Here is a 72089-nt window from a genome sequence, read left to right as displayed (position 1 = left end):
TCAGACCAGAGGTATTTTAACCTGAGTTATAAATTGGGTTGTCCATGGAGTATAATTTTGGGGGAATTTTAGTTTGTCCTTTTATATACTAAATTTCAACTTTTGGAGAGAATTTTTAAATTTTAAGTTCAATTTATCATTTTAAAAATGGTTCTTCCTTTAGGTGCTTTTTTCTAAGAAATTGTTGCCTACCAAAAAGGATTAATTCTAGATATTTTATAATTTTAGCATTTATATTTAGATTTATGCTAAATTTTGAGTTAATTTTGTGTATGGTGAGAGGTGAGAGATGATATTCATTTCTTCTCAAAGATCTAGTAGTTGGATTGTTTCCCTTCTGAATTATTAAATCTATTACTGGATCCATTTTTCTGTTCCACTCATTAAAGCCTGTCCTCTAGATTAAATAGCTTTAAATAGCTTGTGTAACTCATCTTTTTTCAAAGTTGTTTTGGCTCTTCTAGATCATTTACACTGTTATATAAATTTTAGTATTCTTTAATCATTTTATACAAAAAATTAAAAAGCCTGACTTGTATTGCCTTTAAATTATGTATAGTAATATGTAGATTATTTTTTAAAAAATTGTAACCATATTAAACTTTAAAGCCCTTGAATATAGTGTATCTTGCAATTTATTTAGATTCTTAATTACTTATATCAAATTTTGTGGTTTTCTCTATAGATTTATTGCACATATTTAATTATTTCTAAATATCTCATATATTTTCACACTATTGTGGGTGGTATTGTGGCTTTTACATTTTTATTTTTATTTTGTATGTTACCAGTGAATAGAAATACAATTTTATTTTTGTGTAAATGACCTTTTATCTTGCTCTTTGTTAGCTGTAACTTACATGGTATAGTAGGTTTTTTTTCTAGATTTCTTGGACTTTTCTATTTCCATAAGTACATTGTTTCATAAGTACACACATATTTAATTCTTCCATTTTAATTGGTATATTATTCATTTTTTTTTTTTTTGGTCTTGCTTTATTGGACTGGCTTGAATATCCAATAAAATCTTGATGGTAAAAGCAAGAACCTTGTCCTGGATTATAGAAAAAGGAATTAAGGCACAAGATTTAGTATTATATTTCCAATGGATTTTCATTGCCACCCATTGTTACATTCTGCTTAAGTTTACTGTGAGGTTTTCTTACATATGGTTATTGGAGTTCTAAAATGTTTATTCTACATCTGCTACAGTTTAAATACATGTGAGAGGTGAGAGATGATATTCATTTCTTAAAGGCTCATGTTCTGTTAAAGATTTGATCCCCATAGTGACACTATTAGGAGATAGTAAACTCCTCAAGAGCTGGGGACCAGTAGAAGGTCTTTTGGTCAGTGGAGATGTGCCTTCAAAGGAGATAGCTGTACTCAGCTCCACCTCTTTCTTTTGTTCCCTGGCCTTGAGGAGAGTGGTTTTACTTCATCAGGCACCCACATCATGATGTGCTGCCTCACACCAGGCAGGCCCAAATCAATGAGGGAAACAGAACCTGGAATGGAATTTTGAGGACTATGATCCAAAAACAGACTTTTTAAATTATTTATTTATGAAATGCTAATGATGGAAAGTTAACACAGCATCTTTTGAGATAATCTTTTTTTTGTCCTTTATTCTGATATGATGAATTACAATATTAGTTTTTCAACCTAGTATTTCTGGGGCAAGTGTTCTGTATCCTGATGTATTATCAATTTTCTATATTGCCTGGTTTGAATTGCTACTATTGTAGCAATTTCTACATTTTTTGTTTCCATTTTCATGATATTTTAGTCATAGTTTTTCTTGCTTTATAATCTTTGTATGTGGACTTATGATACATCCAGTCTCATAAAATAATTTGTAGAATATTCTCTCCTTAATTTTTCTGAAAGCATTTATGTAGGATGGATAATGTTTTAAAAAATGTTTGACAGAATTCACCAGTGAAGTTTTCTGGGTCTGGAGTTTTGTTCATGGGAAGTTTTTTATTAGAAAGTCAGTTTTTAAAATACATATGGGATGGCCCATGTAGTTTATTTCTTCTTGTGTTACTTATGTATGATGTCATCATGGAGTTTTTCATTTTATTTAAGTTATTCAATTTATTAGCAGAGTGCTTCATAATATTTAATTATTACCCTTTCAATATACATATTCAATTACACTCAATATTTTTAGGATATATAGTGATGTCTTTTCTTTCATTTTTGGTATTCCCTTTTTTACCTTAATGAGTATAGATAAAGGTTCATAATTTTTATTGATATTTTTGAAGATTTATGTTTCAATTTCATTGGTCTTCCATAGTTCTTTTTATCTATCACATTGGTTTGGCCATTCTAAGAATCTCCTAGCTACCTTGAATTAATTTGCTTTCTTTTTCTAATTATTTTTTTTCCTTTTTAATATACTTAAACCTGTAGATATCTTTTTGGCTTGCTTTAGCTGAACCTCACAAATTTAGGTATGCTTGTGTTTTTATAATCATTCAATATCAAAAAAGCTTAAGGCGTGGTGGCCTGATCCAGGCGTGGGCTGGGAGAGCTGGAGGGCAGGGCTCAGTGAGGTAAGGGGCTCTCCAGGTCTGCATCAGCAGCCTTGTAGGTCCGCGCTCTTGTAGGTCAGCGGGTGAGCTGTGCCTGGGCGGCCCTGGCCCCTGGCGACTTCAGCAGCTCTGTCGGCCCTGAAGGTGCGGCTGTCCGCCCGTCTTCTGCAGCTCCTGGGGTGCTACGGGTTTACCCGCACTCTGCTCACCTTCATGTTTCATGACATGGCCTGGCGACTGCACGTGAACTTCCCCTACTTCTACAAGGTGGTCTTGGTCATACTCGATGTCTGCTTGCAGGTGCGAATTGAGTGAGCTCCAGCCGTGGTGATGGCCAGGTCAGAGCGTGGCCCACCCACCAGCGCCGGGACTGGACATCTTGTGAAGGACAGCAGAACCTCCTGGGGCCTCCGGGACACTTTGGGATTCAGAGGCAGACTGGCCTGGACCCTCCAACTGTAGACACCCACTGCTGGGGGACTGCTGCTGGGCCCGGGCCTGGACCCTGACTGCAAAGAAACTCAAGCAGTGGGTCCTTTGCATTGGGCTACAGAAAATTAGGAGTCCAGCTGACCTGTTGCCACACACTGGCCAAAACTGGGGAAGCAGAAAGAAGGAATTTTGCTGCAGCAAATTCATTTGCAGAGTCTGAGCAAAAAGGCATTGGACTTTGTAGGTTGTGGCCAGCCCTTTCTCTGGCTTTGTCAAGAGTCTGATCCCTGCAGGGAATTGTCTCTGTTCCTGCAGCTGCCTGGAGAACAACTGAGTGAAATGCCCAGGAGGAAGGGAAGGGCCTTTTTGGTAGAGGCCCACCATGGGCAGACACTCCACTCTCTGCCTGCTGGGTTAATCAAATAAATGCATTATGAGATGGCAGTGTCATTAGACTGTGGTGATTTCTTCATCCTGTGTCCCTGAGTGACTGAGAAGAGCAGATATCTACTGCTGACCCTCATTGGGTATGTTCCTGTTTTAAGCCACCACAATTTGAGGATTACCTGTTATACCCAACCTGTCTTGACTGACACATAGGCTTAATCAATTACCATAGTAGTAAGTAGAACTTTTTTGGATATTATCATTATGACAACATGAGCTGAGGACTTAATATTTATTGGTTCAAATCTACAGTAAGGTTCAGGGTATTGATGACTCTGTGTGTATGTATATATGTGTTCCATCAACAACAAAGGGCATATTATAACAATGGCTCCATCAGATTTTTATAGAGCTGAAAAATTCCCATGGCCAAGTGATGTAGCAGAGCACAATGCAGGACTCAGGTCTGTGGTGATGCTAGTGTAAATAAACCTACCATGCTGCCAGCTGTATAAAAGGATAATACATTGGGTGCAGTATATAATACTTTAACAAAAGACTATGTTTTTGGTTTATGTATTTACTGTACTATATATTTTATAGTGTATTCTATTTATTAAAAAAAAAATGTTTACTGTAAAACAATATACCATGTCACAACAGCCGTAGCATCACAAATTTCATGTTTACTGCATCAAGAGGCCATGCCAAGTAACTGACTTATGTTATTCTAGTTTATGTATGTATACTCTATAATGTTCTCACAATATATATATAAATCTTGAGGTATATATCTTTTATCTGCATATGTATATTTCTATATTTTGCAGATAATATACATAGTCTAATGATTGGGTTTTTTTCCACTTGCTTGTGATGTTTTTCCTATATAATAGGAAATCACATGAGTATTTTAAACTTACATATTTGTGTGTATATGTTCATACATATATCATGCATACATAGGTACATGTATATACATAGTTTCTCACACAGAATACATGCCAGGCCAACTTTGGCATATGGCAGAAAGCTAGGGAAGGAGTGGTCAGTGTTAGCTTACTGTCCTGAGAGGAAGAAAGTGGGCCACATAGATCTGACCACTCTAAACATGATGTTCTGCTGACAGGACCATCTTCCCAGCAGCTGGAGCTATCTCTGAAATAATCCAGAAAAACTGCAGGGCTGGAAAGTGCAGCTATTCACAATGTGTATATCAGAAATAATCAGCAGTTAGAAGAGCCAGAACTGGTGAATTTGGCAAGAGAGAGCTGAAAGCAGCTGCCTCCTGCCAGATATGGCCTGGAGAAATAGCAATGTCAGGTACTTCCAAGACAGACCTAGTAAATACCAAGAAATATTCATATCTTAATAACCTTATTTTTCTTGTCATCTTAAATCACCAAATATTTTAATTAACCTAAAGAGATAAAAGATAATTTTGCAAGAATAAATTCTCTAAAAACAAGAAACTATTCTGTCTACCACCCACTTAGGACAATAGCCAACCCTTATCATCACCCAAGGCCTTGCACATGCTGCACGCAAGTGCTCTACCACTGAGTTACATCACCAGCCCATCATGGCACTGTTTTAAAAACACATATATTTTCATGACTCTGAAACTAGAGGATTTAAAAATCCACACAAAAACAGAAATACATATTTGTGCTATGTATATCACATAACTTGAAAAAGAGATATCTGATACTTTTTAAGAAATCAGGGAATGGATTAAAAATCCCCAATTTGCCTCTATTGCTCTGACAGATAGCAAGTTATATCTAATAGTGTGTGTGTATAGAAAGCTAACATAACTAAATATAATTACTGTACATGTATTTTAAATGGTAGATGGCATAGTCATGTTTTTATTTTTATACTCTTGTGTTGAGGTTCTGAACGGTGGCTACAGTGACTCATGTGATAGAAGGGAATATGCATTGGAAAAGTAAAGTAAATCTTGACATTTTATAGAAAAAAAGGTATTGTATCCAACTACAACTAAAAAATAAATATTAAGAAGAGTCCTAGAAAAAATGATATGGCCATTAATTATCTTATTAAAGCAATAATAGAGAATGAGAGAGAGATAGTATGAGGGAGAGGGAGAGAAAGAGAATGAGTTTGGGAGTCATTTTTCTGTTTTGCAGCCAAGGGAAAAGTTAATTGACTCATATTTTTCATTAGTCTTAGGCCTCTTAGCAAGCCTGCTGAGTCTTTGTGTTTCAATGTTACCCATGGCCAGGGAGATTGCTGCCTATGGCTTTTTAGCCCTCTTTTTCCCAGTTGGCAATTAGGCCAGGTTTGAATGTAGGAAATGGAAAACTGAGAATAGAACCATCATTTGACCCAGCTATCCCTCTCCTCTGTCTATACCCAAAGGACTTAGAAACACATACTACAGGGACACAGCCACATCAATGTTTATAGCAACACAATTCACAATAGCTAAATTGTGGAACCAACCTACATCCTCCTCATTAGATGAATGGAATTTTTAAAAATGTGGCATATATACACAATGGAATATTACTATTCAATAAAAGAGAATAAAATCATGACATTTGCAGATAAATGGATGGCACTGGAGAAGATAATGCTAAAGTGTAGTTAGCTAATCCCCCAAAAAACAAATGCTGAATGTTTTCTCTGATATAAGTTGACTGACTCATAGTGGAGTAAGGAGGGGGAGCATGGGAGGAATAGACAAACTCTAGATAGGGCAGAAGGGTATATGGGGGAGGGAGGAGGCAGGGGGTTAGCAATGATGGTGGAATGTGATGGATATAATTATCCAAGTACATTTATGAAGACATAAATTGGTGTGAACATACTTTATATACAACCAGAGATATGAAAAATTGTGCTCTATATGTGTAATAAGAATTTTAATGCATTCTGCTGTCAAGTATTTAAAAATTAAAATCAATTAATAAAAAAAGAAAATTATGAAACATTATTAGTGGAGATGAGGAAGAGTGGTACCATTAGGAGAGCAAGGGAGGGCTGTTGAAGTTGTCAGGTGAGGCCCATGAGAGTGAGTATGAGGAGAGAAGAAAGAGGGAGAAGGAGAGGTAGGAGTAGGAGATGTGATGTTGAGGTCAGGAGAAAGGTAGACTCCCTATGTAGTGAAGGTGCATCTGAGTAAGGTGATGAAGTGTTGTTGGGTGGGGCAGCAGAGCAATAAAGGTGGAGGTTCAGAAGGTGAAAAGTGATTTTGTGGGTTAAAAAGGGGAAAACTGGTAGGATTGGGAGGGGAAAAGGGTTAAGGGAGAGTGAGCAAGGAGAACCTATGTAGGGCAGCAGGATTGACACAGAGAGTAAGAACAGAGGGAATGTTTAGAATAAAAAAGAGAGAAAGCTTGAATGCAAGGTATTTCCTTCTTTTTATTCAAGCACTCACAAAACTTGTAAAGATCCCACAAAATGTTGGGATTGAAGGTGCAATTAGGAATTAGGTGGCCATTTGTATCCATTATCCAGGTCATAGAAAGGCCATGACTTTGTGGAAATTTAATCAGTTGATGGACCTTTAGATCTGGAGCCAAATGGAGGGGGGTGAGGAGGCAGCTGATAGGTGAGTTAGAGGGGGTTTTGGATTGAGATTTACCCATGGAAAGTTGGAGTGTTGGAGCAGCTAGAAGCAGGCATCCCTGGCTCTAGACCAAACCAGAGAAAAATGAGAGACAACAGTGAAGGGGGATTGTCACCACATGATTCACTGGCCCAGGGCTAAACCCCCTATGGGACTGAGAGAAGAGGGTTCATTACCCACTACTTCACTAGCCCCAGGCTTGTGAAGCATGTCAAGAGTCAAGGCTTTTGTAGCTCTCCCAGATAGCCATGTAGGCCCAAATGGCATAGAGCCAAGACTGGAGTAGAAAATTGCCAAGGTGGAAGGGATGAGAAAGTAGGTCACTTGTAGTGAGTCTTAGTGCTGAGCCAAGACTTAAGTTTAGTAAGTCTCTGGACTGGAGACTTGTGAGGAGGAGGGAAGGGGAAGGGGAAGGGGAAGGTCACTTACTCAAATAATACACATGTGGGGATGTAGGAAGAGCCCTCTGTGAATGGAAGGAGGTGTCCTGTAAAGGTCCTGTACCTTCAGGCCAGGATATTGAAGCAGCTCAAATCCCAGGAGAGGAGAGCATGGTCAAGGGGAGAGCCTGTATCAGAGCCTATATCCAAGTCACTGGCACCAATGAAAGAAAAGTGGTACAGGACTGACCACAGGAACACCAACTACAGAGGCATAAGCAGATTTATTGTCAGGCACCTAAGAAGACTGTCTTGCACAGAGAACAACAAGAGAGGGAGAGCAGCAGCAAGCATGACAAAGCACCAGGAGAGGGAGAGCAGCAGCAACTCCCTCTTGAGCATTACCTTTTACAGGCCAGAATCATGGCTGCTTGTTAGGGGCATGTTTAGTCTTTGTGATTGGCATAGAAAGAATCACCTGATTTTATGAAAGGCAAGTTACTGTTTCTTTTCTTTTAATAGCATTTTTTTCCTTTCTTTCTTTCTTTTTTTTTTTTTTTTTTTTTTTGGTACTGGGGATTGAACTCAGAAGCACTCAACCACTAGGCCACATCCCTAGTCTTTTGTGTATTTTATTTTAGAGACACGATCTGAGTTGCTTAGACCCTCACTTTTGCTGAGGCTGGCTTTAACTCCCAAGCTTCCTGCCTCAGTCTCCCAGGCTGCTGGGATTATAGGCATGTGCCATCACCCCTGGCTAAGTTACTGCTTCTTAACAACAAAGAGCAACCTTTTATCTCTCAAGGAGAGAACAGAGACCCTTAGGCTTTTATCTCTTGAGAATAAAAACAGTATTCATAAAGTGGGTGAGGTTTAAGGAAGATGGATATAGTTATGCCAACAGGGGTCCTCTCCCAAGGCTGCCCCACCTGGCAGATGTCCTAGTTCCTCTGCAGAGGCCATATCGAGGGATGGGGTAAGCAGCCACCCAGTGTGATATGGCCAGTCCCAGGCGGGGCAGGCATGGGCAACATAAGGTCCTCAGAGGCTGTCTGGGTACTGCTGTCTCCCATGTTCTGCTTCCTGAGTAGGATGGCTCTGCAAGGAGCAAGACCAAGGGCCTGGAGCAGTCACCATGGAAGCCATCCTACCTACTGATTGCCCTCTGACTCTGATGCTCACTGCCCCAAACCCTAACCACTGCTGCCAGCCTGGAGCTTTTGCCACAGCTACCAGACTCCACACATGGCCATCAGATGCTATCTTCACTGCCGCTGCAGCCAGACTCCTGTCACTGCTGCAGGATGAAGATGCTCAGGGCTTGATGCCTCTGTTGCTGCTGCAACATCTTCTGGACTCTCTGGTGCCACCACCACTGTGCAGCCACTGAACTCCCAGACCCCAGATTGACACTGATGCTACTCACCTCTGCCCCAGTGTCAACGCACTTCACCCCAAGCCCATATTCCTAAGGTCCTATAACTGACACCGGACCTGATGCAGCTGCATATTGCTTCTGCCACACCAGACTCTGAAGCTCCACATTGCTGCCACCAGACTCCAACATGGATGCCAAATAGTGACCCTCAGCACTGGATACTGACTTTATTGCAACTGCAGCCAGACTCCTGTCAGCACTGCAGGACAAAAGCTCTCATGGTTGGAAGCCTTCGTTACCTCCACCACTGCTTTTGGACCCTTCTACTGCCACTGCCACCGGACCACCCTGCAACCAAACTCCAAAATCATTCAGCTGATGCCTTCACAGGTGCCCCAACACCAATGCTCAACTCCCTATGTAGCAAGCAGCTGCTTGTTGCTGTTACCAGAGGCCACCATTCTGTGATGCTTCTGCTCCTGCAACAACTCAATCCCAAGGCTGCTGCTGTGCTGCCCAAGACCACAGGAGCTGGGGAAGCTGGACATTCTACATGACAGTGGCCTCACTAATGTCCTCCACATGCCACCTGCTTTTCCTCCCCTAGGAGTAGCTACCAGTCCTTCTAGACACGTAAGGAATTGTGGTACTAACTGAGGGAACTCAGCCAAGGAAAACAAGTGAGTACTTTAAATAAAGGCTTCAGTCCTCATAGCAGGCAGTAGGCTGGGCTAGGTGGGTCCAGCCAGCTGAAGAGGGGCCAAGGTGGAGCCTGGAAACTGCTGGCCAGGTCTGGACCTAGACCCTGTGGCACAAGCTGGAGAAGGATCTCTGGCTGCTCTGGGAGCAGTTTCCTGTTTTGAAAGCTCATATGTTGAATTAGAGGTTTTTAGCAGACATCAACTCCATCAGAACCTCAGTCTGGTGAAGCCACAACCTGGCACCTGCCCAGGCAAGTGTCCAACTGTGCCTGGCTCTTTGCCACCAGAAGATAGGTGCCCTGACCCAGGGTGGTGGGACCTGCATTCCAGTTACCTTACTTGCTTATCTTGGGGAAAACTTGACTGTTGTGCTCTCCTTTAGTTTCTCATCTATGAGGATATTTGTCCAATTTGCCCATGGAGCTGTTAAAGATTAGTGAGAAAATTCATCATGTTTAACAAAGTCTGGCTGGTTCAGTGTGAAGAGGGGCATCCTGCCAAAGCTGGCTCTGTGACTAACCCCCACCCTCTACCCGCTTTCCTGTGTGGTTCATCTGCCACCCTCCAAGGCAAAGGGACCCTCCTCTGACCTGTACCTACCAAAACAAAGGTGGTCATTGTCAATTCTCTCAGGGGGTTCAATCTCTGAGAAGCAGTGAGAAGTGAACAGTGAAATGCAAACCAATAATAGGGCAAGGTCATGGATTTTCTTTAAGTTACTTTAAGATTTTCTTTAAATTACTTTTAAGGCAAGTGGGTAATAAGATAATGCAGAAAAACAACAGGTATACAGATAAACAGAATAAAGGGAACTAATTAAGAAATACATCAAGAAAGATTAGTGGGGGCAATTACTAACTCTTGCCAGTGTCAGCTGGTGTCATTGTAAAGCTAGAAAATGGGACCTTCTGAAAATAGGATCTTATTTCCTCATATATATTCTTATGGTCACTGACCCCAAAACTCACATTAACGTAGGATTGACTTGTAAGTAAATCCCCACTTTAATAGGATGGCCACCATGATAGTTCTGGGGAGGATCAACTAGGATCAAAAACTCTATCACCTGCCATGAAGGAGTTGAACACCTGATTGGCAAAGAGTGATGAAGTGGACCCCAGTTCTCAAGGCAATCATAAAACAGCAGTAAATTTATAAAGAGCACTATTTCATTTGTTATTCTCTGCTAGGAGATTACCCACTCTCATGAGAAGGCTCTTTGTTTGAGCCTTACTTTACTTTTTACTTATAATAAAGTTCTCTTGCATGGCTTTAAGTGTTTGGCTTTCTTTCTTTGGAACACAAGAACTGAAGTTTGGAGCTTCCACTTCCCACTCTCCTGTGACAACTAACCTGGTGCCTCCATTTGGATCAACAGCCATCTACATGACAGGTATGTGAACTTCACTTTGTTTCTCTCCCAGCTTTGTTTGTTTTGATGTCTAACTTAACCCCTGATATCTTGCCTTTTGTCTTGAGCTTCCCTGTGTATACTTTCCTCTGCCCAAACTGTTCAATATGCCTTAACCAGTGCCATCTTTTCTTACAGTAAATAACTGCAGTGGCACCTTTTTTTATCCTCCTGACATGCAGATGTACACTCTCTATTGCTTTTTGTGGCATATTTTTGAGCAAGGCCACCAGAGAGGCAATGAGACTCCACTGTTGTGGCTGTTGCCTTATAGTGTCCTCCTGACTCTTTTCAATAATGAGCATCATACCTCCTTCTTTTAGAGGCTATGTCCAGAAATTGGAGGCCAATGAGTTCACCATCTTTACCTACTTATGAATCACCTCATGGGGCACTAGTTAGTTTAAGATGTCCCATAGCTAAGAAACCTTTTCTCAGCTGGTATCTTTTCTTCACCAAAATGGTACTTTTTGTCTTTACTGTATAATGAATCTGCATAGACATTATGTCCCCTCACAGTTTCTATTCCAAGGGAGAACCCATCCATACAATGATCCTTCCTCTTTTCTATGTCACTTATTTTGTTATTTTTGGACTTGCTATGTTTCCAACAGGGTGACACAAAAACTTCTTGCTCTCTCCACTTTTACTACATCAGGCCCATCCTACTCTTTTAATTATCTGCAAAAGGATTTAGGGTCACTCCCCAAGTCATATCAATTGTCTAGAATAAGGTTATTAAACATGTATAATACATAAGATTACAAGGCTTGAGAAACAGAGTTCAAGCAAACAAGGCATGAGTTGCTGAACTTGGACACACATGCTACACTACATCTAGAGAACCACACAGGGATACCTCATGGTTTAAAGTGCAATGTATGTGGGGATGCCTTCAGTTATCTGTTTTGCAGGTCAGTACTGCTGAGGAACTCTTGGGGTATCAACAGTCTGTTATTTATTTAATTATTTATGGTGTGTGTGTGTGTGTGTGTGTGTGTGTGTGTGTGTGTGTGTGTGTTTGTTTTGTAACAGGGATTGAACCTAGGGGCACTTAACCACTGAGCCACATCTCCAGCCCTTTTTATTTTGAGGCAGGTTTTGCTAATTTGCTTAGGGCTTTGTTATGTTGCTGAGGCTGGCCTTGAATTTTCAATCCTCCTGCTCACCCTCCCTTGTCCCTGAGATTACAGGAGTATGCCACTCTACTGGGCTGGCTTTATTTTGCAGACAGGAAATCAACCATTGATATAAGCTACCACCTCCTTGGGGTACATCCTATGAAACTAGGACCATTTTTTTTTTTTTGCCTGGAGACCCTAAAGAAGAGATGAATTTTCTTTTGTAATGTTGATTGGCCTCAGTATGAATTGGGGGATAAAAATAAATGGCTCACTAATGGAAATGGAAGTCTAAACTATAATACTCTTTACCTTTGAAATTCATGTTGCATGAATTAAAGGAAGTAAAACAGCAGAAGTCTCCTAGCTACAGGCTTTCTTTTTACTAAGAAACCAAAAAATTTTATGTGTTAAGTGGAGCATTGATGAGACCCTTCTTGTAATGATGAGTCAAAATATTACTGGCCCCCAAACTACCCCTTCCTCTGTTTCAACAATGTACTTCATACTCAGAGCTGTCAAAACCTAATTCTTCCACTTTCCTCTGTACCCACCATTACCTACTGCTCCCACTCCCCAAATTGTGGTTTCCTTCACCATGAGCCTATTCCTACCAAGCCCACTTCCCATTACAAAAGACAAATGGAGAATCTGGACCAGTCAGAAGGCTTTTTCTACACAATATCTAAAAAAAAATCAAGAGGATTTAGGAAGGTTTTCTGATGATCCTGATAAATAAATAGAGGGATTCGAACATTTAACCCAGACTTTGGGAATAATCTAGAGATGTACCCATAATTTTCAGTCAAACTCTAACAGATACAGAGAGGCATCAGGCCACAGAAGCTTCTAGGATTTGGGGGAATGATTTACATATCCCTAATACCTTATACCCTGTGGGTTCTTCCACTGTTTCAACTGAGCGTCTTCAATGGAATTATGATGAATCACCTGGAAGGTGGCACAGCAATCACATGATTATTTGTCTCAAGGCAGAACTTAAAAAAAAAACAGTAGGATGAAACCTATTAATTGTATGAAACTGGCAACAATCAATCAAGGGGGTGGAGTGAAATCCCAGAGCTCTTGTAGAAAGAATGAAGAAGGCTTAGTAAAATATATGCTCTTAGATCCTACATCTCTTGAAGGGTAACTTATTTTAAAAGATAAGTTCATTCTTTAATTTGCTCCAAATATTAGATAGAAATTATAAAATTGGTAGTAGGCCCTGGGACTTTCCTTGAAGGTAACCACACAGGTCTTTTATGACTAGACTAGGAGGAATATTTAAGGGATAAATAAAAGGAGAAATGAAGGACAAGAGACTAGTGCAATTCTTCACTGCAATTCTTAATGGCCACCACTTTCTTCCTCCACAGGAACCTTGAGCCTCTGAAAATGTCCATCAATGTTATAGAAAGGAAGGATATTAGAAGAAAAATCACTCAATTAAGGGTAGGCTTCAAAGTCTCCTTGCTCTATATGTGGCAGGAGAGGCTACAAGAAAATTCACTGCCCTGAAGGCTGAAGGAACCTTAGATCAGACACTCTCAAAATGATGGTCCAAAAATGAGAAAGAATTTGGTATCAGCCAGCACCCAAAACAGTCACCATCACTGGGGCTGGACTGGGGGTAACTTGAGGTTAGGATCATTCATTTACTTTATGATACTGGCACCACCTATAGTGTCTCAACCTTGTTCCCTGGACACTTCTCTGCTGATTCCTGCTTAGTAGTAGAAGTCAATGGAATACCCAATATAAGTCATTTTACTTCTTTACCATGTTGCAATGAGAAGATAGAATATTCTCTTATTCTTTTTTGGTAATGGCTAAATATTCAACTCCATTATTGGGTCATGATAGCTTAACAAACTTAGAAGTTTTTCTAAGTTTTCCAATCAAGGCACTGAGTTCCTTTCTTCTGATGCCAGCAGTTGAACAATCAGAACAATTGATTGGCCCTAGCTTGTTAGTATCTCCCTACAAAGGAATGACTGGGTAAAATTATGGTCTCTAATACTAGATAAAAGGGGAAACATGAACTCATTCTGAACCACTTCTTGTGCAGATGTTAAATTATTTCCTACAAATGAGAATTTATCACATCCAGGTCATGAAAAAAACTTCAGTTTAGAGCAAACCAATTTTCAACCTTTCACAGTCATTAAGCCACATTTTAATCCATCTTCACCTTATCTCAAGTTATGAATGCCAGAATATCAAAGATATAAGAGAGGTTACTATCAAATTTGGGATGAATGTGGATGGGGTTGCAGCTTAGTTATAGAGAGCTTGCCTCATATGTGTGAGGCCCTGGGTTCAATCCTCAGCACCACATTTTAAAAAATTAAATAAATAAAAGTATTGTGCCCATCTACAACTAAAAATATATTTTTTAAAAAAAATTTAGGATAAGTATATATGGCTTACACCCACCACAGGACATCTCAATCAAAGGACCACAATCTGTTGTGAATAACTGTTAGAGTCTGTAAACAAGTCTGGATTTTGCCTGGCATATTGCCAGAGGGAGTGGTTTGTGAAGTAACCCCAGCGAGCCATTAAGTGTGGAGATTTCTTATTGGTTGACTGCTGTATCTAGTTTATGCTAATTAAGATAAGCTGTGTGGGAATGGATAAATACCTCTGTTGTCCTACAATAAACAGCTTCCACTCCTGCTGTATCAATGTACACAAGTTGTTCTTCACCCCCCAGTTAGTTTGCTGCAGCCGGACTGTGGCAAATAACATAACCACACTTAGGATATGTGGCCTAGTTCCATTTGGGAGTCAGGATAGACCCAAAAGTCTCAATGTCAACATATTGTGATTTTACAGCTTATGATTAGTTTGGGACTAGTTGGTTCTTCAGACCTGGAATTAGATGGCTAGCAACCAATGGGACACAGTGTATATGTGAGACTAACCCTGGCTTCCTGCAGGCTGGATGGAAAAATGTACTGTTAGGTACCCATGGATGGAAGGAAGGTGGACATCAAAAATGGGTCAACCTGCATACCTCCCCAATCTCAAGCATAGGTGAGGACAATCTGTTTTTCACTGGTATGATCATTTAGCTTCATTGTTATCCCCAAAATTAGTCTAGAGGATGGAAATGTAGTACATGGAAATTGTAGCCAATTATATTCAAAAACTCTCAATGACATTGAGAAAAGTATTTCTTTCCTTAATGCAGAGATGGTACTCATGAAAAAAGCAGCTCAGGATGGCACTTGTGCCATCATTCAAATGGAGTTTTGCATTTACAACTCAAAAGATTTGCATTCCCAACTGGGTGCAGTGGTGTATCCCTATAATCCCAGCAGTTGGGGAGGCTGAGGCAGGAGAATTGCAAGTTTAAAGCCAGCCTCAGACACAAATCTGTGTCTGTTGCTTTATGCCATCCAGTTTATGGTGTTTTATTATAGCAGCCTTAAAATACTAATACCCCAAGAGGGTCTCAGTGTATTTTTTTCTTTCTCTGGTGCAAAATTACTGTCATTTTTAAAAGAATATACCAGGGAACTTGTAGAAAAGTTTACATAAGATCAGGGTTTTGAGCAACTAATAAATTTCTGATGATAAAAAAAAATCAGGGTCATGTTTAGTCAAGTATAGCCTGAGAATCTAGAATCATCCACACAGGGGCCTCCTTAGGAATTAATGATGCTAACATCAGAACTGAAAGTCCCCCTCCCATGGTCCCCAAGGCTGAAAGTGCATATCTGGGGTAAAAATAGGGAATCAGAAAGACAGGCACTTCTACAAGTTTCTACACCCAAAATGGAAGCCATAGGGATACATGCTGGCTTCAGGTCAGTGTAGTGAGTGTGGCAGGGCTATCCACCATGGAGGCTGAGAAAGACTATAGGTTATGAAGCAGAATACCATCACTGAGACTGTTTAGGTGTTTCACAGCATGAACTCCTGAAGAGCTGAGAACAAGCTAGCATGGGCCAATCCACTGGGTAGGGGTTGCCTGCAGGTCCACCAAGGCAGAGGTTGCCCAAGAAAAAGCAGAAGAGCTACTTTCATACTTCCTTCCCTGCAATCTCAAGAGCCTGGCTCCCCTCAGGCCCTGAAATACTCATTTCCTTCTCTTCTGCAGCAGTTGGGCATGGGGCTGGCTCCCTGAAGCTGGATGCCAAAGGAAATTTCCCAACAGCCCAGGACTCTATGCTCAAGACCCACTGAAGAGAAAAAAAGATACTGACCCAGCAAGTAAGGGGTTCTGTGGGGAATACTCAAAACTGTGAGCAAGAAGGGAAGAAGGGGCAGCACTGGGCAGGGCCATCACTTGCATACCTGTATTTAAGAGACCGCTACCCATTAGCATTTACTAAGTGCTCCACTGAAACCAGCACCAGCAACAGGCCTCACAGGAAGCATGGAGTAATCTCCAGGAAAGTGTTGCCCCAGCAAACAACACTGATGTGCAAGATCAGCTCCTATCTAATATACTATTACCTGGACACACCACTTATTACATGTTGTAAAAATCTCTGAAGTAAATGCAGTTATGATCCCATTTTACATGAGGAAAAATAGATGAGTCAGAGATCAGAAAACAAGGCTGGGGAGAACCCATCAAGGTCTGGCCCCAAACCTCTTATTCTCCCCCATAGGATTTATGGTTTTGAATTTGAGATAAAGAAAAAAATTAATTAATTGAGGTGGGAGTGGGGGCATGCCTGGAGTTTACCTGAGATATTTAAAAATAAATTTATAAAATGAGTCAATTAGAAAAGAAGCAACACATAGGTGAATACACCTAGGTCTTAGATTTCCTCCTGACCATGAATGCTGGGAGTAGGTGGGTCTTTTTATTCTAAAGTGTTTGATGGACAATGTTAAACCACAGTGATAGTCTCTAACTAGACTCTTACAAGGGCTGGTTTTGTTTCCATAGGTTCAACTTCTCATGGGGAATTTGGAGTCCAGAAATTCAAAATGGCTTGCCAAGAAGAACCATGACCTACAGGAAAATAAAAACTTCACTCCCATGACAAGGCACACTCCTGAGAAGAAACAGAAAGGACTGTCCCTGAGAGGCTGGGCAGCAAGAAAAGAAGGCCCACATCTCCTGTCTCACAGGACTCCAGGTTGCTTCAGTGGTCCCTGGGAAGTAAGGGGCTACCATCATGAAGTATCTCTAACTGAGTGGCCCATAGCAGAAAGCTCCATTCACATTCTGGAGGCCAGAGACTGGAATCAAGTCCTCAATTGGGATGTGGTCCCTCTGGCATTCTGGGTAGAATGGTTCCTTGCTACTCCATGGCTTTTGGTGGCAACTGCTGGCTCTCAATGCCCCCTAGTTTCTGGCTACATCACTCCAACCTCTGTCCTTGTTGTCACATGATGTTCCTCCCTTGAACTATCTTCTTATGAGGACACCTTTCAGATTGGATTAAGGGCTCACCCTACTCCGGTGTGACCTTATGTTGACTAATTACATCTGCAGTGACCCTATTTCCAAGTAAGGCCACCTTCTGAGACACTGAGAGTCAGGACTTTGGCATGCTGCAGGGAGACAGAATTTACCCCACTGCAGTGAGATTCTGACTTTCAGATTGTTAAAGAAGAGCAAGAAGCAGGATATCGCTTCTGAGGGGCAGAGCCAGAATTGTGAACCAGGTGGCCTGATCCAGATCCCCTGCTTTTCCCTGCTGCCCTGTGCTATTTCATACATGAAGGATTAGCTCAGTACCAGCCTTGTAGAAAGTGCTCAGTCAACATTAGTAAGTATCATTAAATGTCTTTTGCTATTTCTTAATAAGTCTTACCAGGAATGAAGAGTAAATTTATTCAGTAGATAACTGCTTTATTGTAGGATTTTTATTTTTTATCCCTAAAACCTTCCTCGATGAGTTCTAAGTTTAAGCCCCACCAGCCAGGAAATCCAGAGTGAATACAGGTACAATATCCTGTATTCAAAATGTGTGGGACCAGCAGCACTTTAGATTTTGGATTTTTTTTTCAGATTTTGGAATATCTGCATAGACATAATAAGATATCCTAGGAATGAGACTCAAGTCTAATCATAAAATTTCTTCATTTTTATATGTGCCTTAAAATATACAGACTGAAGGCAACTTTATATCATATATTTAATAATTTTATACATGAAACGTAATTTTATAGTGTAAAATTTTCCATTTTGGGCATTGTGTTGGCACCCAAAACATGTTGAATTTAAGAGCTTTTCCAACTTTGGATTTTTCAACCTGTGCTAACAGCTAATACATATGAAGTCAATGCCTGCCTCAGGCACTCCAGTGAAAACTACATAGGCTACCTTGATTAACCCCTTACCAGCCATAATAGATCATATCACCCATTTCACAGATGAGGAAACTGAGGCAGTGAAGAAGCTGGACTTGCATCCCTTCTCAAAGCCACAGAGCTAGAAAGTGGCGGAACTGGGATTTGAACCCATACATTCAGGTCTTACCTCCCACTCTCTAACCCATGGTGGGTGCAGACCTTGCCCTCAGATGGTGGGGGACAGGGGGATTTTTTATTTAACCACACAAAAATTCTCTCTGAATCTCATGCTTTCTAGGTATATTTAATGATTTCCACTGAAACACTGCCATTAGTATCTTCTTATCTCTCTCAAGTTCCCCAGCTAGGGCCTGCCTTCCTGTCTTAAGAAGTGAAAGTGTGGGGACACCAGCTCATATCTGATATAGTTTCAGATCTAAAATTAACAACAATGACCTAGCTCCAGCCTGACCCTCAAGAGAAGAAAGGGGAGAAGTGAAAGGGGGAAAAAACCCAACAAGGAGTTCTTCACAAATTAGAATAATAATAAAGGTTCTTTCAAGTGTGGGGGCATATTCTTAGCAAGATTGTAACACCTAAATCAAGTCTAGGCTATAAAAAGGGAACAAAAGCCAGAAGTCAGGATACAGGCCTGACTTCCTTTAGGGAGTCAGGGGATTTGCTAGGTGTCAGGAGGCTGGATGGCAGAGATGGAGCCAGGCAGAGCCTGACTCCCTAGCAGGCACATACTTCTTTCTGTCCCCCATTGAGTTCCTTCTGGGGCTGCCCATACAACCGTGGGTGGGGCTCTGGAGCTGGAATCTTCTGTAGTCATCATTGTGCCTCTTGCTCACCTTCCCAGATACTCTTCAAACAGCCCAAGTGCATGTCTACGATGCCAGCCAGGTGGGCAACATGAGGACACATCTTACAGACCAGCAATCTAGGTGACCATCAGACTGAGCACTGTGGCTCTGAAAGTCCACTGCATTTGTAAGAGGCCGTGTGTCCCAAGGTCCACCCCTAGCCTGTGTCTGAAAGAGGCAGGATATTAAGGCAGGCCAATTTCTGGAGAACACAGAATCACCTAGACAGCTCAAAGATGCCCCAGGGTTTTGCAGAATCTTCCTCAGACTGCATAGCCACCTGGGACCACCCAATTTTCCCCAATTTCTTTCCTTCACTAGGAATCAGATCTCATCTTGCCCAGCTCCATTTTATCTCAATAAAGCACTTCCCCTAATAAAACCAGTACATATTTAATCCCCTCTTGGAGTCTGCTTCTTGCAAACCCAGACTAGCCCCATGTCTCTTCTCAGTGTTACCCTCTTCTAGGGGCTTCTTATCTTAACAGAAGCAAATGCAAATTTTTTGCACTGGCCTCCAAGGCCAAGGACTTCTCTCTCCTGGACTACTGTATTAGTTAGCTTTTTTGTCACTGTGACGCAAATACCTGATGAGAACAACGTAGAGGAAGAAAAGTTGATTTGGGCTCCTAGTTTCAGGTCTGTATTCAGTTGAATGTTGCTCTGTGCCTGAGGTGAGGCAGTACTTGATAGAAGCACGTGGCTGAGAAAAGCCACTCACCTCATGGTGAAACAGAAACAGCACAAGGAGCCAGGAACATAACATACAACCCCCAAGGCACACCCCTGGTGACCTACCTCCTCCAACCATACATGATATGCCTACAGCTACCACCCAATAGACCACTGATTAGGCTACAGCTCTCAAAATCTAATCATCCACCTCCTGTGTCAGCACCTGGCCTTTTGGAGGACACCTCATATTCAAACCCATAACAACTACTAACCTTGTCCTCAGCTTAATGCTGTTCTGCAGGTTCCTTGATTACCCCAAGTTGATTCTACCTCAATGCCTTTGCATCTGCTCTTTCTCAGAGTCACTTAACTGGGTCTAAGTTGCACCTGCCCCCTCCTTTCGTTCTCCCTCCTCAGCTCTGGGACTGGAATTTTTCACAGTGCTCCTGGCCTCTGAAGGTCATCCATCCCTGCTGGGAGGCTTTGAAAGGGACAGTGTGAAGAACAAAAGCCACTGTTCACAGAGGCAGTTGGTGTCTCCAGGCCCCAGGCCTGAGGGGTGAGGTCTGACTGGAAGACACAAAGGACCAGGGACAACAGTGATGGAATCCCTTTTATTTACCTGAACCTGAGGGAGCTGTCAAGTGTGGAACAATGAGGTCAATTGCTGGGCAGAACGGTGGGAGGAGCAGCCTTCCAGTCCTTCCGCTTCGCGGCTCAGCTCTACAAGAGCTGGTTCAACAGAGGTGCAGGCGGCGCTGGCCAATGGGGTGCAGGCGGCGAGGAGGCGGGGCCGGGCCGGTGGGAGGAAATCCCGCTCTTTGTTGAATTATCAGCCGCGCTGGGGTCGTCGCAGAGTGCGCTGCTCCTTCCTGGAGGCAGGACGAAAGCTTTCTCTAGCCTAGCAAGGCCCGCAGAAGCAGTGCCCCCATGAGGCCAGCCGTCCCCAGTGGCCCCAAGACCTGGGCACCTTCTGCTTTCTCTCAGCTTCCCGCGTCCCCACAGCAGTCCCCGCCTCGTGGGGAACCTTGGGCGCCGCCGGCGATTCGCTCCTGCTGAATAGGTGAGCCTGCCTTCTTCGCGGCTAGGGGATCTGCAGCGTCCGACTAAAGGCTTGCGGAGCACCAGGAAGTGGGGAGGGGGGCGTGTCAAAAACTCCAGCCCGGAGAGTTGCTGGCGCTGGGGGTGAGGGTCGCAGCGCTGGAGGGGCTGCAAGCGGTTGTGCCTTGTCTATCATTTTTAAATCCCTGAAATTGAGGTTAAGTTTATTATCCTTTAAGATTTTAAACTATTAGCACTTCTGCAAGGATCGCTGTGATGAAGTACTTTTGTTATACCCACTATGCCTTGTGTCTGTATGCTAATATGGTCGCCCAGTAAGCTTAAAAATATCAGTCAACATGCATTTTAGATTTGCCCCATCAGATATATTTTGGTGATTTTCTAGATAGTGTTAGACATCACATTAGGGAATAACTCAAAGCATTAAGACAAAAGAGTCTTAAAACCATTATTTTGTGTCTCAGTTACCCAATAAAATTTTCACTACTCCATTTTGCCTGAGGAGAATCTTCCAAGAAATATAATTTTGATGATTTAAAGCTGTGGCTGTCAAAGTATGGTCACCAGCTCAAGCACAGGGACACCAGGAAGGAATTTGTTTGAAATGCAAATTCTCAGCTTCTACCTCAGACCTGTTTAGTCAGAAACTCAGGGCTGAATCTCTGCAATCTGTGTGCAGCAAATGCTCCAGAAGATTCTGATGCATTAATCATTTAACTATTGCAGAACCATAGTGGCAACAGGTAGGGTGAGGGTAAAATCATTTTCACCAAAATAATCTTGGCAAAATCATGTACAGAACAAACATTTCCTCGTTGGCTAACTTCAAAGCAAGACTTAGTTATTCATAATGCCACCAGGGATATACATAGGAATATGTTCTGCCAAAATGTGAAATTGTTTAAATTCTTCAATATCAGGGTTTCATTTTTATATTGCTATCCAGTAAGCTAGAGAACTTCATTTGAACTTGATTAGTTATATTCTTACTTTGTTCACCACTTTGTTATATTCACCACTTTGTTATATTCACCACTTTGTCCAGTAGTGGCCAGCTGGACTGTTGACACATATCCTTTCCACCATGCCCTCAGTCTGTGCAGGTCCCTACTCAGAGGGGTTTTATATCTTACTGCAGAAGTAATGACATCATCAGCATTAACTGATTAGTTAGCTTCTCTGACCAGCATCCTAAGGAGCAACTGTCCTGGTGTACATGTAAGAAAGTAGCTTTCCTACAGATAGCACCAACTAGCCCTGGATTCCATTGTGCATAAGAGAAAGCCCAGGTCCTTTAAGATAATACATATAAGGACTTTCCAGTCTAGGCTTGTTCTCAGTGTTCTCTTAATAGGCGAGATTTTTGGGAACAGAAAGGGGGCATTTAGGGACATGGGGTTTTACTGTTCCCCTTTCCTTTAGGATAAGAAATTATACTTGGATAAGGTATTATACAAGTGGAATCATGCAATATTTGTCCTTCTGCAAATGGCTTACGTCACTTAGTATATGGTTCCCCTGGTTCATCTGTTCCTGCATATCACAGGATTTCCTTTTTAAAGATTGATAATATTCCATTTCATTTTGGCTATTGTAAATAATGTACAGTAAACATGGGAATAAAGTATTTTGAGATCCTTATTTCCCAACAGAGTGCAATTATGTTCTTTAACTTGTGAACATGATGTTTTCCCAACACCATTTCTTGAAGGGACCATCCTTTCTCTGTTGTATATTCTGGGCACTCCTGTGAAACATCTGTTGCCTGCATATTTGTGAATTTATTTCCAGTCTTTATTCTGTTTAATAAATGAATATTTATTAGGTCAATATTCCTATCTTCAATACCATTCTTTTTCAATTTCTATAGCTTTATAATATATTTTGAAAAAAGACATATGATTCTTCCTGCTCCCTTCTTCTTTCTCAAGATTGCTTTGGCTATTCAGGATTTTCTATTGTTCTATATGAAATTTAAGGTTGTTTTCTATTTCAATAAAAAATGCCATGAGGATTTTGGTAAAGAATGGATTAATTTTGTATATGACTTTGGATTATATTGCCATTTTAACAGTATTGTTATATCATCCACGAACATGACATGTATTTCTGTCTTATTTTTTTTGTCTGTGTTTTGGAGTTTTCTATATAATCCAAGGTTGTTGTTGTTATTGTTTTAACCGCCTTAGTTAAGTTCGTCCTCAGTATTTTATTCTTATTGATGCTGCTGTAAATGAGAGTGTTTTCTTAATTTCTTTGTCAGTTTTCTGTTACTGTGTTAATATACCTGTGATGATCAATTTATAAGGAGGAAAGGTTTATTTTTGCTCACAGTTTCACAGTTTTCAGTCTCTGGTCACTGGACTCTGTTGCTTTGGATCTGTGACAGCAAAATATATCCTGCAGGATGATGGGGCAGAGGAAGACACTTTGCCTCATGGTAGCTAGTTAGCAAAGAGGAAGAAAAGAGGGGGCCAGAGTCCCAATACCCCTTTCTAGAATATACCCCCAGTAACTCAACTTTCTTCCACTAAGCCCTACCTTCCCAGTCAGTAATACCATAGGCTGAGAACCAGGCTTCTAACACATGAGTCTTTGAGTGCTAGGCGTAGAATGTGATAGGTTGGATCTTCAGGAGGTATGGCTTTTTGAAAGTAAACTAGGTCATTGGGGGCACTTTGAGGGAGCTGTGGAACTCCATCTTCTCTCTCTTTGCTTCGCAGCTTCCATGAGGCAAACAAGCCTCCTCAGTCATGTGCTTCCACCATGATTTACTTTCTCACTGTAGGCCCAAAGCAACTGAGCCAAGCAACTACAGACTGAAATCTCTGCAACTGTGAGCCAAAATAAATCTTGCCTCCTTATGAGCTGACTAACACAGTTTCCTTAGAAACAGACTTTTTGTGTGTTAATTTTTTTATCCTGCAACTTCACTAATTGTTTTCATTAATTCCAATTTTTAAAATATTTAGTATTTTTTATATCTAAGATGTCATCTGCAAAAAGAGATAATTTTACTTCTTCCTTTTCAATTTTGATGTTTTTTATTTCTTTATCTTGCCTAATTGCTGACTTTTATTAAGATATTAACTACAAATGGTAAGAGTGGGCATGCTTGCTTTGTTCTTTTTTTTTTCCAGTTTCCAAAATTTTATTATCAATTATGTCAGTAGTTTGCTTACTATTATTAAACTAATTTTTTAAAAAAGCCCAGACAGAGCTGAGCAATTTACCAGCACCATCATCAAGCAAACTGCAAATCTATCCTTGTCACAGAGCAAGAGGATACTTAAGATCAACCCAAGAATATCTTTAAGTATCCACAGGATACTGAGCTGTGCTGTAAAGTACTAAAACTTTTTACTTTATCTTTTTTGGTACCCATTAACAAATAACTTTTTGTTTTGAGCACCAAAAATTGAACCCCAGGGAGCTTAACCACTGACCCACATCCCAAGCCCCTTTCATTTATTTATTTATATTTGTTTTGTTTTTTAATTTTGACACAGGTTCTAGTTAAGTTGCTTTAGACCTCACTAAATTGCTGAGGCTGGCTTTGAACTTGCAATTCTCCTGTCTCAGCCTCCCAATCTGTTGGGATTAAACATGAGTGGCACTACACCTGATGACAATTAACTTAAAAAAAATCTAAGTATAGTCAGAAGAAAAAGTACCCAGATTTAAATATTTTAAACCTATTTGTACAATTATGCCAACTTAATTTTGATGCATTGCTTGATATTTTACAAAATGTAGTATTCACTTTGGAACCTGAGGACATGCAGTTGCCTAATCAGGCCAGATTTTAAGATGTGAACTTGGCATGCAATTTTAAAGAACTCAAGTGAGAGCTACCTCTTATTTTTAGCATTTCCTTTTAGGAAAATGTTGTAGTTTGTATATGGAATGTCCCCCAAAGACTTATGTGTTGGATACTTGGTCCCAGTTGGTGGCACTATTTGGAAGGTGGTAGAGACTTTAGGAGGTTGGGCCCCTTTGGAGATGGGTCACTGGGGGAGTGCCTTTGAAGTATTATTTTGTCCCTGATTCTCCCCCTACCCCCATTTCCTGGCTATGAGATGGAGAGCTTTATTCTGCCATACCTTCTGGCTCACTAGAGGCCCAGAAACAATGGAGCCCTGTGACTATAGATGAAAATCTCTGAAATCATTAGCCAAAATATTTCCTCCTCTGAGTTTTTCTCAGGTATTTTATACATCCACACAAAGCTGCATGATTCAGAAAAGAGAAATGTTTGACATTTTAGATTATTGGCTGACCTGTGAGTGCAGAAATGTGAATTTCTGCATGTAGTGTAAAATTGATTTAAGCAACCACTGTGTAATATTTATGTACCATACCTAATGAGGAAAAAAGATGGAGACTACAATAATTTTAATTCTTGAAATACTTTTAAAAGACGTCCTTTCCCTGAATTTTTAATGGCAGATTTTTTTCTACAATACTGACATTATTCTGATAAAAACAAATGAAAGTGCTCATTAAATATTAGAGTAGATGTTGCCAGGTAAAGTTATAGGAATGGAAGCTTACATGGGAAAGGGACAGCATAAAAGAGTCCAAAAACAAACAAGCAAACTAGTTTGGAGCAAAGTTCACATATCCAGAATAAATCTATTTATTTTACATCTTTTCAGGCTCCCAAACATCACTAAGCAGAGGGTTTTTGAAAACACAGCAACAGCATTATCTCAAAGTAATGTGCTATAATTGTACACTATGGAAGTATAATTATAATTTGGATACATTAGAGTTTGGATCTGGAATGTCCTACAAAAGTCCATGAAGTTCCCAGGGTAGTCCTCTTTGGAGCTCACATAACCTAAAGGGAATGGGGTCTAGGTGAAATTTTTAGGTTATTAGGGATGTCCTCTTAGCGGGGATTTTAAGACACAATTCTCTACCTCTCTCTCTTTTTCTTCCTGGCTTTGAGACTAGTAGTTTTGCTTGGCCATGCCCACCTTCCACTATAAGTTGCCCACCACCAGAAAGCTAAAAATAGGTCTGATCCATCATGGACTTCAAAACTGTAAGGTAGAATACACCTTTTCTCTTTATTAGTTGATTATGTCAGGTGTTTATTATAGTTATGGAAAATTGACTAACACCCTAAGGCACCAGTATTCTTAGGAGATCCATCAATGTGCTAATGCGCTAAAAGCTTTGTAGTCTTGATGCAACACCAGAATACAGAATTCATCAGGGGGCTCTCAAAGTGTGAGAATTGGGACTGCACTTTGGATTCTGTCAATTGGATATCCATGTCCATGACCCTCTACCTCACCATGCTCCTTTCTTTTCTCTAATAAGTCTCCCTGGTACTTTCATGCCTTTTTTCACCCCTAGATTTCACATGAGAAAATTGTATACTTGTTTTTCTGTGAATGGCTTATTTTGCTTAATGTTATGATCTCCATTCCATTTATTTTTCTATAAATGACATGATTTTATTGTTCTTTATGGCTGTGTAATACTCCACTGTGTGTGTATGTGTGTGTGTGTGTGTGTGTGTGTGTGTGTGTGTGTGTGTGTGATTTTCTTTATCCATTCATCCATAGATGGATATATCTGGTCTGATTCCATAACTTATCTATTTTGAATTGTGATGCAATGCACAGGAAACAATAAACTATGGGATACTATGCTTACTTTAATTCTTTTAATAAAATACTTAATTGATTTTATTTTTTAAATACATGACAGTGGAATGCATTACAATTCTTATTACACATATAGAGCACAATTTTGCATCCCTGTTTGTATATAAAGTATGTTCACACCAGTTCATGTCTTCATGTATGTACTTTGGATAATGATGTCTATCACATTCCTCCATCATTGCTAACCCCCTGCCCCCTCCCTTCCCCTCCTACCCCTCTGCCCTATCTAGAGTTGTCAATTCCTCCCATGCCCCTCCTCCCTACCCCACTGTGGGAGAGCCTCCTTATATCAGAGAAAACATTCGCAATTTGTGTTTTGGGTATTGGCTAACTTCACTTAGCATTATTTTCTCTAACACCATCCATTAACCAGCAATTTCCATGATTTTATTCTCTTTTATTGCTGAGTAATATTCCAATGTGTATATATGCCACATTTTTTAATCCATTCATTTATTGAGGGGCCTCTAGGTTGGTTCCAAATTTTAGTTATTGTGAATTGTGCTGCTATAAACATTGCTGGTGGGAATGCAAATTGGTGCAGCCAATATGGAAAGCAGTATGGAGATTCCTTGGAAAACTGGGAATGGAACCAACTTTTGACCCAGCTATCCCTCTCTTTGGTCTATATCCAAAGGACTTAAAAACAGCTGATTTTAATTCTCCCACGGAATTATATAGCTGGATCATAAGTAGTATTATATTTAGTATCCTAAGGAACCTCTGTCCTGATTTCCATATGGCTGTACTAATTTATATTATCACCAACAGTGTGTGGGTGTTCCACTTCCCTCATATCCTCACCAGCAATCCTGGGCTGTGCAGAAGCTCTTTAAACTGATGCAGTCTCATTTGTTGATTCTTGCTATTATTTCCTGAGAGAAGACAAGAATTCTATTCAGGATGTCATTGCCTGTTCCAATGTCTTGGAGTGTTTCCCTGTGTTTTCTTCTAGTCGTTTGAAAGTTTCAGGTATTTTGTTAGGGTTTTTGATTCATTTTGAGTTGACATAGGTGAGAAATAGGGATCTAGTTGCAGTCTTCTACAGGTGAATGTTTACTTTTCCCAGCATTATTTGTTAAAAGGACTGTCTTTTCTCGCGGACTTGTTTTTATTACCTTTGTTAAGAATCAGATGGCTGCGTTGTGTGGGTTGGTTTCTGTGCCACCTATTCCATCTATTTGTTTACATGTCTGCTTTTATGCTAGGACCATGGTGTTTTTGTTACTATGGCTCTGTGGGATATTTTTAAGTTGAGTATCGTGAAGTCTGCAGCAATGCTGTGTGCTCAGGATTGTTTTTGCTATTCAGGGTCTTTTGTTCTTTGCAGATTTTTTTGTAGTTCTATAAAGCATGTTGTTGTTTGATGGTGCTTTCATGAAATCTCACTCATGAATTATTCATAAGAATGATAGAAAGTTCAATTTATAAAAGGATGAATAGAGATGCACTAGTCAGGCGTACTGACCATTCCCTACCATGGCCTCCTGGCTCCAGCAGTGTATTCCCTCCCTGCTCCCCTCACTGGGCCTCAGGGCTCTACACCTCTCCAATTTGGGGGCCATTGTGCCCTCTTTAGCCACAGGCTGGCCACCAGCAGATGTCCTAAGTTTGCTGCTGGCCAGGTATGAGTCCTGGAACAGGGACTACTCCAGAAAGTTAGGGCAAGGCAGGCAGGGTATGAGCCAACATCATGGCCCTGCTAGGCTGCTGGATTGGTGAGATCCAGTGGTTCATGTAGATATTACTCTTCATTTTGGCCCTGGTCATGGGGGGCCTCTACCTGATGCAGTGGGTGCTGGCCAGGGGGTGACTTGCTGCCACAACAGTGGGCAGAGCCCAAAGAGAAGCAGTGCCTGGAGTCAGATGGGCTGCTTTCTTAGATCCTGACTCTGAACAGCTGAAGAAAAAAGTGGAAGGCAGCCTGGATGGTCACCCTGAAACATGAGGTCAAAAGGAGAAGGGACCCCCTGCAGCTCTCCTTTCAGCAGGATCAGTGGCCACAACTCCAGGAACTGGTAGTTGGAGAAGTCTCCAGCATGGTCCAGTGAGCCCAGGAGAAGGTGGTGACCTGTAACATGGTAGGCAAGAACCATCAGTTCCTGGTCAGCGCAGCATCCTCAGCAGTGGGCTCAGACATCAGATGTATGACATGCAGCTCTTCCTGGAGCTCCAGGAAAGAAAGAAAAGAGAGAAGACATCAGATTAGGTGGTCCTGCATCCATGTACCAGAAGTGACCATCCAGATCCAGCCTAGAGCACCAAGGGAGGGCCAGGTGGGTGAGACAAATGCAATACTTGAAACCCTCAAGGATATTTTGAAAAACCTGGTGAGTTCTGCCTCTCTATCAGTGGTTCTGAGCACCACGCCTATAGATGTAAAAGAGGCTCAGAATCCACAGCACATTTCATGTAGTATTCAGGAATCCTGTCCTCCTAAACCTCCAAAGACTCATGAACTAAAACCACAGGTGAAGTGCTGAGAGAGCCATAGCCAAGAAGGAATGATGCATGGCATTTTTGGTTGAAAGGTGACCCCAGCAAGCCATTGAGATGATGATGATGATGTTAAGATTTGCATTCAATTGGAGTTTAGACCCCTGCTGTCTGCCTAGGCCTGCTACTTTGGAGCTCTCCCGGGACTCCCGATTCCGGAGGAGGGATTTTCTGTTGGTGTAGTGTGTCCTGGGGGAGGGCCGCATGCCTGGCATTCACGGGAGTTTTGGAAATAAAGTTTGTTCCTGCTTGAGTGGCTGGTGATTTTGTGCCCAGCCAGACTGCAGCAGTGAAGAATATCAGGGCCTCACTGCAAAATGATCTTGGTGCTTCAAGTACTATTAACCCTATGTGCATTGCCCAGCTAAATGATCCTGTCCAGAGATTCACCAGCACCCTAACCAAGAACACTATTCACCTCATTTGGAAGGAAGAGTTTCTTTTTGAGCTGAACACCAAGTACAGGGAGTTACACCTGCGGATTGCAGAGGACTGGTGGTCCTCAGAGGTCTGCTGGCCATGACCACTGTCTCTCTGGACCTATTCAAGAAGCAGTTTTCCAGGCTGCAGAACTTTTCACTGGCCCACCCTCATCAGCTTGGGGCTGGGATCAGTAGCTGAAGAGTTTCCTTACATAGAACCCAGTGACTTCAAATCTTGTCAAACCCCTCCCCCTGTTGCTGCTGCCAAGATAGAAAAGGACCACACTGTGATTCCATGTGGGACTGTGGTCACTAATGTCACTGCCATGAAGACCAAGCCTCACTGTAATATGGGGAGGCTGTCCCAGCTGAGCTCTGAGTCTCTGCTGAAGATGTCCATCAGGTGAAGGTCATCAAGAAGGACACTCCATTGAGGCCATCTTGTGTCATGGTATGCCTGTCAGCAAGATGTTCTCTTCTTCAGATACAGACCTGCTGGAGTTGAACAGCATCAATCAGATCACTAAAGTTGCCATCCAGCAGCTCACTGAATCTTCAAAGCTGAAACTCAAGTCTCCACCAAAAAAGAGCACTAACATCATTTTGGGGATTTTAAAAGGGGTCCGGCGGAACGTCGGAGGGAGAGACCACACAAGAGACTTACTCCATGCAATTGGCAAAAGGGTATTTATTGGGGATCCATTCCAGCGCGCTGGGACTCTGTGCCCACTCAAGAAGGAAGAGCAGCCCAGAGCCCAGAGCAAAGGTCAAGTAGAGCTTAAGTACACTTTTTGGAGAGGGCGGTGGGCTTTGCATACATCAGAACAAATCATCATGAGGCGCGGGGAAATTGAACAACAACTCTGAGACGTCATTGGCAAATTCATTGGCGGGAACAGCTTGGGCAGGGGTGATTGGTCATTCCTAAGCGGGGTACACATTCAAACTGATTGGTTTGGGCCCTGTGACAAACTGCACAGGGCCCTAGGCTAAATGGCTAGTAGGGTGTTGTCTTAACTATCTCAGGAATCTGGGTGTAACAGAGGAACTCAATAATACCTAATCTTTTACATTTTAATTCAAGCCTTCCAGCTTAGAAACTTTACCCTTTCATTCCCCACTCCTTTTTCTGACTACTTTTAATCTTAAAAGTAATGCATCATAATTATTGGGGAGTCTCATTTTTCATCTCTGTCAGTGGAGCATATTGCCTTCAGATTACCACGCGTTGTCCTGTGTTTCCTGGAATCATTTTTAGCATGGCCTCCATTTTAGATTTCACTCATTATTAGACCCCAATTTCACTACACTGACTACCTAGCTTTAAATCTAGCTTCATTTCTCCCTCTAATTTGGGAACTCCTTACTGCTGTGAGGAAGGGGGACGAAGATGATCTCTCTGGCTTCTTCAGGCTGAAAAGGGATGGTGTGGGGCAAGCAGTTTGGAGTCCCCCTTAAAAATATCGGGTCTATTGAGTGGTCCATGCTAAAAGTCAAATTGAGAAGTAATGGGCTGGAGGGCCATTCGAGTGATAGGTCGTCTATAAGAGAAAAAAGAATTCATTAGTACTGGAACCAGATTGATGCAGCAAGAAATGCCACAGCACAGAAATATGCCAATGAGTATAATGGCCAAGACAAAGATTAACAATGTTTTTCACCAGGAAATACAAAGAACCAGGAGCTAAAATACTGTCTCCATGACAAAGTCGCTGAGGACATGGCTTCTATCTGAGCATGTAAATCTTTAAGGATATTTGTCACATTGTCAGAAATGTCAGGGATGTCAACACAACAACTAACATTTAGGGTTACAGATGTCTTTTCCCTTAAGATATAGTCTAATAATTTAATGCCATCTGATCCTGCAAAATCCTTTTACTGTCCTCTGTGTCTAATAGAGAAATCTTTTATTCTGCTACTCAGGGCTGGATAACCATACTAGCAAACATCAAGCCTACCTGCGTTGGTTAGAAATAAAGGCCTTAGACTAAAACTACTCTAACAGTCCCTTTGACAGTTACCAGGCATTTCTGTCTAAGAATCTCTTTTGTAGCCTCCAGTCTACTTAATTATGGAAGTTACATTTAACAGGAATAGCTATGTTTTGGCTTCGACCGTCTTTGCTAAGTGTTTAATATGAAGCAAGTCAAACTGACTTTGTTTCCATCTATTATTAATAGTCAGTTGAATCTCCTGGGAGTCCTCAGGAACTTCACAGAAGCTTCTCAGTTCTGCTAGTGCCATTTGCGCTAGGATGGGTCCAGGCCTTGCTTGACCATGTGCCTTCCCTCAGAAGCATCAGGGATGTCTCCCTTCTCTGATGACCCTCCTCTTCACAGCAAATGCACTGATTGGCTTTCTGTCCTCCACTGGTCTCATTAATCTCCCTGATCAGGAGGTTATGTGGCCTAGAGTTGCAGAGCCCTTTGAAGAAGACCCTATCCCTGATTCAGACTGACTCAGAGGGCAAGAGCCAAATATTGGTTTTCTTGGACCCTTTAATTTAACTTTAATTTTAAAACTTAATCTTAAACATCCAGCAAATAAACTTCAACAGCCTTATACTAAGTACTGGGCTTTAGTACCTATCTCTCTATTCTGTAGGTGATAACTCCTTATCTTAAGCCAGGTTGTGAGTTCTTAAAGCAGTACCTCTTTAAAACATTAACAGGCAATCCTTAGACCATCTAAAAGCAAACTACAAAACAAAACTAACTAGGATAAAAACATATTTAGTTTATGTAATAGCTACCTTGAATTCTGGCAGAGTTATACATTGTAATCCCCTGTTTGAGATCCTGGCAATTGTGACAAAAACCAACTTTTGGACACAACCTTAAATGCACAGAAATCTGGCCTACTTCTTTCATAGTCACTTTCACATACAGTGAGATGGGACATAGAGCCTTATCTCAAGGTGGGGCTCTTCATGCAGTCTCTCTTGGCAGATACAGACACACTTGACAGAAACAGTCTTAAATACTATAGTTCTGAAGCTGATCTTTGCTTTTTAGACATCATTTTACAAAGCCTACATAAATTGTTGTGAACTTGAGCAAACACAACATAATATCACATCTAAAACAAGAATTAAAGAAAGGCCGAAAGCTTTTAACCTTTTGTAGAAAAGTAGAAAAGTACTTCTGTGTTTTACAATAAAACCTTTACCCAGATTAGGCTCTCATTAACTTAAAAATACATTCAAATTGTGTCTCAGTGTAGAAAGCAACATAGAACTTTATATATCTTACTGATAACAAGTCCAGTTATAGAACACAAATGATATAATTGAATCTCCAACATGTTTTTTTTTTTTCTTTGAACCTAAAATTACCATACAACTTTAGAACACCAGTTTGTAAAGCTTCTACCTTACAGACTTGTATACCTGGAAGATATGAACACATTAGTAACATCACAATTGCATTGATGATTTTATGCTAACCAAGTTTGGCTTTTAAAGAAATAACATAGCACAATTCTCTAAAACAATAGCACTTGTTTAATCAGCTGTTTAATTTCTGAAAGATTACCTGTTCTAAAACTTACACTTATAACCAACTTACACAGACTTTCTTTATCACTTACTTAAACCCTCTTATTTACTTAAACTCTTATCGAGAAACACATTTTCCCTCTATTAAATCCATACCTAGAACCTTCTAGTTTCTCTTTTTCATCTGTTAATGTCCTTCTGTTCACATCTTGAAACAATACTTGCAAACTTTTGAATTTAAGCAGAGTTAACATCTTATTAGGGCCTTTTTGAACACCTAGAGAAACTTATAAGTTTAATTTTAAAGACATCTTTACTTTTATCTGTTTACCCAATCTAAATTGAACCATTTGAATCACGTGAATTAAAGATATTTGGATCCATTTTTAATTTTTCATGAGCGCTCCTCATCTGTCAGTTGTCATATCACTGCAGGATATATGGACATACACACATACAGACATACCGGCATACAACACATAACAAGAGTTTGCACACATAACAATAGTGAAGGCCTTGTAGCTTTTCGCAGATAAAATCTCCATTGCAATGTTCCAAAAAACTCTACTGATCAGAAAAACATTAACCTAGGTCTGTAGGATCAGAATCACAAGCTCAAAAAAAAAAAAAAAAAACAGAATCTAAGAAAAAGAAAGAGTCCTAAAAAAAGATGACTGGCCAGTAGTTAGTAAATACCATACAATTTACTTTTTGGTTTGGTCTAGTTTGAGTTCAGATAAAAAGACACTTTTACACTTTTTTTTTTCCCTTGGGCCTGAGCTCCAAGCTGCTTCTGTTTGCATATCAGCTTAACCCCTGGCTAAGGTCTGGAAGGAGCAGGGAAAAACTGCTATTTTGAGCAGACACTTTAGGCCTAAGACATTTTAACCTTAAATTATATTTCCAGGTTTGGATGTTGAAAATTATGATACAAATTTAAGAAGCAATTCCCAAAATTTTATATCTTTTTACACTAGAAAAATTTGCTCACATAAAACTAGAAATAGGATCTCTACCATCAGAAGAAATTTCTTTAGGTCCTCTAAGCCACTTTCCTTGTTCTGAAGTTCCTAGAGTAGCATTAAGTTACATTAAATTTGCCTGAAAAATTTTAAAAAGAGAACCACACACTAACATGCATATCTGAAATTAAGCTTTGATAATTTCCAAGACTGTTATTATTTAATTATCTAATGTCATTTTAATAAGCCAGACCAACATTGTAATTTAACATATTTTTCCCTAAATCTTACACACAGAGAAACAGATACCAAATCATAATTTACTATCCTTGCCCAAATCAATGCACTGTATACCTAGTGAAATCTCCTTAGGCTACCCAGTTCAAAAATTGATGAAAAAATAAAACTGAATGTTTGGGAGTTACTTGCCAACTTGGAAGTAGAGTTCTTTTAATTTTCTATCCTAAGTATTTAAGTTCTCTGGCATGAATTGTCTGAAACCACAAACTAAACAATTACCTAACCCTAACTTTTAACTGTAAGATTATACAATGCTTCAAACTCATTTAGATACCAGATGTTACAATGAAACGTCTTTTAGACACACATTTAGCCTAGATTATCCCCAAGAAACAATCTATAATAACCTTTATAACAGACCAGATAAGGAAAAAAAAAAATCTTTCCAGGTTTTGAACTTCCATTTAATTATGACTCCTATCAGTGTCACCTTAGATTTCCCATGAGTGGACAAGATGTCCTCACATAGGGGCTGCCAATGTCTCGGCTTGGCACCGAATCATGAGCCACCACACACCTTGTAGATTCAAACAGCAATCCTTTATTCCCGAACTCACACTGGCCTCTACACAAACAGGTTCTGGGGAAATCCATGTTCTGCCACCAATTCACCTACTCCATGAGGCTTTTTCCCACTCCCATTTTAATCTCACCAGAACTCAATGGGAACAAGCAGCAGGAGCACCCTAATCCCAGCAACAATAATCTTTAACCTTCATCTTCCTTAAAACCCCTGTTGTCTTAAACCGGGAACACCCTAAACCCAAATTATCTTAAACCCGCATACTTCCTAAAACCTGCAGGATACACCCTAATCCTGGATCCACCCTGGTCATTGAGCAGGGTCATCTTTCTCAAACACACATGCAAGGTCAAATTCTCAGTGTGACTGACTTACTGCATTTAGGTGGAGTAGTAATCCTTACAGTGCAGAGAAAAAAATGAGGAAATTTCCCCAAAGCGAAAAAGGCTCTGGCAGCTGCTGGGAATTCCTCAGTTTTCCCTTTCACTTGCAAGATTAGCTTTCCTCCAGTTTGGTTTGACCTTAGGCACTAGGCATATTTTTTTTTCTAACTTTTTAGTAGCCAGCTCCCAAAATGCTCATCCTCTGCTTGCAGTTATTTTGAGTGCTAGGCTTCCCCAAGAAAGCAAAGTGGGGATTTCTTAAAAGCCCCCTTGGGAGTGTCAAACTTTGTGACTGAAAATTTGATTCCCATCCCCCAAAGCCAATTAACACCAATTTAATCAGCAGGCATCTCTATTTTCACTCAAGCCAACTAAGGGAGGGAAAGAAAACATTGTTTTCCTAATTTTGTTTAACAAAGGGGAGCAAAGTTTACCACCCACCTTGGGGCTGTATTCCCAAGCAATGAAGGACTCAGACTCTGGGGACCTGGTCCCTTCTGCCTCCACAAGGGAGGGAAAGGGCCGGGTGCCCCTAGCCACCTTCCCCCACTCACCAGGTGGTCAGAGGGAGGGGGCAGTCCCTTGCTGACTCCATCTCTGACCCACCCACCCCACTCTGGTGGAAATGGTCGCCAGCAGAGGAGGGGGAGGGGTGGTTCCCGCCGACCTTACCTCCAACCCCGCCCACTAGAGCACCCCCCCCCTCCGGGGGAGAGGAAACAGTGAAGGGGCGGAAAGGACAGGTGGGTGGAGGGGCCAGGAGGAACAGGGACAGGACAGATCCGCCCTAACACTGGGTGAAATCCTCCCAGCAAACTCCGCAGACCCCACCCATGCAGGAAGAGATTTGCAGAGGTCCTGAAAGGTTAGAAGCCATGATCTAGATGGCCATGCGGCCCTGGCTGAAAGACAATATCTCTGACTTTGCAGATTAAAGAGAGAGATGGAGGGACTCTCCTGGGGGCCATTCAACTCCGAGGGTGGGCCATTCTGAAAGGCAGAGAGACAATACAAACGTAACACAAACACGGACACACACAATAAACGTTTAACATGAGTTCAGAGTCAAAGATTAAAGACAGTAAACTCAACCCAGACAGTAAACAAAGAGTAGCCGGCATAACCAGACGGGTTGGCAGCACCGATGGGGGGGCCTTTTCGCCCCCCCCAGATGAGGGCACCTTCGTCCCTCCCCAAGTCCTCCAGGGCGTCCCTCTGGAGAACATGGCCTGTGACTCCAATGACACGTCTGTCCGCCACAGCCAGCCACAGTCAGGGAAAACTCACGTTTTCCACTGGAAACCACACGCTACCAACCCAAAACCAGAAAGGCTCTGAGACCTCACAGTCTCTGGGGGCTCATGCCTGCCATTGAGCCAGAAACCAAACCCGAATGCTCTCTGGGAGCTCATGCCTTCCATTGAGCCAGAAACCGAACCCGAATGCTCTCTGGGAGCTCATGCCCGCCATTGAGCCAGAAACCGAACCCGAATGCTTTCTGGAGCTCACGCCCGCCATTGAGCCAGACACCAAAACCCGAGCGATCGCAAAAGAGCGATCGCAAAAGACAGATGCTCTCTGGGAGCTTATGCTCTCCACTAAACCAGAAATTGAACCCGAGCGATCACGAAAGAAAAACAAGGAGGAGAAAAGGAAAAGAAAAGAAGAAAGAGGGGAGGGAGGGAGAGAGAGAGAGTGAGAGAGAAAGAGAGAGAGAAAGGCGCCTTACTTACCCCCTGAAGCAGTCCGTTGTTAGGGTCTCCCTGTCCGGTGATGCCAATGCACCAAATGTAAAGGGGGTCCGGCGGAACGTCGGAGGGAGAGACCACACAAGAGACTTACTCCATGCAATTGGCAAAAGGGGATTTATTGGGGATCCATTCCAGCGCGCTGGGACTCTGTGCCCACTCAAGAAAGGAGAACAGCCCAGAGCCCAGAGCAAAGGTCAAGCAGAGCTTAAGTACACTTTTTGGAGAGGGCGGTGGGCTTTGCATACATCAGAACAAATCATCATGAGGCACGGGGAAGTTGAACAACAACTCTGAGACGTGATTGGCAAATTCATTGGCGGGAACAGCTCGGGCAGGGGTGATTGGTCATTCCTAAGTGGGGTACACATTCAAACTGATTGGTTTGGGCCCTGTGACAAACTGCACAGGGCCCTAGGCTAAATGGCTAGTAGGGTGTTGTCTTAACTATCTCAGGAATCTGGGTGTAACAGAGGAACTCAATAATACCTAATCTTTTACATTTTAATTCAAGCCTTCCAGTTTAGAAACTTTACCCTTTCAGGATCTCCAAGATCTCACATCATGCCCTACACACAGGCAGATGAATGCCAGCAACAGGCTTTGACGTGATTGTTTCAAGATTATAGAAAGCAACTATACAGGTATGTCCAGGATCCTGTGTATCTAGGAGTTTTCCTCTATTTTGCATTAGATGACTGCCAATTTGTTAAGTGTTGATTTTATTTATTAGTACATAAAAATTACACAGAATAGTGGTTTCATTGTGGTATGTTTGTATATGCACATTATAATTTCATAAATTTAAATCCTCAGTACCCTCTTTTCCTCCTTCCTTCTCCTCCCCTCATTTCCTTCCTCTTCCTTATTATTCTCCCTTCTATTTTCATGAGTTCTCTTTTTTTTCTTACTATATTCCACATTTGAGAGAAAACATGATTCTTGACTTTCTGAGTCTACTTTCTTTTGTCTAACAAAATGCTGTCCCATTCCATCCATTTTCCTGCAAATGACATAATTTTGTAATTCTTTATGGCTGAATAAAACTTCATTATGTCTATATATCACATTTTCTTTATGTATTCATCTACTGACTGATACCTAGGCTGGTTCCTAACTTGGTAATTCATACAGTAATTCACAGTTCACAATAGTGAGTAATGCTGCTACAAACATGAACAGGCCTGGATCACTATAATATGCTGACCTTAATTCTTTTGGATAAATACTGAGGAGTAAATGGTATAGCTGGATGATATGATGATTCCCTTCCTAATCTTGAGAGGAATCTCCATAATGATTCCCATAGTGGCTATACTAATTTACATTCCTACAAACTGTGTATGAGAGTTCTTTCCTCCCCCCCCATTCTGCTAGCATTTATTGTTATTTTTATTTTTGATGGCTGTCTTTCCAAATGGAGTGAAATCTCAGTGTAGTTTTAATTTCCATTTCCCCGATGACTATAGTTGTCTCAAGGCAACTATATTTTTAAATGTGTTTTATAAATATATATTTTTAATTTTTTATAAATACACAAACACATTTTTAAATATAATTTTTGACAATTTTTTACTTTTTTGAGAAATGTCCGTTTATCTTTTTTTTGCCCACTTATTAAAATGGGTGTTTTGATATTAAGTTTTTTTAGTTCTTTGTATATTAGAGATATTAATCTTTTGCCAGAAGAATAACTGGCAAAGATTTTCTTCCTTTCTGTAGATTCTGTTCTTGTGCAATGAATTGTCTCCTTTGCTGTCTCCTTTGATGTTTTAGTTTGATGCCATCTAAATTATTGCTCTTATTCACTGAGTTGTAGAAATCCTGTTAAGGGAATCATTGCCTATACTTGTATGTTGTAGCTTTTCCTTTTTACTCTTCTGTCAGTTGCAGTTTCTGGTCTTATTCCTAGGTCTTTGGTCCAATTGAGTTGACTTTTGTACAGAGAGAGAGATAGGTATGTATTTTCAATCTTATGAATATCCAGTTTTCCCAGCATCACTTGTTAAGGAGGCTGTCTTGTCTCCAATGTAACTTTTTGGCACATTTGTCAACCAGATTTCTGTAGCTGTGTGGGTTTGTTTCTGTGTCTTCTATTCTGTTTCATTGGTCTGTGTGTCTCTATGCCAGTACCAAAGTGATTACTATGACTATGTAGTATAATTTAAAGTCAGGCATTGTGATACCTCCAGCTTTAATCTTTTTGCTCAGATTTTCTATGACTATCCAGGTCTTTTGTTCTTCTGGATAAATATAAGGATTTTTTTTCTAGTTTTGAAAAGAAATTGGTATTTCTATTGCACTTGCATTGGATCTGCAGATTGATTTTGGTAATATGGCCATTTTAACAATATTAAATCTCCCTAACCATGAACATGGGAGGTCCTTCTATCTTTTGGTATCTTTTTCAGCTGGATTTTTTTTTCATTTTTTTTGTAATTTTTTCTTATAGAAGTTTTTAACCTTTTTTGGTTAAATTTGTTGCTAACTATTTTATGTTCTTGGAAGCTATCATTAATAAAAAATTTTTCCTGATTTCTTTTTCAGCAGATTCATCACTACTGAATAGAAAAGTGATTGATTTCTATATGTTGATTTTGTATCTTGTTAATTTTCTGAGTTTATCAGCTTTAGAAGTTTCCTGGTGGAGCTTTTCAGATCTTCTAAGTTTAGGTTAATATCATTGCAGACAGGGGTAATTTGACTTTCTTCCTTTCTATCTGAACCACTTTTATTTCCCTTTCTTGCCTAATTGCTGGGGTTAAAGTTTCATGAACTATATTGAATAGGAGTGGTGACAGTGGACATCCTTGTCTTGTTCCTGATTTTAGAAGAAATCCTTTCAGGTTTTTCCTATTCAGTGCAGTGTTGACATTGTGCTTGTCATATATGGCCTTGATATGGTAAGGACTATCACCAGTGTGGCCAGGAACACCAGCAGTGTCAGCCCAACATTGTGCACATCTTGAGCAGAGGATGGTCACCTCAAGTTGGCTGACACAGTGACTTCAGCATTGGTTGCCAGGTGCTGCAGGGCACTGCTACCCCCTCATCTCTCTGGAGAGCCCAGAACCATGGCACCTGGAGACCTATGACAGCAATGCCCTTCCATGGTGAACACAGCACATCTGAGGAGAGGGGGTGAGCACTGGAACACCTGGCAGCCACAAGGCCCTGAATGCCACTGCTGGAGGATCCCCTGGCCTCCAGGGACACCAGATGTCAATGTCTCCTGGAGGCTGCTGCAGCAGCTTCTTTAGCCCACAGTATGTTATATTTCTATTCTTGTTTGAGTCAGAATTTTTCAGTTTCTTCTCAGAATCTTTTGTTGATCAAATCATCATTAAAATGTGTATTGCTCAATCTCCATGTCTTTGTATAGTTTCTGTGGTTTTCTACTTGCTGTTAATTTTTAATGTCTTTCCATTATCATTAGAATAGGATACATGGAAATATTTCAATATTTTCATTATCTGCTAACACTTGCTTTATTGCCTAAAATATGATTTATTTTGGTGAAAACTGAAAAAAAAAGTGTATTCAGCAGTTGTTAGATGAAATATTCTGTAGTATCTTTGTTAACTTTATGTCTGGAAGACTTATCTATTAGTGAAAGAGATACATTGGAATCATCTGGTATTATTATACTGGGGCCTATATGAACCTTTATGTTGCATAGTGTTTTATGTTATTAGGTATACACATCTTGGGCAGGCCAGCATGGTGGCTTCAATGGTGGTTTTCAGGTCCCGCAGGGCACTGATACCCTCTCATCTCTCTGAGAAGCCCAGGACCATGGCATGATTTTTTTCCTTTACGAGTATGTGGTGACCTTCTTTTTCTCTTCTATTTTTTGCTTGAAATGTGCATTGTTGGATATGAATAGATATTCCTTCTTGCTTTCAGATGTCATTTACATGAAATGTCATTTTTCATTCTTTTTCTTTTAGCCTGTGAATATCCTTGACCATAAATGTGTTTCTTGCAGGCAATGGTAATTGGGACTTGTTTTTTTAGTTCCATCTCACAATCTATGTCTATGATTTGTAAAAATGAGACCATTTATATTCTCTATGTCTATTTTTTGTAGAAATGAGACCATTTATATTCAGCGTTATTATAGGAGGAATGTGTTATTTCTTGTCATTTTGATTTACATTTAATGTTTGCTTCTATCCTAATTGTTACATGTTCAATCACACTTCTAATGTAATTTATTCTTATCCAAGATCTCTCAGTTGTTTTTAATCTTCTATATGTAGAATTCTTCTAAGTATCTTCTACAATGCACCCATAGTAGTAATGATTTTTTTTTCATTAATGCTCATCTTAGTAGATGTTTATTTCTTCTTCATTTCTGATACTACCATTCTGGTGGTTTATTGGAGATAGTGATCTTAGTTGGCTGTTATTTTCTTTCAGAATTTGAAATACATTATTCCAAGTCCTCCTGGACATTAGGGTTTCTCTTAAGAAATTGACTGTTGGTTTTTCTGTAAATGTGACTTGGCTTTTGAAATTCTAGTATCTGTTAAAATCCTTTCTTTGAACTAAAATTTTGACATTGTAATTATAATAGGGTGTGAAAAAGAAGAAGTTCTTTTCTGGTCTGGTGTATTTGAGGTTCTAAATGCTTCTGGTGTCAGGAGGTTCATCTCATTCCCAAGGCTTCAGGTATTTTTCTGCTGTTATATCACTGTCATGATCTTGTATCTCTGATCCTTCTATAATGTCTGAGCATTAAGTTTGATCTCTTAATATTGTTTCAGAGTTCTTGTAAATTATGATTGTAGTTTCTTATTATTTTTAAATACTGTCTGAATGTTCTTATTATTTTTAAATACTGTGTGATGTCCACATGATCTTCAAGCTATGAAATTCTGTCTTTTACTTAATCTAATATATTGGAAACACATTCAGTTCAGTTTTTTATTTGATTAATTGTGTCTGTCATATCCAAGATTTCTTTAGTTCTTTTTCAATATCTCTATCTCACCATTGAATTTTTTATATCCTCTTGTACTGATGTGCTTAATTCATTCAATTTTTTGCATCATCTTAAAATTCATTAATTTAAAAAAAATATATTAGATGTTGATGGGCCTTTATTTTATTCATTCATTGAGACTGGAAACCAGTACATGCAAGGCAAGGGCTCTACTGCTGAGCTGCACTCCCACCCCCCAGATCCATTAATTTTTGAATAATACATTTTTTAATCCAGTATTTCATCCTCTTTGATACTTTTGGAGTTTGTTGGTGTATTACAGACCTTAAGAGGTGTCTTATTACATTGTTATTTGTTTGTTTTTTTAATATTTATTTTTAAGTTGTAGTTGGATATAATATCTTTAATTAATTCATTTATTTTTATGTGGCACTGAGGCTCAAACCCAGGGTCTCACCCATGCTAGGCAAGCATTTTACCACTGAGCCACAATCACAGCCCCTACATTGTTTTTTGCTATCACTTGTATTCTTATTTTGAGATTTGTATATCTGATAGTCTGGGATTTTCTTCCACTTTTATTTGAGGATATTCTTAAGCCCAGCTTTCTCTTAGCAAGATATTCTAGGATATCAGGTTGTTGTAGATTGTTGAATATATTTCTCAGTGGTTTTTGTCATGTAATTACTCTGCTAATTTTTTGTGATTATTAGTCATCAAAGCAAACATTCAAGGTTGTGTAGTATGCCAGAGCTTGAGAATTCCCCTTTCTCTGTAGATTTCACAGGATCTTTCTAGTAGACCCGACAATTATGTTGCATATATCAGGGTATAGACATACCCTCCATGATTGCTCCTCTACATTTGACAACTCTGTATATTCTAAGAGTGTATAGGAGTGTCTTATGTTGAGGTCTTTCTGTTATTTCTCTCTGCTGTGGCTGTGTGATAAGCAAGAATTATATAAACTAACTAGTTTTAAAAGATGGCAAAAATACATTTCATTAATAAGGAAGAAAATGGGAAAGGAAAGCAAGAGAAATGTACCCTTAGAGAGAGCAAAGGCTGGGCAGATGATGCAAACCTTACTCTTGTATTGCTTGACAGACTGCTGCTGGAGTGGCCTAGATTCAAAGCTTATTTAAATAGCTCTTGATTATTCAGCCTCACAAGGTAGGATTGAATGGTAAGTACTGTCTGTTGAAGTTTGGTTAGGACAGACTAGACTGATGCATCCCCAGATTGGGGCTGATATTGAATTCTAAATGGGAAACTCTGGTGGCTGACGTCAAACTCTGTGTTGAACTTTTTTGGGTGGAGTCTACTACTCTGAAATTAGGAGAACACACCCCTAGGGCCTGGCAGATGCTCTAGGGTCTGTATCTCAGGTGACTTCTGAGAATTCTACTTATAGAATCTCCTGGGTGGAGAGGTTGTGATAGGTCTTGGGCATTCCACCATCAACTATGGCCTTTCAAGGCTCAGTCCTCAAATGCAATTATGTCCACCTGTTTAGCTCCCAAATCCTCCTCAGCTGATTGTGCAAGCCATCAGACTGAAAGGGAAAGCAAGTTTCTCTCCACTCCAAATCTCTGACCTCAGTCCCCTTTGATTTCAATGGATTTCTGCCAGGTGTACCCTGGCCACATGATAGGAGTTGGCAAGGACAGTCTGGCAATATTTGGTGTGATCTCCCTGGTTCCTGCAGCAGCACTAAGCAATACATCAACAAATTTGATACACATTTTTGAGAAAGCTACCCTGGCTGCATGTGGAGAGTGGGTGGCATCAAAAGTAGATGCTCGTATCTCCAGTTGATGTCAAGAACAGGTCACTTGGATTTGGATGATAACAGAGGAAAAATACTTACATGGCTGGATTGGAAGCAGCCTTAGAAGAGGACTGGAATAACTGGCTATTGGGAGACAAAGATGTCAGGAATTCTACTGGGTCTGCCTTAGACTACTGGTGAGATAATCATACCCTACACACAAAGGATCAGGTGTGGGATCGTTTGTTTGATTTTACACCTGGTATGTTTTTGGTGTACTTGAGGATTCATAATGAGGCTGACAAATTCAAAGCTGGGACTGGGTCTGTAACTATCATTCTCTTCATAGGTATTAACAGAAGCCACTGGCATGAGAAAATGGATTATTAGATTTTAAAATGAAATCTATATCCCCTTCCAGGTGATGATTTTGGGGATAATCTTGAAGTATAAGTAAATGTATAATTGTAAGGCAATATTACAGATGAATATTAACATTTAGGCTAAACATGAAATTATGTTTTAACATTTAGCCTAAACATGAATTTGCATTTGAATAACCAAGTTGGCTTTCTAGCATATTCTAATTAGTTATATAATTATATACAATTTTTTTAAAGAGAGAGTGAGAGAGAAGAGAGAGAGAGAGAGAGAGAGAGAGAGAGAGAGAGAGAGAGAGAGAGAATTTTTAATATTTATTTTTTAGTTCTCGGCGGACACAACATCTTTGTTGGTATGTGGTGCTGAGGATCGAACCTGGGCCGCATGCATGCCAGGCAAGCGCGCTACCTCTTGAGCCACATCCCCAGCCCCAATTATATACAATTAATTATATATTCCACATAGCTCCTCTGAACCAGAGTCAATTTGTAGAGAACTTCCTTTGTTTCCTTTCATTAAAAAGTAACACTGCATGAAGCCAACTTTTATTCCAGAAGAAAACTTCTCTAGGTTCCATCCCCAAGATCCTTTGCTTTATCTTTCCATCTTGGGCTGGTTTATGACAGCCATTACTTTCTAAACAGTTATGTCAAGGTTGACTGCTGGCTCTTCCCACACTTATTGAGTATGTGAACTTTCACGTAAGTGCTCAATCAGCATATAACAAAGATGTTTAATCATCCCAAAGTAATGCTTTGGATTACTTAATAATCAAGAAATTCAAGAAAAATCAAAGGAAGTTCTCTACAAATTCATTATTGCAACAGCTGGAATTTTTAATTTAATGCCTGGAATGTATTGCAAGAAATGTCCTTTTAAAGAATCATACTACCTTGTTATATTAATGCTTACACTGTGAAATCCAGCCAGATGGCAAACAGAAAACAAAGAATGCAGGAAGGAAGCATTAAGAAACAGAATACAAAATAAAGTGACACAAGTATATCCAAACACATTTGACATTCATCATTGTGTGATAAACTTCTCTAATAAAGCAAAGAATCTATAGTTAATAAAGTTACATAAAGGGGCTTAAGAAGTCTGCAGGGTGCAGACAAGTGGTAAACCAGGCCTTCTATAGCCTTCCATGATTCTTTCTGTTTACCCCTAAAATCAGCTTTGCCTATTTCTTATACATACATGGGTTATTCATCTTAAAATTAACATCAGTAAAATTGGTTAGATACTCAAATAAACCTGATATATCTGGGAAGAAATAAGACACCAAATATCAAAAGTATAATCAATGATTTGGTCTTACTCTAATCAGTTGAGGAGATGTCCTTAGCTCAGAATTGCTTAGGTAATTGTAGTTTTTGTCCCCCATGAAAGCAATAATCTAAATGAGATTTCTTAGATGAGTTTAAATGTTATTTCAGTTTCTGATGTTCTGTCCTTACTATAGGGGACAATGCAGCACTCAGTGTAGGTATGGCACATAGTGGTTGATGAGTATGTCTGTTGTGTCGAATGAGCTAGAAAGAGCTTCTTAGAGGTCTAGAGAAGCATATGTTTGCTCATATTAATAATTTTTCAAAAATTAAATAAGATTAGGGGAGTAGGTCTCTTTATAGCTCCCTCTTCTAAAAAGGATAGAATATGACAATAACATGTATTTATTATCACTTTATGTATCACACCTGTGAAAACACAATCTATGTTTCATACTCTCCAAAAAAGGACAAATATCATTACAATCAAATAAAATGTGACTAAAAAAGACACACAATCTCATAATTGACCGTACATTTAGAAATACTTGTGACAAGTGAATGGAGATATAACTGAGGTCACTAGAACCAAGTGAACTAGTCTGGGTCATGTTTGTCAATAGAACTGCACTTTGAATGAAGTTTTTGGGGATAGAACATAAGCTCAACTAAGAAAGAAGATTAGGCAATTATATGTTCCAGCCCCCCAAAAATCCAAACAAATAGATGGCTACAAGGAAAATTCAGATTTCAGTTCATTTGTCTTAGATATCAAAGTCAGAACCTCCAAAGGATTGATGTAGTAAAATAGGTTTTAACCAACGTGACAGTTTCTCATGTCCTAGTGAAATCTCTACATTCTATTCAATTTCCTTAGTCCTTTGAAGATAGAGGAGGCTGATTGTTTTCTGATTATCATTCTCTTAAATATCTTATTATGTTTATTATTTTATTATTGCTGTTTATTTTTCTGGCCCCATGATGAATTTTACTTTTGCTCATATTCTGGATACCATGCATAGTCTAAGAGGTAAAGAGTATTAAAGTAAATGTAATATTGTTTTGTTTGGTACTGGGGATTGAACTCAGGGACACTCAACCACTGAGCCACAACCCCAGCCTTATTTTGTATTTTATTTAGAGATGGGGTCTCATTGAGTTGCTTAGCACCTCACCTTTGCTGAGGCTGATGATCTTAAGACTGTGCCAGAGATCACCCAGAATGTGAAATGACATCTACCAATGATGACTGGTGGTGCAGACAGTATGCAGTGAATCAAAGAGTGCACTCTCTTCCTCCAAATCATAATCTCTATTTAAAAGATTGATTTTATCAAAATTTAGTTCTGCCTGGGCTTGTTCTTACCACAGAGTCCCTCCTTGTGTAAGTGACAGTTGAAGACAAAGCTTTCATCAGTAACTTGATTATTAATTAAACACCTTTGTCCTGGAGAGAAGCCTTACTCCTTCCATCAGAATATAATGACAGAAAAGGTGTTTCAGAACTTAGAAGCTTAAGTGGCAAATGAGTATTACTTTGCCTATTAGCTATGGCTCTTTTTCAATGACTATACTAGTTTTCTTGGGTGGCCATAGCAAAGTGCCTCAAACTGGGGGGGGGGGTGTATGTCACAGAAATTTTCTCAAATTTCCCCTTTTTATAGGGACACAGTCATATTGGATTGGATTCTACCCAATGTCCTCATATTAATTTGAATGTCTCCAAAATCCTGTTTCTTTATGAGTTCATATATGTTGATACTGAGTTAAGATGTCACAATCTTTTAGGAATACACAGACAGTTCAACCCGTAAGAAGTCGCATTGCTCTATCTTTAAATGTTGTCAAATATTATAAAACCCCTTCTTGCTGGTTGTTCCAATGACTACGTAACTACTTGTTCTAATTGATCTTGCTAACTTTGTCAGCAAGAATCATTTTCTTTCCTGTATTTCTTCCTTTTTTTCTTTTTAATTTTCTGTCAATGACTAAGAAGTAATTTCCCATTTCTGTTCTTAAATTCTTTGTCTCTATAATGTGTACATTTCATCTTTTTTTGACTTTGCATTTTTATAAGCTTTCAATGTTTCCATGTTAGATACTACTACTCAATCCTGGGAGTTTGTTTTATTGCTTTTAATCTTTTACATCTCACAAATCCTTTTAACCATTATTTGAGCTTGGCAACACTCTAAACATAGAAATGCACTTTAAATAGAGGAAAAAAATAGTAATGTTTTGCACTAAAAAGAAAGACAAATCATCACTGAGAGTCATTCAGCACCTTGTTTATTAATATCTCCTGTTGTGATATTGGTTAAATGGGAAGCAGGTGCATACATATGACATTCACAACTCTGCACTATTTGGCTCTTTTCGGCATGACACCTCTCAGTAGTGTCCTATGACCATCCCCCATCCTGCATCAGCCTAGCTCCCTGGACTCTGGCAGTGGTTTGCCTTCACCCAGTGCGAGATACTTGTGGGGAGAGGTGGGCTAGAAGGGAAAGAGACCAGGGTGCTCATTATCGTACCTCTGTGGTTCTTATTTACTCAGCCCCTGGTAGGGGCTGAGTTCTGAGACCATTGCTGAGGTGGTATTTGTTCTTCCATGACAGCCTCAAGCCAAGGTCCAGGAGCATGCCTCTCCCTGTCACACCTAGATGTGCAGCCTACTTTTAGGTGGTGTTTGTCCATCAATGGTCTCCTCATACTTGCCCACACCTCTGAGAGAAGTCCTTTCCTCAAAGGTTCTTCATCAGTCCATCTTTGCCATGTATTCCAAGGTCAGGGGATTCTGACTTAAAATTTGAATACAGTTCTCTTTCTTTTTCTATGAACCCTGGAAGAACAACAAACAATCCCTGAGAAAGCACTTGCCTTTCAGCAAGTTATGAAAATGGTCCATGAAAGACCATTTCCATTCAGAAAATAGTTCTTCAAGGGTATTCTACACCTTTGTAGAATGTTCTAAATACGGGGAGATAAAGATGTTTTCTTTAGTTCAGTTAGAGCACCAGTACCCTGGAAGGTGAGACACTAAGCCCTACTATAAAAAAAAAGTAAAAGCAAATATTATGTGGGCTTAACATCAAGGATGCCTTATCTGTACTGGGGCCAGATGTTTATTCAGACATAAACATCACCCACATCAGAATGTTCTGCAGTGACTTATTCCACCTCTACTCATAGGCTGTGTTCCATGGCTCAAACCAGGTGGCTGTGTGGATTATTACAATACTGAAATACTTACATAGTGATTGGTGAAGAATCCTGAATGGCCCCCTGCTGCCAGCCTGTCCCTGTGTGTCCTCTGACAGTATCTATACCTCCCTGTTCTCCTGGCAGTTGAAGTCCTCTGGGTCAACTCCAACCCTATGGACAGGAAGTTCATTCTTACTGGCTGCAATTTGTGCTATTTTAGTGATTATGTTTTTAATATCATCTAGTGGATCCTGCTCTTATTTAGCTTTTTGACATTTTGGAGTTCATCATAGCGTTTTCATGTTAATTTGGATTTTTGAAAGTTGTACATTCATTATCTTGACTACTACTTTTTGGCATTCCTTAAGTTTTCCACCCCATCTTCATCTTAATTCACTCTGGAACTGGGCCATCTGTACTCATTCTGGCATACAGTTTTCAAACTGTTAGGGCTGTTACGTGATTTTATAAAAAAAGCAATGAAATGATGAGAATGGTGTCAGGTGCTGCTGGACAGAGTGACAGACCCATGTGAAGGAACATGGGGCCAAGATTGCCATTGGGGAAGGCAGAGTCCACCTTTTCTTTTCCTCTGCAGAAAGGGGTATATAGAGTCAGCTTGGGCTGCCATAACAAAGTGCCATGACAGAGTCACTTGAACAATAAAAATTATTGATTCACAGTTCTAGAGGCTGTAAGGCTGAAATCCAGATGTCATTAGGATGTTTTCTTCTGAAATTATCTCCCTGGATTATTGTATATGCCATCTTCTCCCTATGTTCTCACATGGTCCTCCTTCTTGTGTGACTTTGTCCTAATCTCTCCTTTTTCAAATGTATGTATGCATTTATTTATTTATTACATATTATTGTATAAATTAACAGGTTTCATTGTATAATTTCCATATATACATGTATAATGCATTATCATTCTCTCTACCCTTTTTCAACTTCCTCTATCCCTGCTACCTGCTTCCTGGTCCCTAATAATCCTTTTTTTCTGGTTTTTAGTTTCCACATATGAGAAAACACATGAAATACTTGCCTTAATGTGTCTGAATTATTTCCTTTAACAAGATCCAGTTCTGTTTTCCTGCAAATGACAGGATTCATTTTTTTCTTTGACTGAATCATACTCCATCATTTATACATAGTATATTTGCTTTATTCATGCATCTGTTGACAGGCGCCTTGGCTGAGTTCATATCTTACCTATTGTGAATAGTGTCAAAAGAAACATGGTTATTCAGGTGTCTTTTTTATTTGCGGATTTCATTTATTTTGAATAAATACCAAGCAGTGGTATAGCCGGGTCATATGGTAGTTCTATTTTAATTTTCTGAGGACCATCCATACTGTTTTCTATAGATGTTGTACTAATTTACATTCTTAACAACATTGTATATGATTCTGTTTACATCCTCATAAGTGTTTTTTTTTTAATAATACCTATTCTAACTGGAATAACCATCTTACCCAACTTGTTAAGATGTAATCTCCTTGTAAATTTAATTTGAGTTTTTGTAATGCCTAAAGAGGTTGAGCATTTCATATATAATTATAGGCAACTTGCATTTGAGAACAATCTTGAATAGAATAGTTTGAGAATAGTCTTCTTTTGAGAAGTGTCTATTAGGTCATTTGTCCATTTATATCATATTACTTGCTTTTTGCTTGTTAAGTTTTCCCTGTATTCATCCTCTGTCAGATGTATAACTGGCAAAGATTGACTCCTATTCTCTTGTTTTCTCTTCACTCTGCTGATTATATTCTTAGCTGTGCAGAAGTTTTTTAATTTGATGCAATCCTGCTAGTTCATTCTCATTCTGATTTCCTGTGCTGTTGGAGTCCTATCTTGGAAATCATTACTTTTGCTACAATCTTGAAGCATTTCCCCTATGTTTTCTCTAGCAGTTTCAAAGGATCCTGTCTTACATTAAGATCTTTAATCCTGAGTTGATTTTTGTACAGGGTAAGAGATAATGATCTAGTTTTGATCTTCTACATGGGAGTATTCCAGTTTTCCCAGCACCATTTGTTGAAGAAGGCTTTCTTTCTCCAATATTTTGGCACATTTGTTGATAATCAGTTCGAGTGTGTATTTACTTCTGAGTTTTCTGTTCTGTTCCACTGATATATTTGCTCCTTTTTATGCCACTTACTATACTGTTTTGTTACTATGTCTCTCAGGTATAATGGTGTTTCTAGCATTGCTCTCTTTTTCTCAAAATTGTTTTAGCTATTCTGGATCTTTTTTTTTTTTGCTGACATATGGATTTTTAAAATTTTTTTCTATTTCTGTGAAGAGTCTCATTGGTATTTTGTTGGGCACTGCATTGTAGATTGCTTTGGATAGTATGGCCATTTTAATAATACTAGTTCTCTTGATTCATGAACATAGTAGGCATTTCCAACTTCTAATGTGTTCTTCATTATCTTTCTTCAATACTTTATAACTTGCATTGTAGAAGTCTTTCTCATTTTCAGGTTTATTCCTAGGTATTTCTTCCTCTTCTTTTCTTTAACCTTCTTCTCCTATTCCTCCCTTTTCCCTATCTTTTTCCCTTCCTCTTTATTCATTGCTATAATAAAATAATTTTTATGATTACTTTCTCAGAGAAATATATATATCTTCTATAACCTACTGTTCACTTAATAGGTTTCTCAATCTGCATGTGTTTGTGTATTTTATGCAGTTATTTCTAGTTTCTTTTCATTGTGATCAGATATAATACAAGAAATTATTTCATTTTCAAAAATCTGGTAGGAAGTGCTGGGGTTATGGGTCAGTGGTAGAGCACTCATCTAATGTGTGTGAGGCCCTGGGCTCAGTTCTCAGCACCACATATCATTAAATAAAATAAAGGTCCATCAACAACTTATATATATATATATATATATATATATATATATTTTTTTTTTTTTTTAAATCTGCTAGGAGTTGCTCCATGGCCTAATATTTGGTATATTTTGGGAAACATTTACTGTGCTGAAGAAAATGTGTATTTTGTAACTGTTGGGTGGAATACTTTGTAGATGTTTGTTAAGTCCATTTGATCTATTCATGGGCTGTCTCTCATCTAGCGAGGAGGTCCACAGAACAGGGTAGAGAAGAGTGTGTCTTCAGAGTCGCTAATCAAGACCTCCAGAGACCATGCAGGAATCAGGTCTGATTTTATTGCATAGTAAATATGTATATATATTCAGGCAGTAGCTAAGCAGATTACAGGCAGCCACCAATGCAATTTCTGGCCAACTGTCCTTGCAGCAACCAATTGAGGAGCTGGTCGTGGAATAAGCACTGGGACCACAAATGTATTCATTCTATCTTTCCCTTTATGTCTACTCATATTTGTTTTTAAAAGTTGGGTGCTCCAAGACTTATTGCTTATACATTTACAAGTGGTTTGCGGCTCATGTGTCCTTAATGTATGCCATGTATGCAGTACTTCATGCACTTGTCCTCACAGATCTATAGTGTAATGTAAATCTGATGTTTCTTTGTAGATTGTTTTTGGTCTGAATTTATTGTGACCTATCTTTCCAAATTGTTCAAGGGATTAGTACATAATGCACATGATTAGTACATATGATTATATAAATATATAGACTATAAATTTTAAAAATACAAAAAATGTATTCATTCTATCTTTCCCTTTATGTCTACTCATATTTGTTTTTAGTTGGGTGCTCCAAGACTTATTGCTTATACATTTACAAGGGTAATGAATTTTTCCTTTGATCAATATATAGTGACTTTCTTTTATCTTCTGATTTTGTTTTAAAGTCTATTTTATCAATTATAAATGTAGCTACTCATTTTTTGTGTTGGATTCCCTTTTCTGAGAGCATCATTTTCCATCCTTTCACTATAGGTGTGTGTATGTTTTTGCATATGAAGTAAGTTTCTTGTAGGCAGCATATTGTTAGGTCTTGATTTTTAATTCATTTAACCAATCTGCATCTTTTATATGGAAAATTAAAATCATTTACATTCAGGGTGATTATCAAAAGGTATATGCTTGTTCCTGTCATTTTGCTCTTTTTTCTTCTGGTGGTTTTGAATATTCCATGTTTTTTTTCTCCCTGTCTTATTCATCTTGATGTTTTACTATATTGATATTGTGTGATTCTTTGCTATTTCTCATTTGCATCTGAGTAGCTCCATGACTACTTCTTTAGTAAGATTTATTTTTTCACATTTGGCGATGATTTGATCTTCCTTCTTATTCTGAAAGTATTCAAGCATTCCCTTTTGTATTATTTTAGCATTTCATCACTGTTGACATAATATCAGAGGAAAACTCTTAAAGAAAGAAAGATTTATTTTTACTTCTTGGCTTCAGAGGTTTCATTCTGTGGTTGGCCAGCTCCATTTCTTAGTGCCTAAGGTGAGGCCAAACATCATATCAAATGGACTTGGCAGAGGAAAGTTGCTCATCTTCTGGAAGCTGTGAATCAGAGAGAGGGACAGGAAGAGGCTGGTGACAAGATATAGTTCCCAAGGTCCTGCCCCCAAGGACCCACTCCCTTCAACTAGATCTGACTTCCTACAGTTTTCCACTACCTCCTAGTAATCCATTCATATTATGAAGTCAGCAATGGATTAATCCATTAGGAGTCAGATCCCTCAAGATTCCATCATTTTCTAAAAGCCCCATGCCTCTGGAGACCAACCTGCCAGAGTATGAGTCTTTGGGGGGACATTCTGGATAAAACCATAACAAGTATCTTAAGTGATACTAGTCTAGTTGTCATTAATTCCCTTAATTTATTCTTATCCAAGGTCTATTTCTTGAAGACTAAAACTGCTGGATATAGAAGACATTTTTGGTACTCAATTCCTTTACCCAGACTACTTTCTTCTTTTTAATGATAACCAGTCAGAATACTATTCAATTTATTTCAGGAAATAGAAAAATAAGCAATAATTACAAGCTCATTCTATGAGGCCAATATCACCCTGATCCCAAAACCAGGCAAAGACACATCAAAGAAAGAAAACTTCAGACCAATATATTCTAATGAATATAGATGCAAAAATTCTCAATAAAATTCTGGTAACTTGAATACAAAAACACATCAAAAAGATTGTGCACCATGATCAAGTGGGATTCATCCCAGGAATGCAAGGTTAGTTCAACATACGGAAATCAATAAATGTAATTCATCGCATCAATAGACTTAAAGATAAGAATCATATGATCATCTTGATAGATGCAGAAAAAGCATTTGACAAAATACAGCACCACTTTATTTTCAAAACACTAGAAAAACTAGGGATACCAGGAACATATCTCAATATCATAAAGGATATCTATGCTAAACCTCAGGCCAATATCATTCTAAACGGAGAAAAATTGAAGGCATCCCCTCTAAAAACTGGAACAAGACAGGGATGCCCTCTTTCACCACTTCTATTCAACATAGTTCTTGAAACTCTGGCCAGAGCAATTAGACAGACAAAAGAAATTAAAGTATAGGAAAAGAAGAACTTAAATTAGCACTATTTGCTGATGATATGATTCTATACCTAGAAGACCCAAAAATCTCCACCAGAAAATTTCTAGAACTAGTAAATGAAATCAGCAAAGTGGCAGGATATAAAAATCAACACCCATAAATCAAAGGCATTTCTGTATATCAGTGACAAAGCCTCTGAGAAGGAAATGAGGAAAACTACACCATTCACAATATCCTCAAAAAAAAAAAATAAGTTACTTGGGAATCAACTTAATGAAAGAGATGAAAGATCTATACCATGAAAACTACAGAACCCTAAAGAAGGAAATCAAAGAAGAACTTAGAATATGGAAAGATCTATCTTGCTCTTGGATAGGCAGAATTAATATTATTAAAATGACCATACTACCAAAAGCACTATACAGATTTAATGCAATTCTGATCAAAATCTCAATGGCATTCTTCATAGAAATAGAAAAGGCAATTAAGAAATTCATCTGGAAAAATAGAAGACCCAGAATAGCTAAAGCAATCCTTAGCAGGAAAAGTGTAGCAGGTGGCATCGCTATACCAGACCTTAAACTATAGAGAAACAGTAACAAAAACAGCATGGTATTGGTACCAAAAACAGACTGGTAGACCAATGGTACAGAATAGAGGACACAGAGACTAACCCACAGAATTACAATTATCTTATATTAGACAAAGGTGCAAAAAACATGTATTGGAGAAAAGATAGCCTCTTCAACAAATGGTGGTGGGAAAACTGGAAATCCATATGCAACAAAATGAAATTAAACCCCTATCTCTCACCATACACAAAACTTAACTCAAAATAGATCAAGGACCTAGGAATTAGACTAGAGACTCTGCGTCTAATAGAAGCAAAAGTAGGCCCTAATCTTCATCATGTGGGATTAGACTCCAACTTCCTTAATAAGACTCCTATAGCACAAGAATTGAAACCAAGAATCAATAAATGGGATGGAATCAAATTAAAAAAGTTTCTTCTCAGCAAAAGAAACAATTGTGAGATGAACAGAGAGCCTACATCCTAGGAGCAAGTTTTTACCTCTCACACATCAGATAATCTCTAGGGTATATAAAGAACTCTAAAACCTAAACACCGAAAAAACAAATAACCTATCAACAAATGGGCTTAGGACCTGAACAGACACTTCTCAAAAGAGGATATATAATCAATCAACAAATACATGAAAAAATGCTCATCATCTGTAGCAATCAGAGAAATGCAAATCAATACTACTCTAAGATATCATCTCACTCCAGCAGAATGGCAGCTATTATGAAGACAAACAACAATAAGTGTAGGCGAGGATGTGGAGGAAAAGGTACACTCATACATTGCTTGTGGGACTGCAAATTGGTGCAGCCAATTTGGAAAGCAGTATGGAGATTCCTTGAAAATCTGGGGATGGAACCACCATTTGACACAGCTATTCCACTTCTCGGACTATACCTAAAGGACTTAAAAACAGCATGCTACAGGGACACAGCCACATCAATGTTTATAGCAGCACAATTCACAATAGCTAAGCTGTGGAGCCAACCTAGATGTCCTTCAGTGCATGAATGGATAAAAAAAATGTGGCATATATACACAATGGAATATTATTCAGCATTAAAAAAGAAAAAAATCATGGCATTTGAAGGTAAATGGGTAACAGTGGAGAAGATAATGCTAAGTGAAGTTAGTTAGCCAATCCCCAGAAAACAAATGTCGAATGTTTTCTCTGATATAAGGAGGGTGACTCATAGTGGGGTAGGAATGGAGAGCATGGGAGAATTAGATTAATTCTAGATAGGGAAGAGGGGTGGGAGGGAAAGGAAGGGGGCAGGGGATTAGCAAGGATGGTGGAATGTGAAGGACATCATTATACAAAGTACATATATGAAGACTTGAATTGAATGTCAACATACTTTATTACAAACAGAGTTATAAAAATTGTGGAATATATATGTGCATTAAGAATTGTAGGGGCTGGAGATGTGGCTCAAGTAGTAGCGCATTCACCTGGCATGAGCGGGGCGCTGGGTTCAATCCTTAGCACCACAAAAAAGTAAAATAAAGATATTGTGCCAACCTAAAACTAAAAAATAAATAATAATTTAAAAAATAATTGGAAAGCAGGGCTGGGATTGTGGCTCAGCAGTAGAGCACTTGCCTAGCATGCGCAAGGCCCTGGGTTCAATCCTCAGCACCACATAAAAATAAATGAATGGAATAAAAGTATTGTGTCCAACTGCAACTAAAAAAAATAAATATTAAAAAAAGAATCATAATGCAAAAAAAACAAAGTACATGTATAAAGGCATAAATTGGCTTGAACATACTTGATATTTAGAGATATGAAAAATTGTGCTCTGAATGGGTAATAAGAATTGTAGTGTATCCCACTGTTGTCATGTATTTTAAAAAATAATAAAATCAAATTTAAAAATACTAATAATTTACAGTGGAATGCATTACAATTCTTATTACAAATATACAGCACAATTTTTTTATATCTCTGGTTGTATATAAAGTATGTCGACACCAATTTGTGTCTTCATACATGTACTTTGGATAATGATGTCTATCACATTCCACCATCCTTGCTAACCCCCTGCCCCCTTCCCTTCCCTTTCACCCCTCTTCCCTATCTAGAATTCATCTATTACTCCCATGCTGCCCCTCCTTACTCCACTATGAATCAGCCTCCTTATATCAGAGAAAATATTCAGCATTTGTTTTTTGGGGATTGGCTAACTTCACTTAGTATTATCTTTTCTAAAGCATCAGGGTTCTCAGGAGGTGAGCATTATGCTGCTTGGAACCAGGATGGTGGAGGGCCTACTAGGGGAGGAGCAGCCTTGCCTCTGGGGCCCAGGGTGGGTGGGGTTCAGTCCAGTCCCTGGCGTGAGTGGGTGGGGCCCTGTCTAATAATGGGTGAAGACCAGATAATGAGGTTCCCCCACGAGGCCTCCTAGGAGGCTCCAGTGGAGGCCCAACCCAGGACAAGAGTGAATATCCACCAGGTGGGGAATGTTCTTTTCCGGAGCGGGCTGCTTTGTTCTAAGTTGCCACTAAGTCACCACCAAGTCGCCGCCACCGACCTAACACCAGGGACATGTGGGGCAGAGCACTTGTCTAGCATCAGTGAGCTTCTACATGTTTCTTTTCTTGTCCTGGGGATTTCCCAGGGGCATTTAACCACAGAACCATATCCCCAGCCCTTTTAAAATTTTATTTTGAGACAGGGCCTCACTAAGTTGCTGAGGCTGGCTTTGAACCTGTGATCCTCATGCTTCGGCTTCCTATGTTGCTAGGATTACAGGCATATGCCACCACTCCCAGCTCTTCCTCACATTTCTAAGGAAACTGGTATGCTCAGCAGCTGGGGTACTCTGCTTTGGCAGGACCTGATGCTGTGGGCAGCCTGGTGTGAACACTCCCATCTACCTACACTATTGGGCTGCTTACATAGTCAGATTCCCGCCCTGGGCCAATCTGTCTTGAGAACTTGCTCCTGCACCTCAGGACTGGCGTGCTTGTCAGAGTGATCTCTGGCAGTTGTCTTCCAGAAACTGGCTGGGGTCCCTCCAAGGGGCTTTTCTGGGCCACCTTTGCATTTTCTATGGCCTTCATGCCGCTGCGTCATAGAGGGTACAACCAGGCCCTCCTCAGGGCACCTGCAAGTCCCACACCATGGTGCCTGCCCTCTTAAAGGCCAGAGCCTTGCCTGGGAGCTGCCCCCTCCTAGAGGGCACCTGGCATCTGTTCTAAGGTTGAGGCAGGGTGTGTGCTCTGATGGACCTGGAGGGTCCTCTGTGCCATGCAATGACCTGCAGATATCTACAAGACCCTGGCATCCATTTCATCCTGGCAGTTGGGACATTGGTCACCTGGACTTAGTTTTCACTTCTGTGAGAAGAAAACAACCTAATCTGAGGTTTAATTATTTGAATTATTAGAAATCTTTTGGTTACAAATTACCAAAAATGTAATTCACACTGGTTAAGTGGAATTTATTGCTCACATCACAGATAAATTCTGATGCTGTAGGCGAGGCTCAACTTAGGCACCCACATGGAACTAGTGTCCCTAGAAGGGAGTGAGGGAGGAGAGGCCATGCAAGGTTGGGAAGCGTCCTCAGAGGCCATGGGATTGGCCTGGAAGGACTGGACAGTCCACCCAGGCTGCTGTGAGATGCATGGCTGAAGGGCAATCTTTTGGGTTGGGGCTTGGATACTTATTCTAGACCAAGGACAGATTGGCTGCTTCTGGGGAAAAAATCAGGTTAAAACAGCTCAGAGCCCAAAGACCTGATGAAGCCAAAAGGGAGTAACAAAAATTATGCAGCTGCTGTGACAAAGGAAAAGGAGCAAAAGAACCAGAAAGCCAGCATGCAGGCTTTCCCCATGAGGTACCAGGCGGACCTGCCCAGGCCCAAGGCACAGGAATGCCAACTGTGCCTGTTGAGAGCCCCTGTGAAGTGTTCAGCAGATAAGATTTCTCGGGGAGGCAGGCTGGCCAGACCAGGGTCCCACACACTCCTCTCTTCTTCTTGGCCACTCATGGTGGTCACTAGCCAGATGTGAAAATGACAAGTAGAGAATGGAGGAGGTGGGCCAGGCCAGGAGCAGTCAGCTGCCATAGTGGTCCCTTCCCTCTTCCAGCTGGCTGAACCCCAAGGATGGTTTCACCATGAATTTCCATGCCATCAACTCCAAGCCTGTCACCTCTGACCCCAAGCTCCACACTGTATTCACCAGGAGAGGAGAAGAGCTCAGAAAGCCTGGGTGGAGTGACGCTTGTGAGATGTACTACATTGAGTGAGTCCCAGGGTCCCGGTCCCCTGAGGCATGTGTTAGAGGAGATCAGTGAATCCCCAGGATGGCCCTGCCCCCTGGATGAGCATGTGTTTGATACTCCCAGCGTGCATTTCTTAATCTGGTTCATCCATGGCTCTTTTTTCTGTCATAATTGCAAACGAAGCCCTATTCTAGACATGTCATCTTGGTCAGTGTCTGTTATAGCTTTGGGTCTGTGTTCTTGGTGTTTTTGAGACCTAAATCTTCCAAGTTAAGACTTCTGGATAATTGGTCATGTCTGTTGATTTGCAGGGATTTACATGAGAATGGGTCCCTCATTGAGGACAGCATTGTCATTCCCAGGCAGAACCAGGATAGAGTCATCCCTTACAAGTATTTCCTTCAGCATGGCCACGGCTCCAACTGTACTGTGGTATACATCTACGAGCAGTCGTAGAAGGCCAGTGAGCATATGAACCGCTGCCTGGGTGTCAAGTCCTCCCTCGTGCACACTGGAGGTAAAGGGCCTCTGCCATGACACCCCTGTCCTGGCCTGGGTGCTACTGTGTGGAGCAGACTGCCTGGTCTGCATGGGTCTTCTGCTGTGCACTGCCCCTGATGTGGTTTAACTTATGCAAGAGAGGAAAGGGGAAGGAGAGAGAACGAAGACAGAGAAAGAGCTGGGGCTGTGGGCAGAGTGGGCCCAGGTACCGGGCAGACTTTGGGACAAAGCCAGGAACAGGGAAATGCTGGCTAGCCCTTCCTGGAGACAGCCGGGTGGTGACCAGAAGCAGAACAGAGTGTCAAGAGCTTCCCTGTGGGCCTCTGCTATTTGTCTTTGTCACATTTTGCTGGTGGCACTTGGGTGGCTTCCACATTCGACCTGCTGAATCCTTGGGAAAAAACTCTCTGCACCTCTCAGGTCCTCTGGCAGCTCTTTCTCTATGACCCTTTCTGCAGATACTGGCTGTCCTGGCCTGCCTGGGCACCCAGCCCTGTCTTGAGCTCCCTCTGGGACCCAGGATTTTAAAAATAATTTTTCTTGGCTGACCTCAAGCAAATGGGTTCCAGGGGTCCTCCTGCCTCATATTCTTCAATGGCTACAGGTACAACAGGACACCTGGCTATGCATGTAATTTTTAATAACTGAATAGTGTACTTCCAGGAATTCAGCTTTGAGGCGAGACTGGACTTCATCAGATAATTCCACAAGAAAGATGGAGTTTCTTCTCTGACAAGTGCCATAAAGGGAGAGGCTGGAGTGGGATCAGTCAGAAGAAGCTTCAGAATCAGCATATGATCCCTGGCAAACTGTTACCTGACAGGGACAGGGTAGAGCTGGGGTGGCAGAGCAAACCAAAGGGACAACAGTATGCACAGTGCCTGCTTTGGGCCTCAGGAGTCCTACTCAGCACCTGTCTTACTTATTTCACTGTTACTTGTATGTGTCTTTCTACTCACAGGACTTTTTTTTGGTCCCAGGGATTAAACCCACTGATTCTTTAACCACTGAGCTGCAACCCCAACCCTTTATATTTTTTGTTTTGATACAGATTCTCTCTAAGTAGCTTAGGGCCTCCTAAATTGGTGAGGCTAGCCTTGAACTTGCAATCCTCCTACCTTAGCCTCTGGAGTCTCTGGGATTATAGGCATGTATCATGGTGCTCAGCTGCCTCTGACCACCTTATAAGTTTTCTGTCTATTTATTTTCTTTTCTTTTTTTCTTTCTTTATTTTTATTTTTATTTTTGACAGTGCTTGGGCCTTTTGCATGCTAGACAAGTGTTCTACCCCTGAGCTAGATCCCCAACTCTCTTTATTCATGTTTAAATTTTGAGTCAGGTTTTGCTAAGCTGTTCAGGCTGCCCTCAAACTTTTGATCCTCTTGCTTCAGCCTCCTAAATTGCCTGAAGTACAGGCATGTACCATGGTCCTTGGCTAACCACCAGACCCTCTTAATTTTTTTACAGTTTACATCAATGGGTTTTTTAGGTCTATAAGTGTGTCTCTTGCAGCTGGCCCTCTTGCAGACATGAATTCAGCCCTTTCCCTGTACTAGGCACCTGCTAGTGGCTTTGTGTCTGCTGGGTAATCTTCTCCTCTCAGTTTCAGGAAAAAAATAGCTAAATGATTAAGTTGTAAAGCTGCATTATTATAAGTGCATCTTAGAATTTTTTTAGCACTTTTCCACTGAGCTACATCCCCAGTCCTTTTTTAAATTTTTAATTTTTGAGATGGGTCTTGGGAAGTTGCCTGGCCTGACCTCAACTAGTGATCTCCTGTCACTGGAGCAACTGGAATCACAGGCATAGTGACTACATTGGGTAGTCTTTCTCTTGTATCTGTATTAATATGTGTTTACTCATTTGTGTAATATACATTAGCACCTCTGTGTGTCCCAGGACATAGCCCAATGTATGGCAAACCTTAGTTCATCATGGCCTCTGATCTTGTCTTTTAGCTGGAGTAGGGAGTACATTTTTGGTAGGGCTCAGAGCAAGCTCCTTCTTTTGCTGGCCAAAAGGCTCAGGCCAGAGAACTGGCCAGGAGAAACAGAGGACTTCTACTCTCTCTGCTCTCTGATTGCGAGGATGGAACACTGTTCTGTGAGTGGGAGGCTTGGGCCTCTTGGAGTCTTAGGAAATCCAGAGTACAGACACAATGACTATGGGCTCACTGGGACCTGCAGTGTATACAAGACAGTGACCATCCAGTGGTGAGAGGAACTAAGAACTGGAAAAGTTACTGTTCCTGAGACATGGATACACAGAGATTGCTGAAGGATGAAGCAGGAGATAGGAGCCAGTTGCTATGGTATCTCTTATTCTTGCTTCTGCCAGGGGTACTGTGGCCCTGCTGTCAAAGTATGGAAAGTTTTCATGATCCGAGTCTCACTAAAGCTACAGCAAAGTCCTGTCTCCTTTCCATCATAACCCCTGACCTGAGAAGAAGCTGATGCATGGCCAGGGAGGAAACGCATAGACGGCCCAGGTTGGGGGATTCAGGGAGGGTATTAAGAGCAACTGTGAGGAATATTGTAAAGGATCTTCAGAAAAAGTGGAAAGTGTTACAAACAGATGGGAAATTTCAGAAGATCAGTGGAAACCATGGGTATTAAGAAAATAGCGAAGTGGGAAGACGACACCTGGAGTGGAGATGGAGACTCTTCTTGATGGCTCAGCAACCACCTGGAGGCAGCAGGAGAAAGGGGCCAAGAACCAGAGGACAGGGCAGTAGAAATGTCATGCTCACACAGAGAAGGAGCAGAGGGGAAAAGAGCAGAACAGAGCTTCTGAGGTCTGTGGGTGAAAACCAGGTGAGTAAAGAGGAGAAAGAGGCTAGAGGAAAGACGAAGGATTGCACTTGATCCTCACTTCCAGCACAGTCACAGCTGCTGAGCACCAAAGAAAGACAGTCTCAAAGGCAGCTATAGAAAAGACTCATTGAATCCAGGGGACTGTGGAAGGGTGAATGGAAGGAGGAGAGGTGGCACTTCTACTAGGTGCTCAGCCTTGGCATGGAGGCAGGTTCAATCACATTCTGCAGTGTGGACCTGTGCTGAAGACATTGAGCTAATGAACCAAATCAGATCAAGTCAGGACAATTACCATGTGATTCCACCCATGAGGTCACCAGCATCCTCACATTCAGAGAAAGAGTAGTGTGGCTTGCCAGGGGCCAGGGGAGGAGAGTTAGTCTTTAATGAGAACAGAGTTTCAGTTTTACAAGATGAAATGAGTCCTAAAGTTTGGTTGTGTGACAATGTGATGTCGTTGACATATTGTGTATTCTGGAAAATGATTGAAATATTAAAATTCAGGTTGAGTTTGCTATCATTAAAAGAAATAACTTTTAAACCAGATATGGTGCCACACTTCTGAAATCCCAGATACTTGGGAGGCCAAGTCAGGAGGATCACAAGTTCAAGGCCAGCCTGAGCAACATAATAGGACTCTTTCTCAAAATAAGATTTAAGAAAGGGCCATGGATGTGGCTCAGTGGTTGAGTGCACCTAGGTTCACTCCCCATGACCAAAAAAATAATAATAATTATTCACTTTTAAAAACCACTGTCTAATGTAATTCTGGCATCATTTCCTGACTTTAGCACTGTTGTATTTGGGGGACCAGGCCATTTTGTGTGGTAGAGGCCAACCTGTGCACCAAAGGATTCGAGCAGTGTGCCTGGCCCCCACCTGTAAGGTGCTGCTGGTCTTGCCCTCTCCCTACTTCTTAAAGTCATTTGTGTCTCTAGGTATTGCCAAGCCCCCCTGGATGAGAAAGGGAGGCTTGAACAGCCCTGCCCCCACTGAGAACTGTGCTTCAGCAGGAGAAAGGGAACTCAGAGATGCAAACCTTTAAGCTAAATAAATGATTAACTGGAATACTAAGCAATATGCAAAAGCCAGAACAGGGCCATGGCTGGAGCTAGGGCTTAGTGACAGAGCACTTATCTAGCTTGGCCAAAGTCCTGGGTTCCATCCCAGACCACAAAAAAGAAAAAGGTCAAGAGAAAGATCACAGAAGAATAGAGAACAAAGGTACAAAGTAGGTCTAAACTCCAGGGTGGAGAATCAAATCCAATCCCAAACCAAGAGCCCAAGAGGAGGAGCAGGCAGATCCATAGCTCTGGGGAGCTCTGTGCCTTCTTTCCAGTGACATGGGGAACAAATGAAAGGAGAATAAATATGGTACAGATGTTGGGGAGAAAGCTGCAGCCTAGCCAGATCCAGGTGGTACCCAGGGGCTTCAGCACCCAGCACAGCAGGACACACGCCCTTCTCAGGTGTGCCTGTGGGCATATGCAGCAAGACAGGCTGAATTCTGGGCTGGACCACTCTCAATACCCTGAAAGTATTTCAGTCCTAGGGCACAGGTTCCTAACCATAGCTGATCAGATGGCTCTCTGGAAAATCCTTACATGCCTGGATGTTTAACAGCATGCTTCTAAATAAGGTCATCAAAGAAGACGTGGAAAGCATAACTACACAAGAAAATTTGTAGGGTGCTGGGCTGCCTAGCATGGATGAGGCCCTGGGTTTCCTCCCAAAACCACAATTTTTTTAAAATCCAGTGTAAGTATAAAACTTAAAACAAATCTGAATTAAACATTAAAATAGCACTGCACTCATTTCCACACAGAGATAACTGCCATGTGTGGAGTGCCCTGTCCTCCCACCCCCATCCTCACCCTCCCACCCCACCTTCATCCACTAGGAGTCAGCTTGCTGTCTTTAGGAAATAAGACATTGGTTCAATTGTTCTCATCTCTTCTCTATTTTTGGAACTTTTTAAAATGAAAGCCAAATGATTTTTTAAAATTTATTTATTTTTTTTGGTGCCAGGGATTGAAAGCAGGGGTGCTCAACCACTGAGCCACATCCCTAGCCCCTTCTTAATTTTTTAATTTTGAGACAGGGCCTCACTATGTTACTGAGAATGGCCTTGAACTTATGATCCTCCTGTCTCAGCCTCCCGAGTTGCTAGGATTACAGTGTGCCACATGCTTGGTTATTTTGTTCAGTTTTCATTTCATTCACTCAGTTTGTCTGTTTCCACAATGCATTAATACCATCTTTAAAATATGAACTTTCTGGATCTTCTCAGCCTTGCTTTTCCTTATCTTGAGTCTGTTCAGCATTCTCACTGCTTCCCTAATCTCTGTTCCAGTTTCTTCATTCAAGAACCATGGAGAGCAGGAAGCAATTGCTGTCTGTGGATGAGCTTTTAATTCTGGTTCAGTTTGCTGCCTCTGGGAAGCCTGGTTCCCTATATGGAAAACTCCACTGAATACTTGAGTTTCATCCCTGCTCTGATCCTGGACTGTTTTCTAGGGACTCATTACAGGCTGAAAGAGCTTCAGAAGATATTTTACCAACACTTGGAGGTTTGTAGTTGGAAATAGGGTGTCAGGTCCTTGCTTAGAAAAAGCAAGTGACAAGCTGAATATTGAGTGTTTGTGGGTCTTCTATCCTGAAAGGCAGGTTGGGGGAAGTTTGGAGAAATAATAATAAGAGAATTGCTGAAATAAGAAGTCATTATTTCTTAGGGTTAAGGTTTAGTAAATAGAGCACAAGAGAATAGTAGGCATTTGTTATTTATGACTGTTAACATATTTGCAGCTGTGAACATCAGATGTTTCATAGTTGCTATCTTTCCTTTTATGCTTTTTGGGGTAAAGAAAATAGTATAAGGACTTGGGAATCAATTTAACAAAAGAGGTTAAAGACCTCTACAATGAAAACTACAGAACACTAAAGAAAAAAAATAAAGAAGTCCTTAGAAGATGGAAAGATCTTCCATGCTTCTGTATATACAGAATTAATATTGTCAAAATGGCCAACCTACCCAAAGCACTATACAGATTCAGTGCGATTCCAATTAAAATCCTAATGTTATTCCTTATAGAAATAGAAAAGGCAATCATTAAATTAATTTCAAAAGTAAGAAACACAAAATAGCTAAAGCAACCCTTAGCAAGAAGAGGGAAGGAGGTGGCATCCCAATACCGAACTTTAAACTATACTACAGAGCAATAGTAACAAAAAACAGCATGGTATTGGCACCAAAATAGACATGTAGACCAATGGTACAGAATACAAGACACAGAAATAAACCCACGCAAATACAGTTATATTATACTAGAAAACGGTGACAAAAAATACATTGGAAAAAAGATAGCCTCGTCAACAAATGGTGCTAGGAAAACCGGAAATCCATCTGCAGCAAAATGAAACTAAACCCTGATCTCTTACCATGCACAAAACTCAACTCTAAGTGGATCAAGGACCTACAAATTAGACCAGAGACCCTGTGCCTAATAGAGGAAAAAGTAGGCCCAAATCTGCATCACATCAGATTAGGGCCCAACTTCCTTAACAAGACTCTTTAAGTGCAAGAAATAAAATCAATAATAAATAAAGAAGATGGATCCAAACTATAAAGCTTCTTCTCAGCAAAAGAAACAATGAGGTGGAGAGAGAGCCTACATTTTTGGGAGCAAATTTTTGCTACATGCACATTAGATGCAGCACTAATCTCCAGGATATATAAAGAACTCAAAAAACTTAACACACACACATACACACGTACACGCACACACACACAAAAAAAATCCATTCAATAAATGAGCTAAGGAAATAAATAGTCACTTCTCATAAGATGTGCAATCAATCAATAAATATATAAAAAAAAGTTCAACATCTCTAGTATTTAGAGAAATGCACATCAAAAATACTCTACGATTTTATCTCACTCCAGTCAGAATGGCAGTTATCAAGAATACAAACAACAGGAAGTGTTGGCAAAGTTGTGGGGGAAAAGGTGCACTCATACATTGCTGTAGGGCTGCAAATTAGTGTAACCAATCTGGAAAGCAGTATGGAGATTCCTTAGAAAACTTAGAAAGGAACTACCATGTGACCCAGCTATCCCCCTCTTCGGTCTATATCCAAATGACTTAAAATGAGCATACTATAGTGACGAAGCCACATCAATATTTATAGAAGCTCAATTCACAGTAGCTAAACTGTGGAATCAATTTAGATGCTCTCTAATAGATGAATGGATAAAGAAACTGTGGTATATATACATAATGGAATATTACTCAGCATTAAAAGAGAATAAAATTATGGCATTTGCAAGTAAATGGAAGGAGTTATGCTAAGTGAAGTAAGCCAATCCTAAAAAACCAAAGGCCGAAAGTTTCCCCTGTTAAGTATATACTGATCCATAAGTAGGTGGAAGGGGCATGGAAAAAAATGGAAGAACTTTGATTAGGCAAAGGGGAGGGTGTGTAGGTAAGGGAACATGGGGGAAGGAAAGATGGTGGAATGAGATGGACAACATCACCCTAGGTACATGTATGACTGCACATATGGTGCAACTGTACATCATGTACAACCAGAGAAATGAAAAGTTGTGCTGCAGTGGTGTACAATCAATCATAATGCATTCTACTATCATATATAGCTAATTAGAATAAATAAAGTAGTTAATTTTTTTAAAAAAAAGAGAATGGTATTGTAAGGGTCCGGCGAAACGTCGGAGTAAAAGACCACAAGAGATTGTCTTATGCAAAAGCAGAAGGGTGGGTTTATTTGGAGACCAGCATGCTGGGGCTCCCTCTATAGCAAAGAGAGATAGAGCCCTAAGAACAGCTTGAGCAGAGCTTATATACTTTCCCTGGAGAGGGCAGGGAGAGAAGTTACATTTTGTAGTTTGGCAGTTGGGGACAGCTCTTTCTGGGAACAAGATTAGCAGACAGTCCATAGTTGGGGACAGCACATTCTGGGAACAAGATTAGCAAACAATTCTTAAGATTTCAACAGTGTTTTGTTAAGCATATACAGAAACGCAGTGACAAGTACTTATTTTATTAACCTTTCATTCCCCACTTCTTCTTCTGGCTACTTTTAATCATAAAAGTGATCATTGGGGGGTGTCACATTCTGTGTCTGCTAGTGGGGTATATTGTTGTCTGATTACCATAAGTTTGACTTGTCCAATTTGGGATTGGAGAAAGGAAACTACACGATTGAGCAAACAGAGTCCTAGAGTTAGCAACAATATAAGAATTATTAAAGGACCGGCCAGGGCTGATAAAAGCGTAGTTAACCAGGGGGACTGTGTGAACCAAGATTTATATCACCCTTTTTGGGTCTCTCTCTCTCATTGACGCTCTTTAAGGCATCTTTTTAGTTTACTCATAGATTTTTTTACAACTCCAGTATGGTCAGCATAAAAACAACATTTTTTCCTTAATGCAGCATAAAGGCCCTCTTCTCTCATGAAGAGGAGGTTCAACCCTCGCCTGTTCTGTAAAACAACTTCAGAGAGAGAGGTTAAAGATTCCTGTAAAGCTGTGATGGAGGTTTCTAATATCTTTAAGTTTTGGTCAATTGCTGTTTCTAATTGGGTCATTTGTTGTGTCCCACGGACCAGGGCAGTAGTCCTTGTGCCCACCCCTGCAGCAATTCCCATTCCTAATAAGATGGCTAGAGTGAGGGCTACAGGTTCCCGGCAGAACCAGGTTGTATGTCCCCTTATTTGATCTTTAAATGAACCTGCATCATGATAGAGCACTCTGGGAAACATCTGCACCATTACATAATTAATTACATCTGTTGACCATTTTATAAAAATATAAATAATGTTTAAGTATATAGAATTATGCTGTTGTAGGGACGGACAAGGCAAGGTACCTAAGATAGCACTGAAGACAGGGAAAAGTTCTATTTGGTTGCAACCAGATTCAGAGGGCATTGTTTCTGTTGTAATCAATTAATCCCCTGAACCCCAAGTTTAGATAGTTTCAGAATTTTGTACTCAACATATAAGGGAAGGGGCTCAGAAGTTCACAGTCTGCAGAAGTTCACAAAAAGCAGTTTTTGTTTCTGTTATATTTTTTTTTCTCTGTTCTGGGCAAGTTAACTTTTTAAGGACACCTGGGAGGGGGAGAATTTTTTTCTTTTTCTTTGCCAGCTGTTACCATGGAGCCCAATTGATAACTTTTTATCTTAGAAATGTAGCCATCTCTGTGAAGCCCCAGCTCAAGGCCAGAGGCCTTGTTTACATATTTTGTGAAAAACTAGTAAGGGGGTGTCTAGCTTAGGAGTGCTGATTTTTCCAGCCAGTGGCCAAGTAGAACAGAGCAACATGAAAAGAGGAAGTTTATCTATACTGAATTCTTTTATAGGGACTCTTTTGCTGAAAGTCTTAAAGTCAGCCATAGTGAAGACTTCTGGAGAAGGTCAGTTAAGATTTTCCTGTGGGCCTGGTATAGAGGGGGAGGACGTGGAAGGCGGTGCTGAGAGCAGCTCTTGGATCTGAGAATGAGGAAGGAGAGATGTAAAAGAATAATGGGAAAGGGGCTTGGGATTTTCCTAGCAACAAAAACTTGAGTAGTAGAACAGGTAGAGCAGAGGGGAAGACTGGAGTGTGTATCCCAAAAAGCCTGTGAGGGAGTTTAAATTTTTAGTAACCTGTTTTTAGTAGTGATAAAGCAACTTTAAAGGCCATTTTCATTACATCTTGGATAGTCCTGGTGGGACCCGGTGTGGGCACTGACAGGAGAAGAGAGGAGTGAATGGGTGGAGAGATACCTCAGTACCTGTTACTTCAGCAAGGGGGCAATGGTCTGAGAACTGGCAGAGGTTTGGGTTCCATTAGGTAGCCCCTGTATGTTTACATCCTTATGACTTACAGAAGAAGTCGGTTTTTCCCCCACACAGCCATGACTGTTTGTGGCTTTGATAGTCCGCCGAGCAAAGATAGTAATCTAGGTTAACCAACTTGTATCTGGCTCTCGTGTCCCTACATCTATAATGTTTGTTTCTATTATCTATGGTACAGAAGGGATTTAATGGAATTTTAGTGGGATCCTCTTCATCAGGGATACCCAATAGGAAAGACTTATAGCCAAATGACAAATTTCTGGGTGAAGAGATGGCCATCAGGTCCCTAAGGGGGCTGTATGTGAGATAGATCATACTTTCTGTCCAGTAGGATTTATGATCAACCATCGCTGTTGAATGGGCTGATGAGGGTTAGGACTACTGGTGGTCAGGGGGAGAGTCCTTAGCCCTATCCACATGGCGAATATGCAATTTGAGAGGGTTACCAGTCTTTTTCAATTTCCAACCAGAATCTGGACGGGGCGCAGGCTTGAGATGAGAGGCATGGATCCAGGAAGTGATTCCGTTTACCTTTACCTCTGTAGGTGTTATAAGTAGCACCTGGTATGGTCTTTTCCAGCGGGGTTCTAGGGATGACACCTGATGTCGTCTTACATAGATGAGGTTTCCCACTTGATATTGGTGTGGAGTCCCTTCGTCCCCAGGTTGATAGGCAGTGGCCAGCTGTTTCCACAGGTATCACTGAGTTTTTTCAAAAGCTTTAAGTCTGTCAAGCAAGAGGGTGTGAAAGGAATCGTTAGGTCTTAGAGTTGAGGTCAGGTCCCTTATTGGAGGAGGGGCATCATAGAGAATTTCATAGGGGGTAAGATTACACAAAGAAACAGAGGGAGTATTTCTTGCACAAAACAGTGCATAAGGCAGGAGCATAGTCCAATCTTTTATGCCGGTCTCTAAGCTTAATTTCATCAAGGTCTCTTTAATGGTTCTATTCATTTTTTCTATCTGTCCTGAGCTCTGGGGTCTATAAGCGCAGTATAACTTCCAATTAATCCCCAGGGTCCTGGCTAACCCCTGACTTACCTGGGCCACGAACGCCGGTCCATTATTGGACCCTATTACCTTAGGCAGGCTGTATCTTGGAAAAATATCTTCCAGGATCTTCTTGACCACCATTTGCGCCATTTCTTTTTTTGCGGGGAAGGCTTCAATCCACCCTGAAAATGTATCTACAAAGATTAGGAGATATTTAAGTCCATACCTTGCTGGCTTAATTTCAGTAAAGTCCACTTCCCAGAATTGTCCTGGTCTGGTTCCTCGAAGATGCCTTCCTATAGGAAGCTTGGAGGGGTATGCATTAACCAATTGATAGACCCGACAGGCTTTTGTTACCCTTTCAGTTATTTCCTTTTGCTGTGAGCCAGTTAATGGAAAACTCTGTTCTTGATCATTCAGGAATGCCTGCAGTTTCTTTGAACCAAGGTGAGTGAGTTGATGTACATTTTTAACGTAGTGTAGGGCTTTCTGAAATTGCAAGTTGGGTTCAGTGTTTTCAAAGAGTTCAGTGTCAGTGTCCTCAGATGTTAAGTTGTCGGGGTGCTCTGATGTAGTTAAATCTCCTGACTCATATTTCCCCCGTATGGAAAGTGTTAACATGGTTACTCTGTTTAGGGCTGCCAATTTAGTCTCTTCATTTGCCCTCTTGTTAGATGGGGGTGGTATCTGCACAACGGTTTGTTTTCTGGGCTCAGTGAGCCATCGTTTACCACCCCTAAGGGAATAGTCCAGGAAGATTACTTCTTGCTGGCAAATTTGGGCCTTTTTGGCAGAAGCTCGGATAATAGTGCTTGGGTCCCAGACTCACAGTTTTCCTTAGTGTCTGCTGCCAGTAGCAGGTCATCCACACATTGGAGTAGGGTGACTTCAGGGTGCATGGTTCTGAAGTTATTGAGATCTCTGTGGAGGGCTTCATCAAAGAGTGGGAGAGTTTTTTGAACCCCTGTGGGAGTCTGGTCCAAGTTAGTTGATCAGACGTTTCAGTTTCTGGGTTTACCCATTTGAAAGCAAACAGTAATTGACTATCTTTATGCAGAGGCAAATAAAAGAAAGCATCTTTTAAGTCCAGGACAGTATACCATTTTCGCTTGGGGTTAAGGGTGCTAAGCAGATTGTATGGATTAGGTACTGTGGGGTGAATGTCCTGCACTCTGTTGTTGGTCTCTCTTAGGTCTTGAACGGGGCAATAGTAGCAGGGGAGTGTTCCAGGCCAATTGACAGGGCTTCTTTGCTCAGAGGATATTGTTTAATATTAATTGGGGAGGCTGAGGTTTTTAACTCCACTGTTATTGGAGGTTGTTTTACAGCTAGGCCTAATTTAGCAGTTTTTACCCAGGCATCTGGGTAATCTGTTATCCATTTCTGGCATAGCTTGCCTGTTTGATCAGTCTTGGGGGTGTGAAGAGTTGATGTTCATCTTTTACTGACAAAGTTAAAATAATGACTATAGGAGTTTTTACTGAAGGATTTAGAAATTCCATTTGGGGCCTTCAGGGTTAAAAGTTATTCTGGCCCAGAGTTTGGTGAGCAGATCTCTGTCCATCAATGGGGCTAGGCATTCTGGGATCACTAGGAAGGAGGAAGGAGTGATGGACTTTTCCTTTCCCCAGGTCCATGGTCCTCTTAGTTGTCCAAGGCCAATATTTACTGCCATTAGCCCCTTGAACTTGAGACATTTTAGATGATAGAGGGCCCATTGGGGCCTTAAGGGCTGAGTATACTGCCCCTGTATCCACTTCAAAGTTTACTGGGGTCCCCTCCACTTCAAAAGTTACCCTGAGCTCGGGGAGGGGATTCGAGCCCCAACTTTCCTAGTCATCCTCCAAAGTTAGAATGGCTGGTTGGCGTGGCTGTTTCTTTCTAGGGCACTCTTTGACCCAGTGTCCTTTTTCTTTACAGTAGGCACATTGATCTGAGGCCAGGTGTGGCTTCTGGCGTGGGCCCAGGTATCCCTTTCTGTCTCCCTGTCTCCTAACTTCTGGCCTATTTGTTGTTGTGACCAGGACCTTAGTCAATGCCTCAGTCTGTCTTTTGTTTCTTTTATCCTCCCTTTGCTCCCTTTCTTTCTTCCTCCTTTGTTCCTTCTCTTCCGCAGTTTCTCTCTTATAGTATACCTTCTCGGCTTCTCTGACTAAATCTCTCAAAGTCATATCTTGTAATCCACCTAAGCATTGTAACTTTTTTTAATCTCCAAGGCAGCTTGCCCAATAAAGGC

At 40.5% G+C, this 72089-nt stretch overlaps 1 pseudogene; it reads left to right on the top strand.

Annotated features, from left to right (window-relative positions):
- The first annotated feature begins 28580 nt into the window (after nt 1-28580).
- LOC144369653 (C2 domain-containing protein 2-like) lies at nt 28581-59144 on the top strand (annotated as a pseudogene).
- Nucleotides 59145-72089: the final 12945 nt, after the last annotated feature.

This window comes from Ictidomys tridecemlineatus, chromosome 13 (assembly GCF_052094955.1).
Source record: "Ictidomys tridecemlineatus isolate mIctTri1 chromosome 13, mIctTri1.hap1, whole genome shotgun sequence".
Taxonomy (NCBI): Eukaryota; Metazoa; Chordata; class Mammalia; order Rodentia; family Sciuridae; genus Ictidomys; species Ictidomys tridecemlineatus.
This window is presented reverse-complemented; position numbering and strand designations above follow the sequence as displayed.